The sequence below is a fragment of the Pristiophorus japonicus genome, unplaced genomic scaffold (assembly GCF_044704955.1).
Source record: "Pristiophorus japonicus isolate sPriJap1 unplaced genomic scaffold, sPriJap1.hap1 HAP1_SCAFFOLD_770, whole genome shotgun sequence".
Classification (NCBI taxonomy): domain Eukaryota; kingdom Metazoa; phylum Chordata; class Chondrichthyes; family Pristiophoridae; genus Pristiophorus; species Pristiophorus japonicus.
The window spans coordinates 65,161-132,500 of NW_027254687.1; the positions used below are offsets into that span (position 1 = coordinate 65,161).

A 67,340-nucleotide genomic window follows, 5' to 3' on the forward strand; every position below is an offset into this window, starting at 1 on the left:
TGACTGCACCGATTCCCTTGCTGCACCGATTCCCTTACTGCACCGATTCCCTGACTGCACCGATTCCCTTACTGCACCGATTCCCTCACTGCACCGATTCCCTCACTGCACCGATTCCCTCACTGCACCGATTCCCTCACTGCACCGATTCCCTCCCTGCACCGATTCCCTCCCTGCACCGATTCCCTCACTGCACCGATTCCCTCACTGCACCGATTCCCTCACTGCACCGATTCCCTCACTGCACCGATTCCCTCACTGCACCGATTCCCTCACTGCACCGATTCCCTCACTGCACCGATTCCCTCACTGCTCCGATTCCCTTACTGCACCGATTCCCTCACTGCACCGATTCCCTCTCTGCACCGATTCCCTCACTGCACCGATTCCCTGACTGCACCGATTCCCTGACTGCACCGATTCCCTGACTGCACCGATTCCCTGACTGCACCGATTCCCTGACTGCACCGATTCCCTCACTGCACCGATTCCCTCACTGCACCGATTCCCTGACTGCACCGATTTCCTTACTGCACCGATTCCCTCACTGCACCGATTCCCTCACTGCACCGATTCCCTCACTGCACCGATTCCCTCACTGCACCGATTCCCTCACTGCACCGATTCCCTCACTGCACCGATTCCCTCACTGCACCGATTCCCTCACTGCTCCGATTCACTCACTGCACCGATTCACTCACTGCACCGATTCCCTCTCTGCACCGATTCCCTCACTGCACCGATTCCCTGACTGCACCGATTCCCTTACTGCACCGATTCCCTTACTGCACCGATTCCCTGACTGCACCGATTCCCTGACTGCACCGATTCCCTCACTGCACCGATTCCCTCACTGCACCGATTCCCTCACTGCACCGATTCCCTCACTGCACCGATTCCCTGACTGCACCGATTTCCTGACTGCACCGATTCCCTGACTGCACCGATTCCCTCACTGCACAGATTCCCTTCCTGCTCCGATTCCCTGACTGCACCGATTCCCTGACTGCACCGATTCCCTTACTGCACCGATTCCCTTACTGCACCGATTCCCACACTGCACCGATTCCCTCACTGCACCGATTCCCTTACTGCACCGATTCCCACCGATTCCCTAACTGCACCGATTCCCTTACTGCACCGATTCCCTTACTGCTCCGATTCCCTTACTGCACCGATTCCCTTACTGCACCGATTCCCTTACTGCACCGATTCCCTTACTGCTCCGATTCCCTTACTGCACCGATTCCCACCGATTCCCTTACTGCACCGATTCCCTGACTGCACCGATTCCCTGACTGCACCGATTCCCTGACTGCACCGATTCCCTGACTGCACCGATTCCCTGACTGCACCGATTCCCTGAGTGCACCGATTCCCTGACTGCACCGATTCCCTTACTGCACCGATTCCCTTACTGCACCGATTCCCTGACTGCACCGATTCCCTGACTGCACCGATTCCCTTACTGCACCGATTCCCTTACTGCACCGATTCCCTCACTGCACCGATTCCCTCACTGCACCGATTCCCTCACTGCACCGATTCCCTTACCGATTCCCTCACTGCACCGATTCCCTCACTGCACCGATTCCCTTACCGATTCCCTCACTGCTCCGATTCCCTGACTGCACCGATTCCCTCTCTGCACCGATTCCCTCTCTGCACCGATTCCCTCACTGCACCGATTCCCTGACTGCACCGATTCCCTTACTGCACCGATTCCCTTACTGCACCGATTCCCTTACTGCACCGATTCCCTCACTGCACCGATTCCCTGACTGCACCGATTCCCTCACTGCACCGATTCCCTCACTGCACCGATTCCCTCACTGCACCGATTCCCTCACTGCACCGATTCCCTCACTGCACCGATTCCCTCACTGCACCGATTCCCTCACTGCACCGATTCCCTCACTGCACCGATTCCCTCACTGCTCCGATTCCCTGACTGCACCGATTCCCTCACTGCACCGATTCCCTCTCTGCACCGATTCCCTCACTGCACCGATTCCCTGACTGCACCGATTCCCTTACTGCACCGATTCCCTTACTGCACCGATTCCCTGACTGCACCGATTCCCTGACTGCACCGATTCCCTGACTGCACCGATTCCCTGACTGCACCGATTCCCTGACTGCACCGATTCCCTCACTGCACCGATTCCCTGACTGCACCGATTCCCTGACTGCACCGATTTCCTTACTGCACCGATTCCCTCACTGCACCGATTCCCTCACTGCACCGATTCCCTTCCTGCTCCGATTCCCTCACTGCACCGATTCCCTGACTGCACCGATTCCCTGACTGCACCGATTCCCTTACTGCACCGATTCCCTTACTGCACCGATTCCCACCGATTCCCTTACTGCACCGATTCCCTTACTGCACCGATTCCCTCACTGCACCGATTCCCTTACTGCACCGATTCCCACCGATTCCCTAACTGCACCGATTCCCTTACTGCACCGATTCCCTTAATGCACCGATTCCCTTACTGCTCCGATTCCCTTACTGCACCGATTCCCTTACTGCACCGATTCCCTTACTGCACCGATTCCCTTACTGCACCGATTGCACCGATTCCCTTACTGCACCGATTCCCTTACTGCACCGATTCCCTTACTGCTCCGATTCCCTTACTGCACCGATTCCCTTACTGCACCGATTCCCACCGATTCCCTTACTGCACCGATTCCCTTACTCCACCGATTCCCTCACTGCTCCGATTCCCTGACTGCACCGATTCCCTGACTGCACCGATTCCCTGACTGCACCGATTCCCTGACTGCACCGATTCCCTTACTGCACCGATTCCCTGACTGCACCGATTCCCTGACTGCACCGATTCCCTCACTGCACCGATTCCCTCACTGCACCGATTCCCTCACTGCACCGATTCCCTCACTGCACCGATTCCCTCACTGCACCGATTCCCTCACTGCACCGATTCCCTCACTGCACCGATTCCCTCACTGCACCGATTCCCTCACTGCACCGATTCCCTCACTGCACCGATTCCCTCACTGCACCGATTCCCTCACTGCACCGATTCCCTCACTGCACCGATTCCCTCACTGCACCGATTCCCTCACTGCACCGATTCCCTCACTGCACCGATTCCCTCACTGCACCGATTCCCTCACTGCTCCGATTCCCTCACTGCACCGATTCCCTCACTGCATCGATTCCCTCTCTGCACCGATTCCCTCACTGCACCGATTCCCTGACTGCACCGATTCCCTGACTGCACCGATTCCCTTACTGCACCGATTCCCTTACTGCACCGATTCCCTGACTGCACCGATTCCCTGACTGCACCGATTCCCTCACTGCACCGATTCCCTCACTGCACCGATTCCCTCACTGCACCGATTCCCTCACTGCACCGATTCCCTGACTGCACCGATTTCCTTACTGCACCGATTCCCTCACTGCACCGATTCCCTCACTGCACCGATTCCCTTCCTGCTCCGATTCCCTGACTGCACCGATTCCCTGACTGCACCGATTCCCTTACTGCACCGATTCCCTTACTGCACCGATTCCCTTACTGCACCGATTCCCTTACTGCACCGATTCCCTCACTGCACCGATTCCCTTACTGCACCGATTCCCACCGATTCCCTTCCTGCACCGATTCCCTTACTGCACCGATTCCCTTACTGCTCCGATTCCCTTACTGCACCGATTCCCTTACTGCACCGATTCCCTTACTGCACCGATTCCCTTACTGCACCGATTCCCTTACTGCTCCGATTCCCTTACTGCACCGATTCCCACCGATTCCCTTACTGCACCGATTCCCTTACTCCACCGATTCCCTCACTGCTCCGATTCCCTGACTGCACCGATTCCCTGACTGCACCGATTCCCTGACTGCACCGATTCCCTGACTGCACCGATACCCTTACTGCACCGATTCCCTTACTGCACCGATTCCCTGACTGCACCGATTCCCTGACTGCACCGATTCCCTTACTGCACCGATTCCCTTACTGCACCGATTCCCTCACTGCACCGATTCCCTCACTGCACCGATTCCCTTACCGATTCCCTCACTGCACCGATTCCCTCACTGCACCGATTCCCTTACCGATTCCCTCACTGCACCGATTCCCTTACTGCACCGATTCCCTTACTGCACCGATTCCCTTACTGCACCGATTCCCTCACTGCACCGATTCCCTCACTGCACCGATTCCCTCACTGCACCGATTCCCTCACTGCACCGATTCCCTTACTGCACCGATTCCCTTACTGCACCGATTCCCTCACTGCACCGATTCCCTCACTGCACCGATTCCCTCACTGCACCGATTCCCTCACTGCACCGATTCCCTCCGATTCCCTCACTGCACCGATTCCCTCCGATTCCCTCACTGCACCGATTCCCTTACTGCACCGATTCCCTCACTGCTCCGATTCCCTTACTGCTCCGATTCCCTCACTGCACCGATTCCCTCACTGCACCGATTCCCTTATTGCTCCGATTCCCTTACTGCACCGATTCCCTTACTGCACCGATTCCCTGACTGCTCCGATTCCCTCACTGCACCGATTCCCTCACTGCACCGATTCCCTGACTGCTCCGATTCCCTGACTGCACCGATTCCCTCACTGCACCGATTCCCTTACCGATTCCCTCACTGCACCGATTCCCTTACTGCACCGAGTCCCTGACTGCTCCGATTCCCTCACTGCACCGATTCCCTCACTGCACCGATTCCCTTACTGCACCGATTCCCTGACTGCTCCGATTCCCTGACTGCACCGATTCCCTGACTGCACCGATTCCCTGACTGCACCGATTCCCTGACTGCACCGATTCCCTTACTGCACCGATTCCCTGACTGCACCGATTCCCTGACTGCACCGATTCCCTGACTGCACCGATTCCCTCATTGCACCGATTCCCTCACTGCACCGATTCCCTCACTGCACCGATTCCCTCACTGCACCGATTCCCTTACTGCACCGATTCCCTTACTGCACCGATTCCCTCACTGCACCGATTCAATCACTGCACCGATTCCCTCACTGCACCGATTCCCTTCCTGCACCAATTCCCTGACTGCACCGATTCCCTGACTGCACCGATTCCCTTATTGCACCGATTCCCTCACTGCACCGATTCCCTCACTGCACCGATTCCCTCACTGCACCGATTCCCTCACTGCACCGATTCCCTCACTGCACCGATTCCCTCACTGCACCGATTCCCTCACTGCACCGATTCCCTGACTGCACCGATTCCCTGACTGCACCGATTCCCTCACTGCACCGATTCCCTCACTGCACCGATTCCCTCTCTGCACCGATTCCCTCACTGCACCGATTCCCTGACTGCACCGATTCCCTTACTGCACCGATTCCCTTACTGCACCGATTCCCTGACTGCACCGATTCCCTCACTGCACCGATTCCCTGACTGCACCGATTCCCTGACTGCACCGATTCCCTGACTGCACCGATTCCCTGACTGCACCGATTCCCTGACTGCACCGATTCCCTGACTGCACCGATTCCCTCACTGCACCGATTCCCTCCCTGCTCCGATTCCCTCACTGCACCGATTCCCTGACTGCACCGATTCCCTTACTGCACCGATTCCCTTACTGCACCGATTCCCACCGATTCCCTTACTGCACCGATTCCCTTACTGCACCGATTCCCTCACTGCACCGATTCCCTGACTGCACCGATTCCCACCGATTCACTAACTGCACCGATTCCCTTACTGCACCGATTCCCTTACTGCACCGATTCCCTTACTGCTCCGATTCCCTTACTGCACCGATTCCCTTACTGCACCGATTCCCTTACTGCTCCGATTCCCTTACTGCACCGATTCCCTTACTGCACCGATTCCCACCGATTCCCTTACTGCACCGATTCCCTTACTCCACCGATTCCCTCACTGCTCCGATTCCCTGACTGCACCGATTCCCTGACTGCACCGATTCCCTGACTGCACCGATTCCCTTACTGCACCGATTCCCTGACTGCACCGATTCCCTTACTGCACCGATTCCCTTACTGCACCGATTCCCTCACTGCACCGATTCCCTCACTGCACCGATTCCCTTACCGATTCCCTCACTGCACCGATTCCCTCACTGCACCGATTCCCTGACTGCTCCGATTCCCTTACTGCACCGATTCCCTTACTGCACCGATTCCCTTACTGCACCGATTCCCTCACTGCACCGATTCCCTCACTGCACCGATTCCCTCACTGCACCGATTCCCTCACTGCACCGATTCCCTCCGATTCCCTCACTGCACCGATTCCCTCACTGCACCGATTCCCTCCGATTCCCTCACTGCACCGATTTCCTCACTGCACCGATTCCCTCCGATTCCCTCACTGCACCGATTCCCTCACTGCACCGATTCCCTGACTGCTCCGATTCCCTTACTGCACCGATTCCCTTACTGCACCGATTCCCTTACTGCACCGATTCCCTTACTGCACCGATTCCCTCACTGCACCGATTCCCTCACTGCACCGATTCCCTTACTGCACCGATTCCCTCACTGCACCGATTCCCTCACTGCACCGATTCCCTTATTGCTCCGATTCCCTGACTGCACCGATGCCCTCACTGCACCGATTCCCTCACTGCACCGATTCCCTCACTGCACCGATTCCCTCACTGCACCGATTCCCTCACTGCACCGATTCCCTCACTGCACCGATTCCCTCACTGCACCGATTCCCTCACTGCACCGATTCCCTCACTGCACCGATTCCCTCACTGCACCGATTCCCTCACTGCACCGATTCCCTCACTGCACCGATTCCCTCACTGCACCGATTCCCTCACTGCACCGATTCCCTGACTGCACCGATTCCCTCACTGCACCGATTCCCTCACTGCTCCGATTCCCTGGCTGCACCGATTCCCTCACTGCACCGATTCCCTCACTGCACCGATTTCCTGACTGCACCGATTCCCTTACTGCACCGATTCCATTACTGCACCGATTCCCTGACTGCACCGATTCCCTGACGGCACCGATTCCCTGACTGCACCGATTCCCTGACTGCACCGATTCCCTCACTGCACCAATTCCCTGACTGCACCGATTCCCTGACTGCACCGATTTCCTTACTGCACCGATTCCCTGACTGCACCGATTCCCTCACTGCACCGATTCCCTCCCTGCTCCGATTCCCTCACTGCACCGATTCCCTGACTGCACCGATTCCCTGACTGCACCGATTCCCTTACTGCACCGATTCCCACCGATTCCCTTACTGCACCGATTCCCTTACTGCACCGATTCCCTCACTGCACCGATTCCCTTACTGCACCGATTCCCACCGATTCCCTAACTGCACCGATTCCCTTACTGCACCGATTCCCTTACTGCACCGATTCCCTTACTGCTCCGATTCCCTTACTGCACCGATTCCCTTACTGCACCGATTCCCTCACTGCTCCGATTCCCTCACTGCACCGATTCCCTTGCTGCACCGATTCCCACCGATTCCCTCACTGCACCGATTCCCTGACTGCACCGATTCCCTTACTGCACCGATTCCCTCACTGCACCGATTCCCTCACTGCACCGATTCCCTCACTGCACCGATTCCCTCACTGCACCGATTCCCTTACTGCACCGATTCCCTTACTGCTCCGATTCCCTTACTGCACCGATTCCCTTACTGCACCGATTCCCACCGATTCCCTTACTGCACCGATTCCCTTACTCCACCGATTCCCTCACTGCTCCGATTCCCTGACTGCACCGATTCCCTGACTGCACCGATTCCCTGACTGCACCGATTCCCTGACTGCACCAATTCCCTTACTGCACCGATTCCCTCACTGCACCGATTCCCTCACTGCACCGATTCCCTCACTGCACCGATTCCCTTACCGATTCCCTCACTGCACCGATTCCCTCACTGCACCGATTCCCTTACCGATTCCCTCACTGCTCCGATTCCCTGACTGCACCGATTCCCTCTCTGCACCGATTCCCTCTCTGCACCGATTCCCTCACTGCACCGATTCCCTGACTGCACCGATTCCCTTACTGCACCGATTCCCTTACTGCACCGATTCCCTTACTGCACCGATTCCCTCACTGCACCGATTCCCTGACTGCACCGATTCCCTCACTGCACCGATTCCCTCACTGCACCGATTCCCTCACTGCACCGATTCCCTCACTGCACCGATTCCCTCACTGCACCGATTCCCTCACTGCACCGATTCCCTCACTGCACCGATTCCCTCACTGCACCGATTCCCTCACTGCACCGATTCCCTCACTGCTCCGATTCCCTGACTGCACCGATTCCCTCACTGCACCGATTCCCTCTCTGCACCGATTCCCTCACTGCACCGATTCCCTGACTGCACCGATTCCCTTACTGCACCGATTCCCTTACTGCACCGATTCCCTGACTGCACCGATTCCCTGACTGCACCGATTCCCTGACTGCACCGATTCCCTGACTGCACCGATTCCCTCACTGCACCGATTCCCTGACTGCACCGATTCCCTGACTGCACCGATTTCCTTACTGCACCGATTCCCTCACTGCACCGATTCCCTCACTGCACCGATTCCCTTCCTGCTCCGATTCCCTCACTGCACCGATTCCCTGACTGCACCGATTCCCTTACTGCACCGATTCCCTTACTGCACCGATTCCCACCGATTCCCTTACTGCACCGATTCCCTTACTGCACCGATTCCCTCACTGCACCGATTCCCTTACTGCACCGATTCCCACCGATTCCCTAACTGCACCGATTCCCTTACTGCACCGATTCCCTTAATGCACCGATTCCCTTACTGCTCCGATTCCCTTACTGCACCGATTCCCTTACTGCACCGATTCCCTTACTGCACCGATTCCCTTACTGCACCGATTGCACCGATTCCCTTACTGCACCGATTCCCTTACTGCACCGATTCCCTTACTGCTCCGATTCCCTTACTGCACCGATTCCCTTACTGCACCGATTCCCACCGATTCCCTTACTGCACCGATTCCCTTACTCCACCGATTCCCTCACTGCTCCGATTCCCTGACTGCACCGATTCCCTGACTGCACCGATTCCCTGACTGCACCGATTCCCTTACTGCACCGATTCCCTGACTGCACCGATTCCCTGACTGCACCGATTCCCTCACTGCACCGATTCCCTCACTGCACCGATTCCCTCACTGCACCGATTCCCTCACTGCACCGATTCCCTCACTGCACCGATTCCCTCACTGCACCGATTCCCTCACTGCACCGATTCCCTCACTGCACCGATTCCCTCACTGCACCGATTCCCTCACTGCACCGATTCCCTCACTGCACCGATTCCCTCACTGCACCGATTCCCTCACTGCACCGATTCCCTCACTGCACCGATTCCCTCACTGCACCGATTCCCTCACTGCACCGATTCCCTCACTGCACCGATTCCCTCACTGCACCGATTCCCTCACTGCTCCGATTCCCTCACTGCACCGATTCCCTCACTGCATCGATTCCCTCTCTGCACCGATTCCCTCACTGCACCGATTCCCTGACTGCACCGATTCCCTGACTGCACCGATTCCCTTACTGCACCGATTCCCTTACTGCACCGATTCCCTCACTGCACCGATTCCCTCACTGCACCGATTCCCTCACTGCACCGATTCCCTCACTGCACCGATTCCCTCACTGCACCGATTCCCTCACTGCACCGATTCCCTGACTGCACCGATTTCCTTACTGCACCGATTCCCTCACTGCACCGATTCCCTCACTGCACCGATTCCCTTCCTGCTCCGATTCCCTCACTGCACCGATTCCCTGACTGCACCGATTCCCTTACTGCACCGATTCCCTTACTGCACCGATTCCCTTACTGCACCGATTCCCTTACTGCACCGATTCCCTCACTGCACCGATTCCCTTACTGCACCGATTCCCACCGATTCCCTAACTGCACCGATTCCCTTACTGCACCGATTCCCTTACTGCTCCGATTCCCTTACTGCACCGATTCCCTTACTGCACCGATTCCCTTACTGCACCGATTCCCTTACTGCACCGATTCCCTTACTGCTCCGATTCCCTTACTGCACCGATTCCCACCGATTCCCTTACTGCACCGATTCCCTTACTCCACCGATTCCCTCACTGCTCCGATTCCCTGACTGCACCGATTCCCTGACTGCACCGATTCCCTGACTGCACCGATTCCCTGACTGCACCGATTCCCTTACTGCACCGATTCCCTTACTGCACCGATTCCCTGACTGCACCGATTCCCTGACTGCACCGATTCCCTTACTGCACCGATTCCCTTACTGCACCGATTCCCTCACTGCACCGATTCCCTCACTGCACCGATTCCCTTACCGATTCCCTCACTGCACCGATTCCCTCACTGCACCGATTCCCTTACCGATTCCCTCACTGCACCGATTCCCTCACTGCACCGATTCCCTTACTGCACCGATTCCCTTACTGCACCGATTCCCTTACTGCACCGATTCCCTCACTGCACCGATTCCCTCACTGCACCGATTCCCTCACTGCACCGATTCCCTCACTGCACCGATTCCCTTACTGCACCGATTCCCTTACTGCACCGATTCCCTCACTGCACCGATTCCCTCACTGCACCGATTCCCTCACTGCACCGATTCCCTCACTGCACCGATTCCCTCCGATTCCCTCACTGCACCGATTCCCTCCGATTCCCTCACTGCACCGATTCCCTTACTGCACCGATTCCCTCACTGCTCCGATTCCCTTACTGCTCCGATTCCCTCACTGCACCGATTCCCTCACTGCACCGATTCCCTTATTGCTCCGATTCCCTTACTGCACCGATTCCCTTACTGCACCGATTCCCTGACTGCTCCGATTCCCTCACTGCACCGATTCCCTCACTGCACCGATTCCCTGACTGCTCCGATTCCCTGACTGCACCGATTCCCTCACTGCACCGATTCCCTTACCGATTCCCTCACTGCACCGATTCCCTTACTGCACCGAGTCCCTGACTGCTCCGATTCCCTCACTGCACCGATTCCCTCACTGCACCGATTCCCTTACTGCACCGATTCCCTGACTGCTCCGATTCCCTGACTGCACCGATTCCCTGACTGCACCGATTCCCTGACTGCACCGATTCCCTGACTGCACCGATTCCCTTACTGCACCGATTCCCTGACTGCACCGATTCCCTGACTGCACCGATTCCCTGACTGCACCGATTCCCTCATTGCACCGATTCCCTCACTGCACCGATTCCCTCACTGCACCGATTCCCTCACTGCACCGATTCCCTTACTGCACCGATTCCCTTACTGCACCGATTCCCTCACTGCACCGATTCAATCACTGCACCGATTCCCTCACTGCACCGATTCCCTTCCTGCACCGATTCCCTGACTGCACCGATTCCCTGACTGCACCGATTCCCTTATTGCACCGATTCCCTCACTGCACCGATTCCCTCACTGCACCGATTCCCTCACTGCACCGATTCCCTCACTGCACCGATTCCCTCACTGCACCGATTCCCTTACTGCACCGATTCCCTCACTGCACCGATTCCCTGACTGCACCGATTCCCTGACTGCACCGATTCCCTCACTGCACCGATTCCCTCACTGCACCGATTCCCTCTCTGCACCGATTCCCTCACTGCACCGATTCCCTGACTGCACCGATTCCCTTACTGCACCGATTCCCTTACTGCACCGATTCCCTGACTGCACCGATTCCCTCACTGCACCGATTCCCTGACTGCACCGATTCCCTGACTGCACCGATTCCCTGACTGCACCGATTCCCTGACTGCACCGATTCCCTGACTGCACCGATTCCCTGACTGCACCGATTCCCTCACTGCACCGATTCCCTCCCTGCTCCGATTCCCTCACTGCACCGATTCCCTGACTGCACCGATTCCCTTACTGCACCGATTCCCTTACTGCACCGATTCCCACCGATTCCCTTACTGCACCGATTCCCACACTGCACCGATTCCCTCACTGCACCGATTCCCTGACTGCACCGATTCCCACCGATTCACTAACTGCACCGATTCCCTTACTGCACCGATTCCCTTACTGCACCGATTCCCTTACTGCTCCGATTCCCTTACTGCACCGATTCCCTTACTGCACCGATTCCCTTACTGCTCCGATTCCCTTACTGCACCGATTCCCTTACTGCACCGATTCCCACCGATTCCCTTACTGCACCGATTCCCTTACTCCACCGATTCCCTCACTGCTCCGATTCCCTGACTGCACCGATTCCCTGACTGCACCGATTCCCTGACTGCACCGATTCCCTTACTGCACCGATTCCCTGACTGCACCGATTCCCTTACTGCACCGATTCCCTTACTGCACCGATTCCCTCACTGCACCGATTCCCTCACTGCACCGATTCCCTTACCGATTCCCTCACTGCACCGATTCCCTCACTGCACCGATTCCCTGACTGCTCCGATTCCCTTACTGCACCGATTCCCTTACTGCACCGATTCCCTTACTGCACCGATTCCCTCACTGCACCGATTCCCTCACTGCACCGATTCCCTCACTGCACCGATTCCCTCACTGCACCGATTCCCTCCGATTCCCTCACTGCACCGATTCCCTCACTGCACCGATTCCCTCCGATTCCCTCACTGCACCGATTTCCTCACTGCACCGATTCCCTCCGATTCCCTCACTGCACCGATTCCCTCACTGCACCGATTCCCTGACTGCTCCGATTCCCTTACTGCACCGATTCCCTTACTGCACCGATTCCCTTACTGCACCGATTCCCTTACTGCACCGATTCCCTCACTGCACCGATTCCCTCACTGCACCGATTCCCTTACTGCACCGATTCCCTCACTGCACCGATTCCCTCACTGCACCGATTCCCTTATTGCTCCGATTCCCTGACTGCACCGATGCCCTCACTGCACCGATTCCCTCACTGCACCGATTCCCTCACTGCACCGATTCCCTCACTGCACCGATTCCCTCACTGCACCGATTCCCTCACTGCACCGATTCCCTCACTGCACCGATTCCCTCACTGCACCGATTCCCTCACTGCACCGATTCCCTCACTGCACCGATTCCCTCACTGCACCGATTCCCTCACTGCACCGATTCCCTCACTGCACCGATTCCCTCACTGCACCGATTCCCTGACTGCACCGATTCCCTCACTGCACCGATTCCCTCACTGCTCCGATTCCCTGGCTGCACCGATTCCCTCACTGCACCGATTCCCTCACTGCACCGATTTCCTGACTGCACCGATTCCCTTACTGCACCGATTCCATTACTGCACCGATTCCCTGACTGCACCGATTCCCTGACGGCACCGATTCCCTGACTGCACCGATTCCCTGACTGCACCGATTCCCTCACTGCACCAATTCCCTGACTGCACCGATTCCCTGACTGCACCGATTTCCTTACTGCACCGATTCCCTGACTGCACCGATTCCCTCACTGCACCGATTCCCTCCCTGCTCCGATTCCCTCACTGCACCGATTCCCTGACTGCACCGATTCCCTGACTGCACCGATTCCCTTACTGCACCGATTCCCACCGATTCCCTTACTGCACCGATTCCCTTACTGCACCGATTCCCTCACTGCACCGATTCCCTTACTGCACCGATTCCCACCGATTCCCTAACTGCACCGATTCCCTTACTGCACCGATTCCCTTACTGCACCGATTCCCTTACTGCTCCGATTCCCTTACTGCACCGATTCCCTTACTGCACCGATTCCCTCACTGCTCCGATTCCCTCACTGCACCGATTCCCTTGCTGCACCGATTCCCACCGATTCCCTCACTGCACCGATTCCCTCACTGCACCGATTCCCTGACTGCACCGATTCCCTTACTGCACCGATTCCCTCACTGCACCGATTCCCTCACTGCACCGATTCCCTCACTGCACCGATTCCCTCACTGCACCGATTCCCTTACTGCACCGATTCCCTTACTGCTCCGATTCCCTTACTGCACCGATTCCCTTACTGCACCGATTCCCACCGATTCCCTTACTGCACCGATTCCCTTACTCCACCGATTCCCTCACTGCTCCGATTCCCTGACTGCACCGATTCCCTGACTGCACCGATTCCCTGACTGCACCGATTCCCTGACTGCACCAATTCCCTTACTGCACCGATTCCCTCACTGCACCGATTCCCTCACTGCACCGATTCCCTCACTGCACCGATTCCCTTACCGATTCCCTCACTGCACCGATTCCCTCACTGCACCGATTCCCTGACTGCACCGATTCCCTTACTACACCGATTCCCTTACTGCACCGATTCCCTTACTGCACCGATTCCCTCACTGCACCGATTCCCTCACTGCACCGATTCCCTCACTGCACCGATTCCCTCCGATTCCCTCACTGCACCGATTCCCTCACTGCACCGATTCCCTCACTGCACCGATTCCCTCACTGCACCGATTCCCTTACTGCACCGATTCCCTCACTGCTCCGATTCCCTCACTGCACCGATTCCCTCACTGCTCCGATTCCCTTACTGCACCGATTCCCTCACTGCACCGATTCCTTTACTGCACCGATTCCCTCACTGCACCGATTCCCTCACTGCACCGATTCCCTCACTGCACCGATTCCCTGACTGCTCCGATTCCCTGACTGCCCCGATTCCCTGACTGCTCCGATTCCCTGACTGCACCGATTCCCTCACTGCACCGATTCCCTTACTGCACCGATTCCCTGACTGCTCCGATTCCTTCACTGCACCGATTCCCTCACTGCACCGATTCCCTTACTGCACCGATTCCCTTACCGATTCCCTCACTGCACCGATTCCCTTACTGCACCGATTCCCTGACTGCTCCGATTCCCTGACTGCACCGATTCCCTCACTGCACCGATTCCCTTACTGCTCCGATTCCCTGACTGCACCGATTCCCTCACTGCACCGATTCCCTCACTGCACCGATTCCCTCACTGCACCGATTCCCTCACTGCACCGATTCCCTCACTGCACCGATTCCCTCACTGCACCGATTCCCTTACTGCACCGATTCCCTCACTGCTCCGATTGCCTCACTGCACCGATTCCCTGACTGCACCGATTCCCTGACTGCTCCGATTTCCTTACTGCACCGATTCCCTCACTGCACCGATTCCCTTATTGCTCCGATTCCCATACTGCACCGATTCCCTGACTGCACCGATTCCCTTACTGCTCCGATTCCCTTACTGCACCGATTCCCTCACTGCTCCGATTCCCTCACTGCTCCGATTCCCTCACTGCACCGATTCCCTTCCTGCACCGATTCCCTCACTGCTCCGATTCCCTCACTGCTCCGATTCTCTCACTGCACCGATTCCCTTCCTGCACCGATTCCCTGACTGCTCCGATTTCCTTACTGCACCGATTCCCTCACTGCACCGATTCCCTTATTGCTCCGATTCCCATACTGCACCGATTCCCTGACTGCACCGATTCCCTTACTGCTCCGATTCCCTTACTGCACCGATTCCCTTACTGCTCCGATTCCCTTACTGCACCGATTCCCTTACTGCACCGATTCCCTTACTGCACCGATTCCCTTATTGCTCCGATTCCCATACTGCACCGATTCCCTCACTGCACCGATTCCCTCACTGCACCGATTCCCTTACTGCACCGATTCCCTTCCTGCTCCGATTCCCTTACTGCACCGATTCCCTCACTGCACCGATTCCCTCACTGCACCGATTCCCTTACTGCTCCGATTCCCTTACTGCACCGATTCCCTTACTGCTCCGATTCCCTTACTGCACCGATTCCCTTACTGCACCGATTCCCTCACTGCATCGATTCCCTTACTGCACCGATTCCCTTACTGCACCGATTCCCACCGATTCCCTTACTGCACCGATTCCCTTACTGCTCCGATTCCCTTACTGCACCGATTCCCTTACTGCACCGATTCCCACCGATTCCCTTGCTGCTCCGATTCCCTTACTGCACCGATTCCCTGACTGCACCGATTCCCTTACTGCTCCGATTCCCTTACTGCACCGATTCCCTTACTGCACCAATTCCCTTACTGCACCGATTCCCTTACTGCACTGATTCCCACCGATTCCCTGACTGCACCGATTCCCTTACTGCAACGATTCCCTTACTGCACCGATTCCCTCACTGCTCCGATTTCCTGACTGCACCGATTCCCTTACTGCACCGATTCCCTGACTGCACCGATTCCCTGACTGCACCGATTCCCTCATTGCACCGATTCCCTCACTGCACCGATTCCCTCACTGCACCGATTCCCTTACTGCACCGATTCCCTTACTGCACCGATTCCCTTCCTGCACCGATTCCCTCACTGCACCGATTCCCTCACTGCACCGATTCCCTCACTGCACCGATTCCCTCACTGCACCGATTCCCTCACTGCACCGATTCCCTTCCTGCACCGATTCCCTGACTGCACCGATTCCCTGACTGCACCGATTCCCTGACTGCACCGATTCCTTCACTGCACCGATTCCTTCACTGCACCGATTCCCTCACTGCACCGATTCCCTCCCTGCACCGATTCCCTCACTGAACCGATTCCCTCACTGCACCGATTCCCTCACTGCACCGATTCCCTCACTGCACCGATTCCTTCACTGCACCGATTCCCTCACTGCACCGATTCCCTTACTGCTCCGATTCCCTTACTGCACCGATTCCCTTACTGCACCGATTCCCTTACTGCACCGATTCCCTTACTGCACCGATTCCCTCACTGCACCGATTCCCTCACTGCACCGATTCCCTTACTGCACCGATTCCCTCACTGCACCGATTCCCTGACTGCACCGATTCCCTGACTGCACCGATTCCCTTACTGCACCGATTCCCTTACTGCACCGATTCCCTTACTGCACCGATTCCCTTACTGCACCGATTCCCTGGCTGCACCGATTCCCTTGCTGCACCTTGCTGCACCGATTCCCTCACTGCAGCGATTCCCTTACTGCACCGATTCCCTTACTGCACCGATTCCCTTACTGCACCGATTCCCTTACTGCACCGATTCCCTTACTGCACCGATTCCCTGGCTGCACCGATTCCCTGGCTGCACCGATTCCCTTGCTGCACCGATTCCCTGACTGCACCGATTCCCTGACTGCACCGATTCCCTTACTGCACCGATTCCCTTATTGCACCGTTTCCCTCACTGCACCGATTCCCTCACTGCACCGATTCCCTGACTGCACCGATTCCCTTACTGCTCCGATTCCCTTACTGCACCGATTCCCTCACTGCACCGATTCCCTCACTGCACCGATTCCCTCACTGCACCGATTCCCTCACTGCACCGATTCCCTTACTGCACCGATTCCCTTACTGCACCGATTCCCTCACTGCACCGATTCCCTCACTGCACCGATTCCCTTACTGCACCGATTCCCTCACTGCACCGATTCCCTCACTGCACCGATTCCCTTACTGCACCGATTCCCTTACTGCACCGATTCCCTCACTGCACCGATTCCCTTACTGCACCGATTCCCTTGCTGCACCGATTCTGCACCGATTCCCTCACTGCACCGATTCCCTCACTGCACCGATTCCCTCACTGCACCGATTCCCTCACTGCACCGATTCCCTCACTGCACCGATTCCCTGACTGCACCGATTCCCTGACTGCACCGATTCCCTGACTGCACCGATTCCCTCACTGCACCGATTCCCTCACTGCACCGATTCCCTTACTGCACCGATTCCCTTGCTGCACCGATTCTGCACCGATTCCCTCACTGCACCGATTCCCTCACTGCACCGATTCCCTCACTGCACCGATTCCCTCACTGCACCGATTCCCTGACTGCACCGATTCCCTGACTGCACCGATTCCCTTACTGCACCGATTCCCTCTCTGCACCGATTCCCTGACTGCACCGATTCCCTGACTGCACCGATTCCCTGACTGCACCGATTCCCTTACACCGATTCCCTTACTGCACCGATTCCCTCACTGCACCGATTCCCTCACTGCACCGATTCCCTCGCTGCACCGATTCCCTCACTGCACCGATTCCCTCGCTGCACCGATTCCCTCACTGCACCGATTCCCTCACTGCACCGATTCCCTCGCTGCACCGATTCCCTCACTGCACCGATTCCCTCTCTGCACCGATTCCCTGACTGCACCGATTCCCTGACTGCACCGATTCCCTTACACCGATTCCCTTACTGCACCGATTCCCTCACTGCACCGATTCCCTCACTGCACCGATTCCCTCGCTGCACCGATTCCCTCACTGCACCGATTCCCTGACTGCACCGATTCCCTGACTGCACCGATTCCCTTACACCGATTCCCTTACTGCACCGATTCCCTTACTGCACCGATTCCCTGACTGCACCGATTCCCTTACTGCACCGATTCCCTTACTGCACCGATTTATTTAACTCTCCAGAAGGTGTTTCTGCAGAGGCCACATACACTGGCCTAAACAGAACTGGAGTCACTCTCATCTGGCCAAACTTCCCTAAATGGCCAGAATCGGCGCAGGTGGCCAGTTACAATCCCTTCGGCTGAAAAAAAAACTGACCAAAAAGAATTGTTACGAACTGAGTTACACCGGTGCAAATTGATCGGGGAAACTGGGGATTCTCAACTACGGCCAAAAAGAGCAGTCAGCTCAAAAAAAACAGCACAAATCGCTGGGGAAAACTGCGCCCTGTGTCTCTGGGAATGTGTCCAATATTCAGGTGTCTGTTACCCCTGAGCAGTGATCTCATTGTGTGCTGTGTTTGCCCAACTCTGTGATTAGGAAATGTAATCACCTACTCCTTAGTCTTAATCGAGTTTAATTACTGACGATGGCACAATAAGAGAATATCAGCCGGGAGCTAAACCGGCATTGCTCAAAGTGGAAAGTTAAACAGACCCATAAACTGAAGAGAGGGTTGCATTAACACGCAGGATTACACTGGAGTACAGAGCTTTGAATCGACAACACCCGGGTTACACAATTCATAACAGCCCCAGGAATTGATTCATTCACTGCACAATGTCACCCTGGATACAGATGTGCGTTACAGATTTATCTGTGGCAGTTTACTCTGCGAAATAACTGAAGGCATCCAGCAGCCAACTGGATTCACCCCTCTGGGACCGGGTGTCACAGTGCGTTAGATACACTGTCCTTTCCCCCTCTGGGACCAGGTGTGACAGTGCGTTAAATACACTGTCCTTTCCTCCTCTGGGACCGGGTGTCACAGTGCGTTAGATACACTGTCCTTTCCCCTCTGGGACCGGGTGTCACAGTGCGTTAGATACACTGTCCTTTCCCCCTCTGGGACCGGGTGTCACAGTGCGTTAGATACACTGTCCTTTCCCCCTCTGGGACCGGGTGTCACAGTGCGTTAGATACACTGTCCTTTCCCCCTCTGGGACCAGGTGTCACAGTGCGTTAGATACACTGTCCTTTCCCCCTCTGGGACCGGGTGTCACAGTGCGTTAGATACACTGTCCTTTCCCCCTCTGGGACCGGGTGTCACAGTGTGTTAGATACACTGTCCTTTCCCCCTCTGGGACCGGGTGTCACAGTGCGTTAGATACACTGTCCTTTCCCCCTCTGGGACCGGGTGTCACAGTGCGTTAGATACACTGTCCTTTCCCCCTCTGGGACCGGGTGTCACAGTGCGTTAGATACACTGTCCTATCCCCCTCTGGGACCGGGTGTCACAGTGCGTTAGATACACTGTCCTTTCCCCCTCTGGGACCGGGTGTCACAGTGCGTTAGATACACTGTCCTTTCCCCCTCTGGGACCGGGTGTCACAGTGCGTTAGATACACTGTCCTTTCCCCCCTCTGGCTACAATTCGGGTTGGATACGGCGCAAAGCTCCCTCTACTCCATAAGAATAACAACACAGTCCCCCTTTTCACCCGTGAGGAGGCACGAGGCAGGAGCTGGGACTCACCGCCCACCCCACACAGCCCCTCCGCACGTGTAGCCCCACCGGGATGAGACGAGGAAGTTCCCGTCTCTGCCCTGCGCAGGCCGTGACGTAAACTCCCATGGCGCAGTTGGGGAAGAAGGGGCAAAGGGCGGTGGGTGGGGGGGGGGGTGGGTATTCGCTAACCCCCCTCCCTTCCCCCGCCCACACAGTGTCCCCGGGGGCCCGATCGGTTTACCCCTGAACCAACATCACGTTCCAAACACGCAGAGTGCCAGGTGTATCCTGGCCGCTTGTCACGTTGGCTGCTTGTGGGATCTTGCTGTGCATGCCTTGGCTGGTGGCGGGGGGTGGGGGGGGCGTACCTGCATCTCGACGGTGACCGCGCTTCTGAGCAGCCAATCAGGACGTGCAGAGTGAGCAGGGGGGGTGGTGGGGGGGGTTCTGCCGTTGGGGTCCGTGGAAACGGGAGTGTCGTCCCTTCTGCAGGTTGGCCGCCCTCCGACCTTTGCCCTCTGCCGTTGCCGAGGGCCGGGGGGTCAGGCGGACTTGGCGACCAGGGCGGCGAAGCCTTCCTCGGAGGCCCCGAGGCAGCGGCTGCAGCGGACGCAGACCTCCAGGCCGCGGAGCTTCTTCTCCCAGTTGCTGCTGGGGGCGAGGTCTGGGGGGAGGGCGGGCGGGCTGGGGCCGGGCCCCAGGCCCGCCAGCAGCTGCTCCAGGTTGGCCGCCAGGCCCCGGGTGTTGACGGCGAAGTAGGCCAGCTCGTCCAGGAGCCGCAGCGAGGCCCGGCCGGGGTTCAGCTCCCGCTGCTCCTCCAGCACCAGCGCCAGGTCCCGGGCCAGGCCGGAGTAGGCCCGGTGCTCGGCCCGCAGCCAGGCCCCCTCCTCCACGTCGCCGTCCCCCTCCTCCCTGTCGCCGGGGCCCTGGAAGCCGGGCCGGCTGAAGGGGGGTCCCTGGAGCCGCCTCTGCAAGAAAACACATGGCGCAAGGGTGGGCCGTCAGGCTGGGCAGGTCGCAAGGGTCACGGCTGACGCACACATACACACACACACAGACTGACACATCCACACACACACACACACAGACTGACACATCCACACACACACACACACAGACTGACACACACACACACACACATACACACACACATACACACACACAGAGTGACACACACACACACACACAGAGTGACACACACACAGACTGACACACACACAGAGTGACACACACACACACACACACACACACAGACTGACACACACACACACACACATACACACACACATACACACACACAGAGTGACACACACACACACACACACAGACTGACACACACACAGAGTGACACACACACACACACACAGAGTGACACACACACACACACACACACACACAGAGTGACACACACACAGACTGACACACACACACACACACACACACACACAGAGTGACACATACACACATACACAGAGTGACACACACACACACACAGAGTGACACACACACACACACACAGAGTGACACACACACAGAGTCACACACACACACACACACAGAGTGACACACACACACACACAGAGTGACACACACACACAGAGTGACACACACACACACACAGAGTGACACACACACACAGAGTGACACACACACACACACACACACAGAGTGACACACACACAGACTGACACACACACAGAGTGACACATACACACACACAGAGTGACACACACACAGACTGACACACACAGAGTGACACATACACACACACACAGAGTGACACACACACAGACTGACACACACACAGAGTGACACATACACACACACACAAAGTGACACACACACACACACACAGAGTGACACACACACACAGTGACACACACACACACACACACACACAGAGTGACACATACACACACAGACTGACACACACACACACAGACTGACACACACACAGAGTGACACACACACACACAGACTGACGCACACATACACACGGAGTGACGCACACACACACACACACAGACTGACGCACGCACACACAGGCACAGACTGATGCACAGACTGACACATACACACACACAGACACAGACTAACGCACACACACACAGACTGACGCACACACACACAGTGACACACACACAGAGTGACACACACACACACACACTGACACACACACACAGACTGACACACACACAGAGTGACACACACACACACAGACTGACACACACACACATACGGAGTGACACACACACACAGACTGACGCGCGCACACACAGACACACAGACTGATGCACAGACTGACACATACACACACACAGACACAGACTGACGCACACACACACACTCACACACACACACACACACACACAGACTGACACACACACACACACAGACTGACACACACACACACACACACAGTGACACTCACACACAGAGTGACGCGCACACACACAGAGTGACGCGCACACACACAGAGTGACACACACACACACACAGACTGATGCACACACACACACGGGGTGACGCAAACACACACACACAGACTGACGCGCGCACACACACGCACAGACTGATGCACAGACTGACACATACACACAGACACAGACTAACGCACACAGACACAGACTGATGCACACACACACACACACAGACTGACACACACACACACACACACACACACACAGTGACACACACACACAGAGTGACACACACACACACAGTGACACACACACACAGACTGACACACACAGAGTGACGCACACACACACACACACACTGACTGACACACACACAGAGTGACACACACACAGACTGACACACACACACACACACACACACACGGAGTGACACACACACACAGTGACACACACACACAGAGTGACACACACACACAGTGACACACACACACAGACTGACACACACACAGACACACACACACAGAGTGACACACACACACACTGACACACACACACACAGACTGACACACACACAGAGTGAAACACACACAGACTGACACACACACACACGGAGCGACACACACACACACACACACACACACAGACTGACACACACACAGAGTGACACACACACAGAGTGACGCACACACACACACACACACACACAGAGTGACACACACACACAGAGTGACACAGACTGACACACACACACACACAGACTGACACACATACAGAGTGACACACACACACAGAGTGACGCACACACACACACACACAGAGTGACACACACACACACACAGAGTGACACACACACACACAGACTGACACACACACACAGACTGACACAGACACACACACAGAGTGACGCACACACATGCACACACACACAGAGTGACACACACACACACAGTGACACACACACACAGAGTGACACAGACACACACACACACACACAGACTGACACACACACAGAGTGACACACACACACACACAGACTGACACACACACGCACACACAGACTGACGCACACACAGACACACACAGACTGACACACACACACATACAGACTGTCGCGCGCACAGACTGACGCGCACACACACACACTGACTCACAGACACACACACAGACTGACTCACACACACACACACACAGAGTGACACACACACACAGACTGACACACACACACACACACACACACACGGAGTGACACACACACACAGAGTGACACACACACACAGTGATACACACACACAGAGTGACACACACACACACACACAGTGACACACACACACAGACTGACACACACACAGAGTGACACACACACAGACACACACACACAGAGGGACACACACACACACTGACACACACACACACTGACACACACACACACAGACTGACACACACACAGAGTGAAACACACACAGACTGACACACACACACACGGAGTGACACACACACACACACACACAGACTGATGCACAGACTGACACATACACACACACAGACACAGACTGACGCACACACACACACAGACTGACACACACACAGAGTGACACACACACACACAGTGACACACACACACAGAGTGACACACACACACACACAGAGTGACGCACACACACACACAGACTGACACACACAGAGTGACGCACACACACACACAGAGTGACGCACACACAAACACAGAGTGACACACACACACACTCAGAGTGACACACACACACACACAGAGTGACGCACACACACACAGAGTGACGCACACACACACAGAGTGACGCACACACACACACACACACAGAGTGACGCACACACACACACACACACAGAGTGACGCACACACACAGACTGACACACACACAGAGTGACACACACACAGAGTGACGTACGCACACACACACACACAGACTGACACACACACAGAGTGACACACACACAGAGTGACGCACACACACACACACACACACACAGAGTGACACACACACACAGAGTGACACAGACTGACACACACACACACACAGACTGACACACACACAGAGTGACACACACACACACACACAGAGTGACACACACATACACACAGAGTGACGCACACACACACACACAGACTGACACACATACAGAGTGACACACACACACAGAGTGACGCACACACACACACACACAGAGTGACACACACACACACACAGAGTGACACACACACACACAGACTGACACAGACACACACACAGAGTGACGCACACACATGCACACACACACAGAGTGACACACACACACACAGTGACACACACACACACAGAGTGACACAGACACACACACACACACACAGACTGACACAGACACACACACAGAGTGACGCACACACATGCACACACACACAGAGTGACACACACACACACAGTGACACACACACACACAGAGTGACACAGACACACACACACACACACAGACTGACGCACACACAGACACACACACAGACTGACACACACACAGAGTGACACACACACAGAGTGACGTACGCACACACACACACACAGACTGACACACACACAGAGTGACGCACACACACACACACACACACACAGAGTGACACACACACACAGAGTGACACAGACTGACACACACACACACACAGACTGACACACACACAGAGTGACACACACACACACACACAGAGTGACACACACATACACACAGAGTGACGCGCACACACACACACAGACTGACACACATACAGAGTGACACACACACACAGTGACGCACACACACACACACACAGAGTGACACACACACACACACAGAGTGACACACACACACACAGACTGACACAGACACACACACAGAGTGACGCACACACATGCACACACACACAGAGTGACACACACACACACAGTGACACACACACACACAGAGTGACACAGACACACACACACACACACAGACTGACACACACACAGAGTGACACACACACACACACAGACTGACACACACACGCACACACAGACTGACGCACACACAGACACACACACAGACTGACACACACACACATACAGACTGTCGCGCGCACAGACTGACGCGCACACACACACACTGACTCACAGACACACACACAGACTGACTCACACACACACACACACAGAGTGACACACACACACAGACTGACACACACACACACACACACACACGGAGTGACACACACACACAGAGTGACACACACACACAGTGATACACACACACAGAGTGACACACACACACACACACAGTGACACACACACACAGACTGACACACACACAGACTGACACACACACAGACACACACACACAGAGTGACACACACACACACTGACACACACACACACTGACACACACACACACAGACTGACACACACACAGAGTGAAACACACACAGACTGACACACACACACACGGAGTGACACACACACACACACAGACTGATGCACAGACTGACACATACACACACACAGACACAGACTGACGCACACACACACAGACTGACACACACACAGAGTGACACACACACACACAGTGACACACACACACAGAGTGACACACACACACACACAGACTGACACACACACACACACAGACTGACACACACAGAGTGACGCACACACACAGAGTGACGCACACACAAACACAGAGTGACACACACACACACACAGAGTGACGCACACACACACAGAGTGACGCACACACACACACACACACAGAGTGACGCACACACACACACACACACACAGAGTGACGCACACACACACAGACGGACACACACAGAGTGACACACACACAGAGTGACGCACACACACACACACACACAGAGTGACACACACACAGAGTGACGCACACACACACACACACACACAGAGTGACACACACACACAGAGTGACACAGACTGACACACACACACACACAGACTGACACACACACAGAGTGACACACACACACACACAGAGTGACGCACACACACACACACAGACTGACACACATACAGAGTGACACACACACACAGAGTGACGCACACACACACACACACAGAGTGACACACACACACACAGAGTGACACACACACACAGACTGACACAGACACACACACAGAGTGACGCACACACATGCACACACACACAGAGTGACACACACACACACAGTGACACACACACACACAGAGTGACACAGACACACACACAGAGTGACACACACACACACACAGACTGACACACACACGCACACACAGACTGACGCACACACAGACACACACACAGACTGACACACACACACATACAGACTGTCGCGCGCACAGACTGACGCGCACACACACACACTGACTCACAGACACACACACAGACTGACTCACACACACACACACACACACTTACATACACACACACACGCAGACTGACACATAGACTGACACACACTCAGTGACACGCAGATAAACAAACAGATACACAGGCAGACACGCAGACTGTAATAGAACTCCACCTAATGGACTAATAACGTAATGCGACTACTGATGTAGTAATAATAATTGGTCACGTGGCAAAGCCATGTGACAGGCTAGTTAAGGAGCCATCTTGTTGAGTGTGTTGGTTGGTAGCTATATAAAGATATCACAGATTGGCAACGAGGATAGCATCATTGGATTCGTTAGCTGAGATTTTTGTTGGTGGATGATCCTGCCAACCAACGGAGAGTCGTTGTTTTGCAGAACAGCTAAAAATCCAAAGTAAATTTCAAGCACACTTGGCTGAACTGTGTTGCCAGAATCCTGATGACCACGCCTATGGGAATAATACGGCACTTGGGGAAAATGGAGACTTTCGGAGCGCATGTGGAGTGGCTGGAAAAGTTTTTCACTGCAAATCGTATTGTCGAAAATGAAAACCGTAGTGTTAGAAAGGAAACGGGCTATTTTCTGGACTGAAGCAGGTATGATACCCTGAAAAATGTGCTTGTTCCCATCAAGCCAAAGAACACACCGCTAACGGGGATTCTAACCAAATTAGAACAACACTACAGTCATGCGCCCCTGGAAATTGCTGAATGTTGTCGTTTTTGAACACAAAATCAATTAATTTTTTTTTTTTTTTTTAATTTTTCGTAGCCAATCTTTCCAATTCTTTGTCAAATCACAAACGCCAGAGGTCACCTTGCACACATCAAGGATCACCCTGCGCTAATGCTCTTAGCCAAAAGGCCTAGAACCCAAGCACCGTTCCTGGAAGTACTGCAATACCAGGTTCGTGCCATGGAGGTGGATGGGTCAGGTCACCCCACACACCTCCTATTTCCCATGAAAGTATCACTGAGTACATGGTAGATTTTAATAAGCTATCCAGCGATTATCAGAAAGTTGTTGCCAACCCCTAACTTTGACTTTTGATTTAGCTTGTCAATGGATATGGCCGACCAATATTCCCGAGAATTTCATGCCATTTCCGGTCCTCAGACAACTGAGGTGAATCGCCTGCAGGTTAGAAGTAAAAGGCAGTTAGGCCCCAAGGCCTCGGCAACGGAGCATTGAAGTCCTGCTATCGGTGCCTGGGACAACACATTGCTCAAAGTTGTCCATACGTGAAGGCAGATTGTTTCATCTGCAAGAAAACTGGGCATCGTTCGAAGCCATGCCGACTGAAGAGTGAACCGATATTCAATGCTATAACTAGAAATCGCCAGAGACTACATAGCATGGGAGAGAAGCAACAGGAGGAGGAGATGCACATCATCAGGAGCACAAGCATATCTAGCAACGATTCGCAAAGTATTGTCATCCAAGTAGACATTGCATGAAGCAGGATACCCATGGAAATTGACACTGGTGTATCCGTGAGTGTAGTACCGGAATCGCTATATCTCGACACGTTGCGTGATTTTCCACTGGAGGAATCGAAGATAGAGCTACTCAGGAGAGGAGGTGAGGCCACTCAGGAGATCAAATCCCTGTTGTAGGACGTATCACCGTACTGGTGAAATACAAGGATCAATTTCAGACCTTGCCCCTCTCAGCGGTGGCAGGAGACAAGCCTGCCTTAATAGGCAGAAATTGGTGTGGATCACTGAAGCTGGACTGGAATTTTCGTGTGGAAACGAAACTTGCATCGAAAGGTGACGTCATCAAGCAGCATCCGAAGATATTCTGCTCAACAGGCAGTTCTATCCAAGGCTTCAAGGCGAGTGTCAGAGTGCAGAAGGACGCTAGACCTGTTTACTGCAAGCCACATCCCATACAATACCTACTCAAGGAGAATGTTAAGCAAGAACTCAAAAGACTAGAAACTGAGAACATTATCTCTAAGGTAGAAGAAATGTTCTATTTTTCATACATTCATGAGTCACAGCTGACTCTATTGGTAGAGCAACCAAACGTGACTCAGTTATGTCAAAGGTGTATGATTACATAGCAAATGACTGGCCAAACCAGGTATCAGGTAAAGATATTCATCCATACTTCATTTGTAGGAATTAATTATCAGTGGATAAAGATTGCATCATGTGGGGTGCAAGAGTGACTATTCCAAATAACTTCAGGCCCAAATTATTAGGAGACCTCCTTGACCAGCACCTGGGAATATGCTTGACCAAGAGTTTTGCACGCAGTTATTTATGGTGGCCAGGTCTTGATAAAGATATAGAGTACATCGTGTACGACGTGTCAATCGGTAAGCAAGCAACCACCACCAGTACCATTACAGCCATGGAAATGGCCTCCCAGGGTGTGGCAAAGGTTACATGAAGATTTTGCTGAGCTAGAAGGACAACAATTGTTCATTGTGATTGATAGTCATTCGAAGCGGGTAGAGGTGTTCCCGATGTGGAAAATAACAAGTAAAACACGAGGTTGGTTTCTTCATATGCCATCCCAGAAGAAATTGTGTCTGATAATGGGCCGCAATTTTGTTCAGAACAATTTGCACAACTCATGAGCAGAAATGGTGTGAAACGTACCAAAGTTCCACCGTAGCACCCTGCTTCAAATGGTGCAGCAGAGCGCACAGTACAAGTTGTAAAACGTGCCCTCATCCAGCAAATGTTGGATCCAAATCCAAAGAAACTGTAGTTGTCGTGGACCACAAATCGGCAAATTTTCTAATTACGTATCATAATACTCCTCATACTACTGGTAAACCACCAGCAGAGTTGTTTCTCAAATGACAGCCATGAACCAGGTTCTCGTTGTTAAAGCCAAACTTGGCACAGTCAGTGGAAGGGAAACAATTAAGACAGAAAGCGAATCATGATAGAGGTAGAGTAAGAGAGAGAAGTGTGAAATTAAATCAGAAGGTGAGAGTGAAGAACCATCACCATAAATGGTTAAAGTTGATTACCAGGAAGACTGGTGAAGATATGTGGTCCTCGCACATACTTGGTCAAGACGTTTGATCATGGAAAGGTTAGGTTTCTTCACATTGATCATATTTTACCGACAGATGTGGAAGGAGTTGAAAGTAGGAATGATGCGATTATTTCTGATGAGTCAGATAGTCTTGTTACAAGTAGAGTACCAGTAGCAAATCCTACATCAGATGTACTAGAAACAAGTTCAAGAGAAAGTCACAATTTAAGTCCGAGTCAGGCAGACAAACAGTCTGAAGTTGGAGAGAGTCCACAGGTAGATCAAGGATTGTCCTCGGAGAAAAACTCTCCTCAGGATCAGCCTAGAATGAGTCTCAGTTCGACACCAAGTTTGGAAAGTTCTGTTCGAAAGCAAAGGTATCCTCTTCAAAACAGAGGCGCAGTGGTTAAGTTTGATTTGTAAATATGGAAACATATGTCCATTCTTTTGTTGTGTCGAACCATGCACGTTATATATGATCGTTATGCTGTTATAATTACTTCTTCATTAAGGAGGGAGAAGTGCAATATAGAGCTCCCCCGAGTGGACTACTGATGTAATGCAACTACTGATTAGTAATAATAAAAGGTCATGTGGCATGTCATGTGACAAAGGTCATGTGACAGTTTTGTTAAGGAGCCGTCTTGTAGAGTGTGCTTGTTCGTAGCTATATAAAGATATCACACAGACAGACATGCAGACACACACACACAGACTGACCAGACATACAGACATACACAGAAACACAGATAGCAACACAGGAACATACAGAAACACAGCCACACACTCAGGCACGGAGAAACACAGACAGCAACACAGACAGACACGCAGGAACAGGCACACACACAGGAACACAGAGATGCACGCAGGAACAGACACGCGCACACAGACAGACATACCGACAGACACACACACAGACAGACATACCGACAGACACACACACACAGAGTCAGACACACAAGCACAGACACCGACAGGAACAGACACAGACAGACACACACAGATAGACAGACACACAGGAACAGACACACAGACAGGTGCACACACAGACACAGGCAGACACACACATAGATGCACAGACAGACATAGAAACAGACAGCCACACACACACAGATACACACAGACAGACACTTAGACAGATATACAGGACAGACACACAGGAACAGGCGCACACAGGCAGACACACAGACAGAGACCCAGACAGACACACAGGAACAGGTGCACACAGACAGTCAGACACGCACACAGGATCACACACACACACACACACACAGCCCCCCCTCTCTCACACACACACACACAGCCCCCCCTCTCTCACACACACACACACACACAGCCCCCCCTCTCTCACACACACAGCCCCCCCTCTCTCACACACACACACCCCGGCCACACACACACACACACAGCACCACCCTCACACACACACACACAGCCCCCCCTCTCTCACACACACACACACACACAGAGCTCCCCCTCACACACACACACGGCCCCCCCTCACACACACACACAGCCCCCCCCTCACACACACACAGCCCCCTCACACACACACAGCCCCCTCACACACACACAGCCTTCCCCTCACACACACACACAGCCCCCCCCCCTCACACACACACAGCCCCGCCGTCACACACACACACACAGCCCCCCCTCACACACACACACAGCCCCCCCTCACACACACAGCCCCCCCTCACACACACACACAGCCCCCCCTCACACACACACACAGCCCCCCCTCACACACACACACAGCCCCGCCCCCTCACACACACACACGGCCCCCCCTCACACACACACACAGCCCCCCCCTCACACACACACACAGCCCCCCCTCACACACACACACACAGCCCCCCCCTCACACACACACACAGCCCCCCCTCACACACACACACACAGCCCCCACTCACACACACACACACACACAGCCCCCCCTCACACACACACACAGCCCCCCCTCACACACACACACAGCCCCCCCTCACACACACACACAGCCCCCTCACACACACACACACACACAGCTCCCCCTCACACACACACACAGCCCCCTCACACACACACACACACACAGCCCCCCCTCACACACACACAGCCCCCCCTCACACACACACAGCCCCCCTCACACACACACAGCCCCCCCTCACACACACACAGCCCCCCCTCACACACACACACAGCCCCCCTCACACACACACAGCCCCCCCTCACACACACACAGCCCCCCTCACACACACACAGCCCCCCCTCACACACACACATAGCCCCCCTCACACACACACACAGCCCCCCCCCTCACACACACACACAGCCCCCCCTCACACACACACACAGCCCCCCCCTCACACACACACACAGCCCCCCCTCACACACACACACAGCTCCCCCTCACACACACACACAGCTCCCCCTCACACACACACACAGCCCCCCCTCACACACACACACAGCTCCCCCTCACACACACACACAGCCCCCCCCTCACACACACACACAGCCCCCCCTCACACACACACACAGCCCCCCCTCACACACACACACAGCCCCCCCCTCACACACACACACAGCCCCCCCTCACACACACACACAGCTCCCCCTCACACACACACACAGCCCCCCCTCACACACACACACAGCCCCCCCTCACACACACACACAGCCCCCCCTCACACACACACACAGCCCCCCCCTCACACACACACACAGCTCCCCCTCACACACACACACAGCCCCCCCTCACACACACACACAGCCCCCCCTCACACACACACACAGCCCCCCCCTCACACACACACAGCTCCCCCTCACACACACACAGCTCCCCCTCACACACACACACAGCCCCCCCCTCACACACACACAGCTCCCCCTCACACACACACACAGCCCCCCCTCACACACACACAGCTCCCCCTCACACACACACACAGCCCCCTCACACACACACAGCCCCCCCTCACACACACACAGCTCCCCCTCACACACACACACAGCCCCGCCGTCACACACACACACAGCCCCCCCTCACACACACACACAGCCCCCCCCTCACACACACACACAGCCCCCCCTCACACACACACACAGCTCCCCCTCACACACACACACAGCCCCCCCCTCACACACACACACAGCCCCCCCTCACACACACACACAGCCCCCCCTCACACACACACACAGCCCCCCCCTCACACACACACACAGCTCCCCCTCACACACACACACAGCCCCCCCTCACACACACACACAGCCCCCCCTCACACACACACAGCCCCCTCACACACACACACAGCCCCCCCCTCACACACACACAGCTCCCCCTCACACACACACAGCTCCCCCTCACACACACACACAGCCCCCCCTCACACACACACAGCTCCCCCTCACACACACACACAGCCCCCCCTCACACACACACAGCTCCCCCTCACACACACACACAGCCCCCTCACACACACACAGCCCCCCCTCACACACACACAGCTCCCCCTCACACACACACACAGCCCCGCCGTCACACACACACACAGCCCCCCCTCACACACACACACAGCCCCCTCACACACACACACAGCCCCCCCCTCACACACACACACAGCCCCCTCACACACACACACAGCCCCGCCGTCACACACACACACAGCCCTCCCTCACACACACAGCCCTCCCTCACACACACACACAGCCCCCCCTCACACACACACACAGCCCCCCCTCACACACACACACAGCCCCCCTCACACACACACACACAGCCCCCCCTCACACACACACACAGCCCCCCCTCACACACACACACACAGCCCCCTCACACACACACACTCAGCCCCCTCACACACACACACTCACACACACACACAGCTCCCTCACACACACACACACACAGCCCCCCCTCACACACACACAGCCCCCCCTCACACACACACAGCCCCCCCCCTCACACACACACACAGCCCCCCCTCACACACACACACAGCTCCCCCTCACACACACACACAGCCCCCCCTCACACACACACACAGCCCCCCTCACACACACACAGCTCCCCCTCACACACACACACAGCCCCCCCTCACACACACACACAGCCCCCTCACACACACACACAGCCCCCCTCACACACACACACAGCCCCCCTCACACACACACACAGCTCCCCCTCACACACACACACAGCTCCCCCTCACACACACACACAGCCCCCCCTCACACACACACAGTCCCCCCTCACACACACACACAGCTCCCCCTCACACACACACACAGCCCCCCCTCACACACACACACAGCCCCCCCTCACACACACACAGCCCCCCGTCACACACACACACTCACACACAGCCCCCTCACACACACACAGCCCCCCTCACACACATTCTCACACACAGCCCCCTCACACACACACAGCCCCCTCACACACACACACTCACACACAGCCCCCTCACACACACACACAGCCCCCTCACACACACACACTCACACACAGCCCCCTCACACACACACACAGCCCCCCTCACACACACACACTCACACACAGCCCCCTCACACACACACAGCCCCCTCACACACACACACTCACACACAGCCCCCTCACACACACACAGCTCCCCCTCACACAGACACACACACACAGCCCCCTCTCACACACACACACACAGCCCCCTCACACACACACAGCCCCCCTCACACACACACACACAGCTCCCCCTCACACAGACACACACACACAGCCCCCTCACACACACACACACAGCCCCCTCACACAGACACACACACACACACAGCCCCCTCACACACACACACACAGCCCCCTCACACAGACACACACACACACACAGCCCCCCTCACACACACACACAGCCCCCTCACACAGACACACACACACACAGCCCCCTCACACACACACAGCCCCCCCTCACACACACACACACAGCTCCCCCTCACACAGACACACACACACAGCCCCCTCACAAACACACACACAGCCCCCCTCACACACACACACACAGCCCCCTCACACACACACACACAGCCCCCTCACACAGACACACACACACAGCCCCCTCACACAGACACACACACACAGCCCCCTTACACAGACACACACACACAGCCCCCTCACACACACACACACAGCCCCCTCACACAGACACACACACACACACACAGCCCCCCTCACACACACACACAGCCCCCTCACACAAACACACACACACACACAGCCCCCTCACACAGACACACACACACAGCCCCCTCACACAGACACACACACACAGCCCCCTCACACACACACACACAGCCCCCTCACACACACACACACAGCCCCCTCACACAGACACACACACACACACAGCCCCCTCACACACACACACACAGCCCCCTCACACAGACACACACACACACACAGCCCCCTCACACAAACACACACAGCCCCCTCACACACACACACACAGCCCCCTCACACAGACACACACACACACAGCCCCCCTCACACACACACACAGCCCCCTCACACAGACACACACACACACACAGCCCTCTCACACACACACACACAGCCCCCTCACACAGACACACACACACAGCCCCCTCACACAGACACACACACACAGCCCCCTCACACAGACACACACACACACACAGCCCCCTCACACACACACAGCCCCCTCACACAGACACACACACACAGCCCCCTCACACAGACACACACACACAGCCCCCTCACACAGACACACACACACAGCCCCCTTACACAGACACACACACACAGCCCCCCCTCACACAGACACACACACACAGCCCCCCCTCACACACACACAGTCCCCCCTCACACACACACAGCTCTCCCTCACACAGACACACACACACAGCTCTCCCTCACGCAGATACACACACACAGCCCCCCCTCACACACACACACAGAGCCCCCCCTCACACACACACACACACACACACAGCCCCCTCACACACATACACACACAGCCCCCTCACACAGACACACACACACACACAGCCCCCTCACACAGACACACACACAGCCCCCTCACACACACACACACAGCCCCCTCACACACACACACACACAGCCCCCTCACACACACACACACACAGCCCCCTCACACACACACACACACAGCCCCCTCACACAGACACACACACACACACAGCCCCCTCACACAGACACACACACAGCCCCCTCACACAGACACACACACACACACAGCCCCCTCACACAGACACACACACACACACCGCCCCCTCACACACACACACACACAGCCCCCTCACACAGACACACACACACACACAGCCCCCTCACACACACACACACACAGCCCCCTCACACAGACACACACACACACACAGCACCCCCTCACACACACACAGCTCCCTCACACAGACACACACACACACACAGCCCCCTCACACACACACACACAGCCCCCTCACACAGACACACACACACACACAGCCCCCTCACACACACACACACACAGCCCCCTCACACAGACACACACACACACACAGCCCCCTCACACAGACACACACACACACACACACACAGCCCCCCCTCACACACACACACAGCCCCCTCACACAGACACACACACACACACAGCCCCCTCACACTCACACACACAGCCCCCTTACACAGACACACACACACAGCCCCCCTCACACACACACAGCCCCCCCTCACACAGACACACAGCTCCCCCTCACACACACACACAGCCCCCCTCACACACACACAGCCCCCCCTCACACACACACACACACACAGCCCCCCCTCACACACACACAGCCCCCCCTCACACACACACAGCCCCCCCTCACACACACACAGCTCTCCCTCACACACACACACAGAGCCCCCCCTCACACACACACACACACACTGCCCCCCCTCACACACACACACACAGCCCCCCCTCACACACACACAGCTCTCCCTCACACAGACACACACACACAGCCCCCCCTCACACACACACACAGCTCTCCCTCACGCAGACACACACACACAGCCCCCCCTCACACACACACACAGAGCCCCCCCTCACACACACACAGCCCCCCCTCACACAGACACACACACACAGCCCCCCCTCACACACACACACAGAGCCCCCCCTCACACACACACACACACACAGCCCCCCCTCACACACACACACAGAGCCCCCCCTCACACACACACACACACACAGCTCCCCCCCACACACACACACAGCCCCCCCTCACACACACACACAGAGCCCCCCCTCACACACACACACACACACAGCTCCCCCACACACACACACACAGCCCCCTCACACAGACACACACACACACACAGCCCCCTCACACACACACACACACACAGCTCCCCCACACACACACACAGCCCCCTCACACAAACACACACATACACACAGCCCCCTCACACACACACACACACAGCCCCCTCACACAGACACACACACACACACAGCCCCCCCTCACACACACACACAGAGCCCCCCCTCACACACACACACAGCCCCCTCACACAGACACACACACACACACAGCCCCCCCTCACACACACACACAGAGCCCCCCTCACACACACACACACACACAGCTCCCCCACACACACACACACAGCCCCCTCACACAGACACACACACACACACAGCCCCCCCTCACACACACACACAGAGCCCCCCCTCACACACACACACACACACAGCTCCCCCACACACACACACACAGCCCCCTCACACAGACACACACACACAGCCCCCCCTCACACACACACAGCCCCCCCTCACACAGACACACACACACAGCCCCCCCTCACACACACACAGCCCCCCCTCACACAGACACACACACACAGCCCCCCCTCACACACACACACACACAGCCCCCTCACACAGACACACACACACAGCCCCCCCTCACACACACACAGCCCCCCCTCACACACACACACACACACAGCTCCCCCGTCACACACACACACACACACAGCCGCGTCAATGAACACAGAAACAAAGAGGGGGACATGAGATGCTTATTCCAAGGCGGGGCTTATTAGAAGGTCTTAAAGGTGCAGAGATAGGCGGAGAGGTTCAGGGAGGGAGCTCCAGAGTTTGGGGTCCAGGCAGCTGAAGGCACGGCCACCGATGGTGGAGCGATTATAATCAGGGATGGTCAGGAGGGAGAATTAGAGCAGTGCAGACATCTCGGGGGGGGTTGTGGGGCTGGAGGATGTTACAGAGATAGGGTGGGGTGTAGGGGCTGGAGGAGATTACAGAGATAGGGAGGGGTGTAGGGGCTGGAGGAGGTTACAGAGATAGGGAGGGGTGTAGGGGCTGGAGGAGATAGGGAGGGGTGTAGGGGCTGGAAGGGGTTACAGAGATAGGGAGGGGTGTAGGGGCTGGAGGATGTTACAGAGATAGGGAGGGGTGTAGGGGCTGGAGGAGGTTACAGAGATAGGGAGGGGTGTAGGGACTGGAAGGGGTTACAGAGATAGGGAGGGGTGTAGGGGCTGGAGGAGGTTACAGAGATAGGGAGGGGTGTAGGGGCTGGAAGGGGTTACAGAGATAGGGAGGGGTGTAGGGGCTGGAAGGGGTTACAGAGATAGGGAGGGGTGTATGGGCTGGAGGAGGTTACAGAGATAGGGAGGGGTGTAGGGGCTGGAAGGGGTTACAGAGATAGGGAGGGGTGTAGGGGCTGGAGGAGGTTACAGAGATAGGGAGGGGTGTAGGGGCTGGAGGAGGTTACAGAGATAGGGTGGGGTGTAGGGGCTGGAGGAGGTTACAGAGATAGGGAGGGGTGTAGGGGCTGGAGGAGGTTACAGAGATAGGGAGGGGTGCAGGGGCTAGAGGAGGTTACAGAGTGGTGTAGGGGCTGGAGGGGGTTACAGAGATACAGAGGGGTGTAGGGGCTGGAGGAGGTTACAGAGATAGGGAGGGGTGTAGGGGCTGGAGGAGGTTACAGAGATAGGGAGGGGTGTAGGGGCTGGAGGGGGTTACAGAGATAGGAAGGGGTGTAGGGGCTGGAGGAGGTTACAGAGATAGGGAGGGTGTAGGGGCTGGAGGAGATTACAGAGCTCGGGAGGGGTGTAGGGGCTGGAGGGGGTTACAGAGATAGGGAGGGGTGTAGGGGCTGGAGAAGGTTACAGAGATTGGGAGGGGTGTAGGGGCTGGAGGAGGTTACAGAGCTAGGGAGGGGTGTAGGGGTTGGAGGATATTACAGAGCTAGGGACGGGTGTCGGGGCTGGAGGAGGTGACAGAGATAGGGAGGGGTGTAGGGGTTGGAGGATATTACAGAGCTAGGGACGGGTGTCGGGGCTGGAGGAGGTGACAGAGATAGGGAGGGTGTGGGGACTGGAGGAGGTTACAGAGATAGGGAGGGGTTTAGGGGCTGGAGGGGGTTACAGAGATAGGGAGGGGTATCGGGGCTTGAGGAGGTTACAGAGATAGGGAGGGGTGTAGGGGCTGGAAGGGGTTACAGAGATAGGGAGGGGTGTAGGGGCTGGAGGAGGTTACAGAGATAGGGAGGGGTGTAGAGGCTGGGGGAGGTTACAGAGATAGGGAGGGGTGTAGGGGCTGCAGGAGGTGATAGAGATAGGGAGGGGTGTAGGGGCTGGAGGTGGTTACGGAGATAGGGAGATGTAGGGGCTGGAGGGGGTTACGGAGATAGGGAGGGGTGTAGGGGCTGGAGGAGGTTACGGAGATAGGGAGGGGTGTTGGGGCTGGAGGGGGTTACAGAGATAGGGAGGGGTGTAGGGGCTGGAGGAGGTTACAGAGATACAGAGTGGTGTAGGGGCTGGAGGGGGTTACAGAGATAGGGAGGGGTGTAGGGGCTGGAGCAGGTTATAGAGATACAGAGGGGTGTAGGGGCTGGAGGAGGTTACAGAGATAGGGAGGAGTGTAGGGGCTGGAGGAGGTTACAGAGATAGTGAGGGGTGTAGGGCTGGAGGGGGTTACAGAGATCGGGAGGGGCGTAGGGCTGGAGGGGGTTACAGAGATACAGAGGGGTGTAGGGGCTGGAAGGGGTTACAGAGATAGGGAGGGGTGTAGGGGCTGGAGGAGGTTACAGAGATAGGGAGGGGTGTAGAGGCTGGGGGAGGTTACAGAGATAGTGAGGGGTGTAGGGGCTGCAGGAGGTGATAGAGATATGGAGGGGTGTAGGGGCTGGAGGTGGTTACGGAGATAGGGAGATGTAGGGGCTGGAGGGGGTTACGGAGATAGGGAGGGGTGTAGGGGCTGGAGGTGGTTACAGAGATAGGGAGGGGTGTAGGGGCTGGAGGAGGTTACAGAGATAGGGAGGGGTGTAGGGGCTGGAGGAGGTTACGGAGATAGGGAGGGGTGTTGGGGCTGGAGGGGGTTACAGAGATAGGGAGGGGTGTAGGGGCTGGAGGAGGTTACAGAGATACAGAGTGGTGTAGGGGCTGGAGGGGGTTACAGAGATAGGGAGGTGTGTAGGGGCTGGAGGGGGTTACAGAGATCGGGAGGGGTGTAGGGGCTGGAGGAGGTTACAGAGATAGGGAGGAGTGTAGGGGCTGGAGAAGGTTACAGAGATTGGGAGGGGTGTCGGGTCTGGAGGAGGTTACAGAGATACAGAGGGCTGTCGGGGCTGGAGGAGGTTACAGAGATAGGGAGGGGTGTAGGGGCTGGAGGAGATTACAGAGATAGGGAGGGGTCGAGGGGCTGGAGGAGGTTACAGAGATAGGGAGGGTGTAGGAGCTGGAGGGGGTTACAGAGATAGGGAGGGGTGTAGGGGCTGGAGGAGGTTACAGAGCTAGGGAGGGGTGTAGGGGCTGGAGGGGGTTACAGAGATACGGAGGGGTGTAGGGGCTGGAGAAGCTTACAGAGATTGGGACGGGTGTAGGGGCTGGAGGGGGTTACAGAGATAGGGAGGGGTGTAGGGGCTGGAGGAGGTTACAGAGATAGGGAGGGGTGTAGGGCTGGAGGAGGTTACAGAGATAGGGAGGGGTGTAGGGGCTGGAGGAGGTTACAGAGATACAGAGGGATGTAGGGGCTGGAGGGGGTTACAGAGATAGGGAGGGGTGTAGGGGCTGGAGGCGGTTACAGAGATAGGGAGGGGTGTAGGGGCTGGAGGATATTACAGAGCTCGGGAGGGGTGCATGGGCTGTAGGAGGTTACAGAGATATAGAGGGGTGTAGGGGCTGGAGGGGGTTACAGAGATAAGGAGGAGTGTAGGGTCTGGAGGAGGTTACAGAGATAGGGAGGGGTGTAGAGGCTGGAGGAGGTTACAGCGATAGGGAGGGGTGTAGGGGCTGGAGGAGGTGACAGAGATAGGGAGGGGTGTAGAGGCTGGAGGAGGTTACATAGATAGGGAGGGGTGTAGAGACTGGAGGAGGTTACAGCGATAGGGAGGGGTGTAGGGGCTGGAGGAGGTGACAGAGATAGGGAGCGGTGTACTGGCTGGAGGAGGTTACATAGATAGGGAGGGGTGTAGGGGCTGGAGGAGGTTACAGAGATAGGGAGGGGTGTAGGGGCTGGATGAGGTTAGAGATACGGAGGGGTGTAGAGGCTGGAGGAGGTTACAGAGATAGGGAGGGGTGTAGGGGCTGGAGGAGGTTACAGAGATTGGGAGGCGGTGTGGGGGCTGGAGGAGGTTACAGAGATTGGGAGGGGGTGTGGGGACTGGAGGAGGTTACAGAGATCGGGTGTCGGGGCTGGAGGAGGTTACAGAGATTGGGAGGGGGTGTGGGGGCTGGAGGAGGTTACAGAGATAGGGAGGGGTGTAGGGGCTGGAGGAGGTTACAGAGATAGTGAGGGGTGTAGGGGCTGGAGGAGGTTACAGAGATAGGGAGGGGTGTAGGGGCTGGAGGAGGTTACAGAGCTAGGGAGGGGTGTAGGGGCTGGAGGGGGTTACAGAGATACGGAGGGGTGTAGGGGCTGGAGAAGGTTACAGAGATTGGGACGGGTGTAGGGGCTGGAGGGGGTTACAGCGATAGGGAGGGGTGTAGGGGCTGGAGGAGGTTACAGAGATAGGGAGGGGTGTAGGGCTGGAGGAGGTTACAGAGATAGGGAGGGGTGTAGGGGCTGGAGGAGGTTACAGAGATACAGAGGGATGTAGGGGCTGGAGGGGGTTACAGAGATAGGGAGGGGTGTAGGGGCTGGAGGAGGTTACAGAGATAGGGAGGGGTGTAGGGGTTGGAGGATATTACAGAGCTAGGGAGGGGTGCATGGGCTGTAGGAGGTTACAGAGATACAGAGGGGTGTAGGGGCTGGAGGGGGTTACAGAGATAAGGAGGAGTGTAGGGTCTGGAGGAGGTTACAGAGATAGGGAGGGGTGTAGAGGCTGGAGGAGGTTACAGCGATAGGGAGGGGTGTAGGGGCTGGAGGAGGTGACAGAGATAGGGAGGGGTGTAGAGGCTGGAGGAGGTTACATAGATAGGGAGGGGTGTAGAGACTGGAGGAGGTTACAGCGATAGGGAGGGGTGTAGGGGCTGGAGGAGGTGACAGAGATAGGGAGCGGTGTAGTGGCTGGAGGAGGTTACATAGATAGGGAGGGGTGTAGGGGCTGGAGGAGGTTACAGAGATAGGGAGGGGTGTAGGGGCTGGAGGAGGTTACAGAGATAGGGAGGGGTGTAGGGGCTGGATGAGGTTAGAGATACGGAGGGGTGTAGAGGCTGGAGGAGGTTACAGAGATAGGGAGGGGTGTAGGGGCTGGAAGAGGTTACAGAGATAGGGAGAGGGTGTCGGGGCTGGAGGAGGTTACAGAGATAGGGAGGGGTGTAGGGGCTGGAGGAGGTTACAGAGATTGGGAGGGGTGTAGGGGCTGGAGGAGGTTACAGAGATAGGGAGGGGTGTAGGGGCTGGAGGAGGTTACAGAGATTGGGAGGGGTGTAGGGGCTGGAGGAAGTTACAGAGATAGGGAGGGGTGTAGGGGCTGGAGGGGGTTACAGAGATAGGGAGGGGTGTGGGGACTGGAGGAGGTTACAGAGATAGGGAGGGGTGTGGGGACTGGAGGAGGTTACAGAGATAGGGAGGGGTGTGGGGACTGGAGGAGGTTACAGAGATAGGGAGGGGTGTGGGGACTGGAGGAGGTTACAGAGATAGGGAGGGGTGTGGGGGCTGGAGGAGGTTACAGAGATAGGGAGGGGTGTGGGGACTGGAGGAGGTTACAGAGATAGGGAGGGGTGTGGGGACTGGAGGAGGTTACAGAGATAGGGAGGGGTGTGGGGACTGGAGGAGGTTACAGAGATAGGGAGGGGTGTGGGGGCTGGAGGAGGTTACAGAGATAGGGAGGGGTGTGGGGACTGGAGGAGGTTACAGAGATAGGGAGGGGTGTAGGGGCTGGAGGAGGTTACAGAGATAGGGAGGGGTGTACGGGCTGGAGGAGGTTACAGAGATAGGGAGGGGTGTAGGGGCTGGAGGAGGTTACAGAGATAGGGAGGGTGTAGGGGCTGGAGGAGATTACAGAGCTAGGGAGGGGTGTAGGGGCTGGAGGAGACTACAGAGATAGGGAGGGGTGTAGGGGCTGGAGGAGGTTACAGAGATAGTGAGGGGTGTAGGGCTGGAGGGGGTTACAGAGATCGGGAGGGGCGTAGGGCTGGAGGGGGTTACAGAAATAGGGATGGGTGTAGTGGCTGGAGGAGGTTACAGAGATACAGAGGGGTCGAGGGGCTGGAGGAGGTTACAGAGATAGGGAGGGTGTAGGAGCTGGAGGGGGTTACCGAGATAGGGAGGGGTGTAGGGGCTGGAGGAGGTTACAGAGCTAGGGAGGGGTGTAGGGGCTGGAGGGGGTTACAGAGATACGGAGGGGTGTAGGGGCTGGAGAAGCTTACAGAGATTGGGACGGGTGTAGGGGCTGGAGGGGGTTACAGAGATAGGGAGGGGTGTAGGGGCTGGAGGAGGTTACAGAGATAGGGAGGGGTGTAGGGCTGGAGGAGGTTACAGAGATAGGGAGGGGTGTAGGGGCTGGAGGAGGTTACAGAGATACAGAGGGATGTAGGGGCTGGAGGGGGTTACAGAGATAGGGAGGGGTGTAGGGGCTGGAGGAGGTTACAGAGATAAGGAGGAGTGTAGGGTCTGGAGGAGGTTACAGAGATAGGGAGGGGTGTAGAGGCTGGAGGAGGTTACAGCGATAGGGAGGGGTGTAGGGGCTGGAGGAGGTGACAGAGATAGGGAGGGGTGTAGAGGCTGGAGGAGGTTACATAGATAGGGAGGGGTGTAGAGACTGGAGGAGGTTACAGCGATAGGGAGGGGTGTCGGGGCTGGAGGAGGTGACAGAGATAGGGAGCGGTGTACTGGCTGGAGGAGGTTACATAGATAGGGAGGGGTGTAGGGGCTGGAGGAGGTTACAGAGATAGGGAGGGTGTAGGAGCTGGAGGAGGTTACAGAGATTGGGAGGCGGTGTGGGGGCTGGAGGAGGTTACAAAGATTGGGAGGGGGTGTGGGGACTGGAGGAGGTTACAGAGATCGGGTGTCGGGGCTGGAGGAGGTTACAGAGATTGGGAGGGGAGTGGGGGCTGGAGGAGGTTACAGAGATAGGGAGGGGTGTAGGGGCTGGAGGAGGTTACAGAGATAGTGAGGGGTGTAGGGGCTGGAGGAGGTTACAGAGATAGGGAGGGGTGTAGGGGCTGGAGGGGGTTACAGAGATCGGGAGGGGTGTAGGGGCTGGAGGATGTTACAGAGATAGGGAGGAGTGTAGGGGCTGGAGAAGGTTACAGAGATTGGGAGGGGTGTAGGGGCTGGAGGAGGTTACAGAGATACAGAGGGCTGTCGGGGCTGGAGGAGGTTACAGAGATAGGGAGGGGTGTAGGGGCTGGAGGAGATTACAGAGATAGGGTGGGGTCGAGGGGCTGGAGGAGGTTACAGAGATAGGGAGGGTGTAGGAGCTGGAGGCGGTTACAGAGATACGGAGGGTTGTAGGGGCTGGAGAAGGTTACAGAGATTGGGACGGGTGTAGGGGCTGGAGGGGGTTACAGAGATAGGGAGGGGTGTAGGGGCTGGAGGAGGTTACAGAGCTAGGGAGGGGTGTAGGGGCTGGAGGGGGTTACAGAGATACGGAGGGGTGTCGGGGCTGGAGAAGGTTACAGAGATTGGGACGGGTGTAGGGGCTGGAGGGGGTTACAGAGATAGGGAGGGGTGTAGGGGCTGGAGGAGGTTACAGAGATAGGGAGGGGTGTAGGGCTGGAGGAGGTTACAGAGATAGGGAGGGGTGTAGGGGCTGGAGGAGGTTACAGAGATACAGAGGGATGTAGGGGCTGGAGGGGGTTACAGAGATAGGGAGGGGTGTAGGGGCTGGAGGAGGTTACAGAGATAGGGAGGGGTGTAGGGGTTGGAGGATATTACAGAGCTAGGGAGGGGTGCATGGGCTGTAGGAGGTTACAGAGATACAGAGGGGTGTAGGGGCTGGAGGGGGTTACAGAGATAAGGAGGAGTGTAGGGTCTGGAGGAGGTTACAGAGATAGGGAGGGGTGTAGAGGCTGGAGGAGGTTACAGCGATAGGGAGGGGTGTAGGGGCTGGAGGAGGTGACAGAGATAGGGAGGGGTGTAGGGGCTGGAGGAGGTTACAGAGATAGGGACGGGTGTAGGGGCTGGAGGAGGTGACAGAGATAGGGAGGGGTGTAGGGGCTGGAGGAGGTTACAGAGATAGGGAGGGGTGTAGGGGCTGGAGGAGGTTACAGAGATTGGGAGGGGTGTGGGGACTGGAGGAGGTTACAGAGATAGGGAGAGGTGTAGGGGCTGGAGGAGGTTACAGAGATTGGGAGGGGGTGTGGGGACTGGAGGAGGTTACAGAGATTGGGAGGGGTGTAGGGACTGGAGGAGGTTACAGAGATAGGGAGGGGTGTGGGGACTGGAGGAGGTTACAGAGATAGGGAGGGGGTGTCGGGGCTGGAGGAGGTTACAGAGATACAGAGGGGTGTAGGGGCTGGAGGGGGTTACAGAGATAGGGAGGGGTGTGGGGGCTGGAGGAGGTTACAGAGATAGGGAGGGGCTGGAGGAGGTTACAGAGATTGGGAGGGGTGTGGGGACTGGAGGAGGTTACAGAGATAGGGAGGGGTGTAGGGACTGGAGGAGGTTACAGAGATAGGGAGGGGTGTAGGGGCTGGAGGAGGTTACAGAGATTGGGAGGGGTGTGGGGACTGGAGGAGGTTACAGAGATTGGGAGGGGTGTGGGGACTGGAGGAGGTTACAGAGATAGGGAGGGGTGTAGGGGCTGGAGGAGGTTACAGAGATAGGGAGGGGTGTAGTGGCTGGAGGAGGTTACAGAGATAGGGAGGGGTGTAGTGGCTGGAGGAGGTTACAGAGATAGGGTGGGTGTCGGGACTGGAGGAGGTTACAGAGATTGGGAGTGCCGATGTTTGTGGTGAGATTTGAAAGCAAGGACGATAATTTTCAAGTGGAGGGATTGGTGGAAGGAGATCCAGCGGAGAGGTATTGATCGAGACAGCAATGAATCGATATTTGGAAAAGGACGGGCTGATGAATGAAAGCGGGCAGGGATTTGTTCAAGGTCGATGGTGTTTGGCTCAGCCGATTGAATGCTTTGCTGGAGTGACGGCAAGGGTTGCTGAGTGCAGTGTGGCGGATGCGGTGTATATGGACTTTCTGAGGGAGTTTGACAAATGTACCACATCATCGACCCGTTGGCAAAATTAAAACCAAGGGGGTTTATCCGGGGCAGTGGGAGCATGGATACGCAATTGGTTGCCGACTGTAACCAGCGAGTAGCGGTGCACGGACTGGAGGGTTTGGGAACTCTGCTCTTTTTAATATGTATTAATGACCTGGAGTTGGGTACACAGGGCACAATTCCAAAGCCTGCAGTCGACGTATAACTCGGAAACGTAATAAACAGCGAGGAGGACAGCAACAGACTGTCAAAGGACACAGTCAGACCGGTGACATGGGCAACCGCATGGCAAATGCAGTTCAACTCAGGAAAGAGTGCCGTGATTCATGTTGGGTAGGAATTAATGAGGGAGAGGCAACATAAAGTCAACGGTGCAATTTTACAGGGGGGGTGCAGGAACAGAGAGACCTGGGGGCTTGTGTGCATAACTGTTTGAAAATGGCAGGACAGGTTACATAAGAAATAGGAGCAGGAGTGGGCCATATGGCCCCTCGAGCCTGCTCCGCCATTCAATACGATCATGGCTGATCCGATCATGGACTCAGCTCCACTTCCCCATAACCCCTTATTCCCTTATCGGTTAAGAAACTGCCTTAACTTTATTCAATGTCCCAGCTCTCTGAGGCAGCGAATTCCACAGGTTTACAACCCTCTGAGAGAAGAAATTCCTCCTCCTCTCCGTTTTAAATAGGCGGCCCCTTATTCTAAGACCGTGCCCCCTAGTTCTAGTCTCCCCCCATCAGTGGAAACATCCTCTCTGCATCCACCTTGTCAAGCCCCCTCATTATCTTATATAAGCCCCCTCTTAATCTCGATAAGGTCACCTCTCATTCTTCTGAACTCCAATGAGTAGAGGCCTAACCTGCTCAACCTTTCCTCATAAGTCAACCCCCTCATCCCCGGAATCAACCGAGTGAACCTTCTCTGAACTGCCTCCAAAGCAAGTATATCCTTTCGTAAATACGGAGACCAAAACTGCACGCAGTACTCCAGGTGTGGCCTCACTGATACCCTGTGTAACTGTAGCAAGACCTCCCTGCTTATATACTGCATCCCCTTTGCAATAAAGGCCAAGATACCATTGGCCTTCCTGATCACTTGCTGTACCTGCATACTAAGTTGAGAAGGATCTTAAAAATGCACATGGGATCCTTGGTTTAATAACTAAAGACATCGAGCACCGAAGCAAGGCAGTTATTGCTAAACTTGCATAAAACATTGGCGAGGCTCCAGCTGGAGTATTGTGTCCAATTCTGGGCCCTGCACTTTCGGAAGGATGTGGCGACCTTGGAGAGGGTGCAGAGGAGATTGACCAGAATGGTTCCAGGGGATGAGGGACTTCGGTTACATGGGGAGACTGGAGAAGCTGGGGTTGTTCTCCTCGGAGCAGAGAAGGTTAAAGGGGAGATTTGATCGAGGGGTTCAAAATCACGAGGGGTTCGGCCAGAGTAAACCACGAGAAACAGTTCCCAGTGTCGGAGGATGGGTAACCAGAGAGACACAGATTTAAGGTGACTGGCAACAGAACCAGAGGGTGTAGATGAGAAGAATGTTTCTACGCAGCGAGTTATTGTGATCTGGAACGCGCTGCCTGAAAGGGCGGTGGACACAGATTCAATAGTGACTTTCGAAAGCTAATTGGATCAATACTTGACGGGGAAAACGTCACAGGGCGACAGGGACAGAGCAGGGGCGAGTGGGACTAGTTCAATAGCTCTACCAAAAAGCCACAATGGGCGGAATGGCCTCCATCTGTTCTGTATGGAGTGTAATATTCTCCAAGTTTGCAGATGACACTAAGCTGGGTGGCGGTGTGAGCTGTGAGGAGGATGCTATGAGGCTGCAGGGCGACTTGGACAGGTTAGGTGAGTGGGAAAATGCATGGCAGATGCAGTATAATGTGGATAAATGTGAGGTTATCCATTTTGGGGGCAAAAACAGGAAGGCAGAATATTATCTGAATGGTGACAGATTCGGAAAAGGGGAGGTGCAACGAGACCTGAGTGTCATGGTACATCAGTCATTGAAGGTTGGCATGCAGGTACAGCAGGCGGTGAAGAAAGCAAATGGTATGTTGGCCTTCATAGCGAGGGGATTTGAGTATAGGAGCAGGGAGGTCTTGCTGCAGTTGTACAGGGCCTTGGTGAGGCCACACCTTAAATATTATGTTCAGTTTTTCCTAATCTGAGGAAGGACATTCTTGCTATTGAGGGAGTGCAGCGAAGGTTCACCAGACTGATTCCCGGGACGGCAGGACTGACATATCAAGAAAGACTGGATCGACTAGGCTTATATTCACTGGAGTTTAGAAGGATGAGAGGGGACCTCATCGAAACATGTACAATTCTGATGGGACTGGACAGGTTAGATGCAGGAAGAATGTTCCCGATGTTGGGGAAGTCCAGAACCAGGGGTCACACAGTCTAAGGATAAGGGGTAAGCCATTTAGGACCGAGATGAGGAGAAACTTCTTCACTCAGAGAATTGTGAACCTGTGGAATTCTCTACTGCAGAAAGTTGTTGGGGCCAGTTCGTTAGATATATTCAAGAGGGAGTTAGATGTGGCCCTTACGGCTAAAGGGATCAAGGGGTATGGAGAGAAAGCAGGAATGGGGTACTGAGGTGAATGATCAGCCATGATCTTATTGAATGGTGGTGCAGGCTCGAAGGGCCGAATGGCCTGCTCCTGCACCTATTGTCTACGTTTCTCTGTATCGTTTGATGATTCTATCAGATTCAAACCGGGCGTCTGAGAGAAGAGGGGGATGGCGGTGGGACTTTTGCGCCAGTCAGATGGGGACACAGACAGTGATGCAGTGACAGAACAGGCGCACTCACATATAGGTCCACGAGACGCTCAGAACGCCGTCTCAGCTCCAGGACCAACTTGTACGTCCTGTGAGTGATGGCTGAAACATTCCTCGACATGGAGCGGGTCAGGACCCGGGGCAAGTGGGAATCTGCAGCGGATGAAGAGAAGGAAAATGGTCAGTGCCAACAGGCGAGAGGGCGCTTACCTCTGCTCATCATCCCCATCATCATTGGCAGTCCCTCGGGATCGAGGAAGACTTGCTTCCACTCTTAACACGAGTCCTGAGGTGACTGAACAGCCCAATACGGGGAGCCACAGTCCCTGTCACAGGTGGGACAGACAGACGTTGAGGGAAGGGGAGGGTGGGACTGGTTTGCCGCACGCTCCTTCCGCTGCCTGCGCTTGGTTTCTGCGCGCTCTCGGCGACGAGACTCGAGGTGCTCAGCGCCCTCCCGGATGCACTTCCTCCACTGAGGGCGGACTGGTCTTTGGGCCCAGGGACTCCCAGGTGTCGGTGGGGATGTTGCACTTTATATCAGGGAGGGGCTTTGAGGGTGGTCCCTTGTAACGTTTCCTCTGCCCACCTTTGGCCCGTTTGCCGTGAAGGAGTTCCGAGTAGAGCGCTTGCTTTGGGGAGTCTCGTGTCTGGGGGACATGCGGACAATGTGGCCCTGCCCAGCGGAGCTGGTCGAGTGTGGTCAGTGCTTCGATGCTGGGGATGTTGGGCCTGGTCGAGGACGCTAACGTTGGTGCGTCTGTCCTCCCGGGGGATTTGCAGGATCTTGCGGAGACATCGTTGGTGGTATTTCTCCAGCGACTGGAGGTGTCTACTGTACATGGTCCATGTCTCTGAGCCATACAGGAGGGCGGGTATCACTACAGCCCTGTAGACCATGAGCTTGGTGGTGGATTTGAGGGCCTGGTCTTCAAACACTTTTCCTCAGGAGGCCGAAGGCTGCACTGGTGCACTGGAGCTGTTTATAGAGCAGGGTAAGGGTCACTCACTGTAACTGTAGAGAGTCACTGTTTATAGAGCAGGGTAAGGGTCACTCACTGTAACTGTAGAGAGTCACTGTTTATTCAGGGTAAGGGTCACTCACTGTGTAACGTTACAGAGTCACTGTTTATTCAGGGTAAGGGTCACTCACTGTAACTGTACAGAGTCACTGTTTATTCAGGGTAAGGGTCACTCACTGTGTAACTTTGCAGAGTCACTGTTTATTCAGGGTAAGGGTCACTCACTGTGTAACGTTACAGAGTCACTGTTTATTCAGGGTAAGGGTCACTCACTGTAACTGTACAGAGTCACTGTTTATTCAGGGTAAGGGTCACTCACTGTGTAACTGTACAGAGTCACTGTTTATTCAGGGTAAGGGTCACTCACTGTGTAACTTTACAGAGTCACTGTTTATTCAGGGTAAGGGTCACTCACTGTAACTGTACAGAGTCACTGTTTATTCAGGGTAAGGGTCACTCACTGTGTAACGTTACAGAGTCACTGTTTATTCAGGGTAAGGGTCACTCACTGTGTAACTTTACAGAGTCACTGTTTATTCAGGGTAAGGGTCACTCACTGTGTAACTTTACAGAGTCACTGTTTATTCAGGGTAAGGGTCACTCACTGTGTAACTTTACAGAGTCACTGTTTATTCAGGGTAAGGGTCACTCACTGTGTAACTGTACAGAGTCACTGTTTATTCAGGGTAAGGGTCACTCACTGTAACTGTACAGAGTCACTGTTTATTCAGGGTAAGGGTCACTCACTGTGTAACTGTACAGAGTCACTGTTTATTCAGGGTAAGGGTCACTCACTGTGTAACTGTACAGAGTCACTGTTTATTCAGGGTAAGGGTCACTCACTGTAACTGTACAGAGTCACTGTTTATTCAGGGTAAGGGTCACTCACTGTGTAACTGTACAGAGTCACTGTTTATTCAGGGTAAGGATTACTCACTGTAACTGTACAGAGTCACTGTTTATTCAGGGTAAGGGTCACTCACTGTGTAACTGTACAGAGTCACTGTTTATTCAGGGTAAGGATTACTCACTGTAACTGTACAGAGTCACTGTTTATTCAGGGTAAGGGTCACTCACTGTGTAACTGTACAGAGTCACTGTTTATTCAGGGTAAGGATTACTCACTGTGACTGTACAGAGTCACTGTTTATTCAGGGTAAGGATTACTCACTGTGACTGTACAGAGTCACTGTTTAGAGAGCAGGGTAAGGGTCACTCACTGTAACTGTACAGAGTCACTGTTTATTCAGGGTAAGGGTCACTCACTGTGTAACTGTACAGAGTCACTGTTTATTCAGGGTAAGGGTCACTCACTGTGTAACTGTACAGAGTCACTGTTTATTCAGGGTAAGGGTCACTCACTGTGTAACTGTACAGAGTCACTGTTTATTCAGGGTAAGGGTCACTCACTGTGTAACTGTACAGAGTCACTGTTTCTTCAGGGTAAGGATTACTCACTGTAACTGTACAGAGTCACTGTTTATTCAGGATCTACAATGCCAATTACCGAATACTTGGAACTCGAGACAAGTCAGGACATGATTTCTGGAATGTGAGGATGTCGGTCTCAATGAGCTGATGCCCACGCACTGACAGAGTGAAGAATTGCTGTCATCGGGTAGGTGCGATTGTGTCGATTCCAGCCTGTAACTCACTCCCGGGTATCTGTTATTCTATATATAAACCCCCCGAACCCCTCGATTAGATTCCAGTCTGTAACTCACTCCCGGGTATCTGTTATTCTATATATAAACCCCCCGAACCCCTCGATTAGATTCCAGCCTGTAACTCACTCCCGGGTATTGGTTATTCTACATATAAACCCTCGAACCCCTCGATTAGATTCCAGCCTGTAACTCACTCCCGGGTATCTGTTATTCTATATATAAACGCCCGAACCCCTCGATTAGATTGCAGCCTGAAACTCACTCCCGGGTATCTGTTATTCTATATATAAACCCCCGAACCCCTCGATTAGATTCCTGCCTGTAATTCACTCCCGGGTATCTGTTATTCTATATATAAACCCCCCGAACCCCTCGATTAGATTTCATCCTGTAACTCACTCCCGGGTATCTGTTATTCTATATATAAACCCCCCGAACCCCTCGATTAGATTCCAGCCTGTAACTCACTCCCAGGTATCTGTTATTCTATATATAAACCCCCCGAACCCTTCGATTAGATTCCAGCCTGTAACTCACTCCCGGGTGTCTGTTATTCTATATATAAACCCCCCGAACCTCTCGATTAGATTCCAGCCTGTAACTCACTCCCGGGTATCTGTTATTCTATATATAAACCCCCCCGAACCCCTCGATTAGATTCCAGCCTGCAACTCACTCCCGGGTATCGGTTATTCTATATATAAACCCCCCGAACCCCTCGATTAGATTCCAGCCTGTAACTCACTCCCGGGTATCTGTTATTCTATATATAAACCCCCCGAACCCCTCGATTAGATTCCAGCCTGCAACTCACTCCCGGGTATCGGTTATTCTATATATAAACCCCCCGAACCCCTCGATTAGATTCCAGCCTGTAACTCACTCCCGGGTATCTGTTATTCTATATATAACCCCCCCCCCGAACCCCTCGATTAGATTCCAGTCTGTAACTCACTCCCGGGTATCTGTTATTCTATATATAAAGCCCGAACCCCTCGATTAGATTCCAGCCTGTAACTCACTCCCGGGTATCTGTTATTCTATATATAAACCCCCCGAACCCCTCGATTAGATTGCAGCCTGTAACTCACTCCCGGGTGTCTGTTATTCTAGATATAAACCCCCCGAATCCCTCGATTAGATGCTAGTCGTTCGATTGTTCGATGCACAGGTTAAACTACAGACGACAGAGGCAGAGGAACATAGGAACAGGACTCAGCCATTGCCCCTCGGGACAGTTCCCCCATTCAATCAGATCACGGCTGATCTGTACATGGGAACAGCGGGAGGCCTTGCCGTCCCTCCAGCCAGTTCCACCATTTCGACAGATTCCGGTAATCTGTGACCTCACTGCACACACCTCATTTCCCTGAATACCTTTGCTAAACTGGGTCAACAGCTTTACCAGAGTGTTCAGAAAGAGAGCGGGAGAATTTGAAAGACGAAAGTCTTTCATTTATATAGCCCCTTTCATGACCACCGGACGTCCCAAAGCGCTTTACAGCCAATGAAGCACTTTTTGGAGTGTGGTCACTGTTGCATTGTGGGAAACGCAGCAGCCAATTTGTGCACAGCAAGCTCCCACACACAGCAATGTGATAATGACCCAGATAATCTGTTTTTGTTATGTATATTGAGAGATAAATAGTGGCCCCAGGTCACCGAGGATAACGCCCGAGGCTTCTTAGGAATAGTGCCCCGGGACCTTTTACATCCACCTGAGAGAAGCAGACAGGGCTTCGGGTTAAATGTCTCATCCGAAAGACGGCACCTCTGACAGTGCGGCACTCCCCCAGTACTGCCCCTCCGACAGTGCGGCACTCCCCCAGTACTGCCCCTCCGACAGTGGAACACACCCTAAGTACCGCCCCTCCGACAGTGCGGCGCTCCCTCAGTACTGCCTCTCCGACAGTGCGGCACTCCCTCAGTACTGCCCCTCCGACAGTGCGGCGCTCCCTCTGTACTGCCTCTCCGACAGTGCGGCACTCCCTCAGTACTGCCCCTCCGACAGTGCGGCACTCCCCCAGTACTGCCCCTCCGACAGTGCGGCACTCCCTCAGTACTGCCCCTCCGACAGTGCGGCGCTCCCTCAGTACTGCCCCTCCGACAGTGCGGCGCTCCCTCAGTACTGCCCCTCCGACAGTGCAGCACTCCCTCAGTACTGCCCTTCCGACAGTGCGGCGCTCCCTCAGCACCGCCCCTCCGACAGTGAGGCACTCCCTCAGTACTGCCCCTCCGACAGTGCGGCACTCCCTCAGTACTGCCCCTCCCACAGTGGGATGCTCCCTCAGTACTGCCCCTCCGACAGTGCGGCGCTCCCTCAGTAGTGCCCCTCCGACAGTGCAGTACAGTGCTCCCTCAGTACTGCCCCTCCGACAGCGCAGTACGGTGCTCCCTCAGTACTGCCCCTCCGACACTGCGGCACTCCCTCAGTCCTGCCCATCCGACAGTGCGGCGCTCCCTCAGCACCGCCCCTCCGACAGTGCGGCACTCCCTCAGTACTGCCCTTCCGACAGTGCGACGCTCCCTCAGCACCGCCCCTCCGACAGTGCGGCACTCCCTCAGTACTGCCCCTCCGACAATGCAGGGCTCCCTCAGTACTGCCCGTCCGACAGTACGGCGCTCCCTCAGTACTGTCCCTCCGACAGTGCGGCACTCCCTCAATACTGCCCCTCCGACAGTGCGGCACTCCCTCAGTACTGCCCCTCCGACAGTACGGCGCTCCCTCAGTACTGCCCCTCCGACAGTGCGGCACTCCCTCAGTACTGCCCCTCCGACAGTACGGCGCTCCCTCAGTACTACCCCTCCGACAGTGCGGCACTCCCTCAGTACTGCCCCTCCGACAGCGCAGTACGGTGCTCCCTCAGTACTGCCCCTCCGACACTGCGGCACTCCCTCAGTCCTGCCCATCCGACAGTGCGGCGCTCCCTCAGCACCGCCCCTCCGACAGTGCGGCACTCCCTCAGTACTGCCCTTCCGACAGTGCGACGCTCCCTCAGCACCGCCCCTCCGACAGTGCGGCACTCCCTCAGTACTGCCCCTCCGACAATGCAGGGCTCCCTCAGTACTGCCCGTCCGACAGTACGGCGCTCCCTCAGTACTGTCCCTCCGACAGTGCGGCACTCCCTCAATACTGCCCCTCCGACAGTGCGGCACTCCCTCAGTACTGCCCCTCCGACAGTACGGCGCTCCCTCAGTACTGCCCCTCCGACAGTGCGGCACTCCCTCAGTACTGCCCCTCCGACAGTACGGCGCTCCCTCAGTACTACCCCTCCGACAGTGCGGCACTCCCTCAGTACTGCCCCTCCGACAGTGCGGTGCTCCCTCAGTACTGCCCCTCCGACAGTGCGGCACTCCCTCAGTACTGCCCCTCCGACAGTGCGGTGCTCCCTCAGTACTGCCCCTCCGACAGTGCGGCACTCCCTCAGTACTGCCCCTCCGACAGTACGGCGCTCCCTCAGTACTACCCCTCCGACAGTGCAGCACTCCCTCAGTACTGCCCCTCCGACAGTGCGGCACTCTCTCAGCACCGCCACTCCGACAGTGCGGCGCTCCCTCAGTACTGCCCTTCCGACAGTGCGGCGCTCCCTCAGTACTGCCCCTCCGACAGTGCGGCGCTCCCTCAGTACTGCCCCTCCGACAGTGCGGTGCTCCCTCAGTACCGCCCCTCCGACAGTGTGGCACTCCCTCAGTACTGCCCTTCCGACAGTGCGGCGCTCCCTCAGTACTGCCCCTCCGACAGTGCGGCGCTCCCTCAGCGCTGCCCCTCCAACAGTGTGGCACTCCCTCAGTACTGCCCCTCCGACAGTGCGGCACTCCCTCAGTACTGCCCCCCCGACTGTGCGGCGCTCCCTCAGTACTGCCCCTCCGACTGTGCGGCACTCCCTCAGTACTGCCCCCCCGACTGTGCGGCACTCCCTCAGTACTGCCCCTCCGACTGTGCGGCACTCCCTCAGTACTGCCCCTCCGACAGTGTGGCACTCCCTCAGTGCTGCCCCTCCAACAGTGCGGAACTCCCTCAGTACTGCCCCTCCGACAGTGCGGCACTCCCTCAGTACTGCCCCTCCGACAGTGGGAAGCTCCCTCAGTACTGCCCCTCCGACAGTGCGGCACTCCCTCAGTACTGCCCCTCCGACAGTGGGATGCTCCCTCAGTACTGCCCCTCCGACAGTGCGGCGCTCCCTCAGTACTGCCCCTCCGACAGTACGGTGCTCCCTCAGTAGTGCCCCTCCGACAGCGCAGTATGGCGCTCCCTCAGTACTGCCCCTCCGACAGCGCAGTACGGTGCTCCCTCAGTACTGCCCCTCTGACAGTACGGTGCTCCCTCAGTAGTGCCCCTCCGACAGCGCAGTATGGCGCTCCCTCAGTAGTGCCCCTCCGACAGCGCAGTACCGCGCTCCCTCAGTACTGCCCCTCCGACTGTGCGGCACTCCCTCAGTACTGCCCACCCGACAGTACGGGGCTCCCTCAGTACCGCCCCTCCGACCGTGCCGGGCTCCCTCAGTACTGCCCCTCCGACAACGGCGCTCCCTCAGTACTGCCCCTCCGACAGTACGGCGCTCCCTCAGTACTGCCCCTCCGACAGTGCGGCACTCCCTCAGTACTGCCCCTCCGACAGTGCAGCATTCCCTCAGTACTGCACCTCCGACAGTGCGGCACTCCCTCAGTACTGCCCCTCCGACAGTACGGCGCTCCCTCAGTACTGCCCCTCCGACAGCGCAGTAAGGCCCTCCCTCAGTACTGCCCCTCCAACAGTGTGGCGCTCCCTCAGTACTGCCCCTCCGACAGCGCAGTACGGTGCTCCCTCAGTAGTGCCCCTCCGACAGCGCAGTACGGCCCTCCCTCAGTACTGCCCCTCCGACAGTGCGGCGCTCCCTCAGTACTGCCCCTCCGACAGTGCGGCGCTCCCTCAGTACTGCCCCTCCGACAGTGCGGCGCTCCCTCAGTACTGCCCCTCCGACAGTACGGTGCTCCCTCAGCACCGCCCACCCAACAGTGCTGCGCTCCCTCAGTAGTGCCCCTCCGACAGTGCGGCACTCCCTCAGTACTGCCCCTCCGACAGTGCGGCGCTCCCTCAGTACTGCCCCTCCGACAGCGCAGTACGGTGCTCCCTCAGTAGTGCCCCTCCGACAGTGCGGCACTCCCTCAGTAGTGCCCCTCCGACAGTGCGGCGTTCCCTCAGTACCGCCCCTCCAACAGTGCGGCGTTCCCTCAGCACCGCCCTGGGAGCATCAGCCTCGATGTTGGTGCTTCTGTCTCTGGAGTGGGGGACTCGATCGCACAACCTGCTGACTGGACGAGACAGAATGCAGCCCGGGCACAAGGAGAAGGAGCGAGAGGGGAGAAGCAGGGAGGGGGAGAGAGCCTTGAGCAAGCGGCGTTCGCGCAGGGTTAAGTGAGCCAAGTGCAGAGGTTCGCGAGGCACTCACTGTTGATATATTCCATGTCTGGCTGCAGCCTCTGATCCACAACGCCTGGCTCCTGAACAACTCTTCCTGTTTTTGCAATCGCCCCCAAGGCAGAGTGGCGTTCCCCGCATTCTTCCCTGCTCCCGACCTCACCTCCCCCGACAGCCCTTAACTGGCGCCGACTCTCCCGAGGTTGGGAGTGGCCAGGAATGCGGGGATGGTGGGAGCGGGCGAGGGAGCGTGGCGGCACTGTGAGGCCATCCCGTTGCTGGGTCACTGGCGGGGCTGTGACAAATCCGCGGGCTCGGGAAAGCCAGGAGCTGGGGAGAGGTCGGGCAGTGCAGCTCGGTCCACGCAGCTCACAGCACACAGGCTGGGCGGAGAGCCAGGGGGCTGCAGCAAGGGGGCCAGGGAGAGGGGGGGGGGCGGAGAGCTACATTCAGAGCCAGCTTCAGGGTTTTAATACATTCAACTCGCCCCCCCGCCCCTCCGCGCAAAGTTTAACCCATTCACCGCCGCAAACACTTCACGGCCCAGGGCAGGTACAGCACGGGGTTAGATACAGAGTAAAGCTCCCTCTGCACTGTCCCATCCAACACTCCCAGGGCAGGTACAGGGGGTTAGATACAGAGTAAAGCTCCCTCTACACTGTCCCATCAAACACTCCCAGGGCAGGTACAGCACGGGGTTAGATACAGAGTAAAGCTCCCTCTACACTGTCCCATCAAAAACTCCCAGGTCAGGTACAGCATGGGTTAGATACAGAGTAAAGCTCCCTCTACACTGTCCCGTCAAACACTCCCGGGGCAGGTACAGGGGGTTAGATACGGAGTAAAGCTCCCTCTACACTGTCCCATCAAACACTCCCAGGGCAGGTACAGCACGGGGTTAGATACAGAGTAAAGCTCCCTCTACACTGTCCCATCAAACACTCCCAGGGCAGGTACAGCACGGGGTTAGATACAGAGTAAAGCTCCCTCTACACTGTCCCATCAAACACTCCCAGGGCAGGTACAGAGGGTTAGATACAGAGTAAAGCTCCCTCTGCACTGTCCCATCAAACACTCCCAGGGCAGGTACAGGGGGTTAGATACAGAGTAAAGCTCCCTCTACACTGTCCCCATCAAACACTCCCAGGGCAGGTACAGCACGGGTTAGATACAGAGTAAAGCTCCCTCTACACTGTCCCATCAAACACTCCCAGGGCAGGTACAGCATGGGGTTAGATACAGAGTAAAGCTCCCTCTACACTGTCCCATCAAACACTCCCAGGGCAGGTACAGCACGGGGTTAGATACAAAGTAAAGCTCCCTCTACACTGTCCCATCAAACACTCCCAGGGCAGGTACAGGGGGTTAGATACAGAGTAAAGCTCCCTCTACACTGTCCCATCAAACACTCCCAGGGCAGGTACAGCACGGGGTTAGATACAGAGTAAAGCTCCCTCTACACTGTCCCATCAAACACTCCCAGGGCACGGGGTTAGATACAGAGTAAAGCTCCCTCTACACTGTCCCATCAAACACTCCCAGGGCAGGTACCGCACAGGGTTAGATACAGAGTAAAGCTCCCTCTACACTGTCCCATCAAACACTCCCAGGGCAGGTACAGCACGGGGTTAGATACAGAGTAAAGCTCCCTCTACACTGTCCCATCAAAAACTCCCAGGTCAGGTACAGCATGGGTTAGATACAGAGTAAAGCTCCCTCTACACTGTCCCGTCAAACACTCCCGGGGCAGGTACAGGGGGTTAGATACAGAGTAAAGCTCCCTCTACACTGTCCCATCAAACACTCCCAGGGCAGGTACAGGGGGTTAGATACGGAGTAAAGCTCCCTCTACACTGTCCCATCAAACACTCCCAGGGCAGGTACAGCACGGGGTTAGATACAGAGTAAAGCTCCCTCTACACTGTCCCATCAAACACTCCCAGGGCAGGTACAGCACGGGGTTAGATACAGAGTAAAGCTCCCTCTACACTGTCCCATCAAACACTCCCAGGGCAGGTACAGAGGGTTAGATACAGAGTAAAGCTCCCTCTGCACTGTCCCATCAAACACTCCCAGGGCAGGTACAGGGGGTTAGATACAGAGTAAAGCTCCCTCTACACTGTCCCCATCAAACACTCCCAGGGCAGGTACAGCACGGGTTAGATACAGAGTAAAGCTCCCTCTACACTGTCCCATCAAACACTCCCAGGGCAGGTACAGCACGGGGTTAGATACAGAGTAAAGCTCCCTCTACACTGTCCCATCAAACACTCTCAGGGCAGGTACAGGGGGTTAGATACAGAGTAAAGCTCCCTCTACACTGTCCCATCAAACACTCCCAGGGCAGGTACAGGGGGTTAGATACAGAGTAAAGCTCCCTCTACACTGTCCCATCAAACACTCCCAGGGCAGGTACAGGGGGTTAGATACAGAGTAAAGCTCCCTCTGCACTGTCCCATCAAACACTCCCAGGGCAGGTACAGCACGGGGTTAGATACAGAGTAAAGCTCCCTCTACACTGTCCCATCAAACACTCCCAGGGCTGGTGTTCTGTCTTGAATAAAGAGTCAGGCTAGATACTGGAAGCTCAAAGTAAGGTGTGACCGTAGCCCTTTATTACAGATCGCAGAGTGCCTCTCCAGCCTGTGAGGCCTCCTTATATACAGGTGCTCCCAAGGGATTGTGGGATCGCTTGGGACTCCAGGGGATAAGCCCTCTGGTGGTTGGACATGGTAATTACAGGTTTACATACATAACAACACTCACCCCCCCCACCCCCCCAAAGTCAATAGTTTGACCACAAACACCCTCGTTGGCCAAAACAGTGCCAGCAATCCACTTGGGACCTTGTCCATAGTTCAACACAAACACAGGATCGTTTACTTCAATCTCGCGTGACACATTTGCGCGATGATGATATGTATTCTGTTGAAGCCGCCTGCTCTCTACCCGCTCGTGTAGATCAGGGTGGACCAACGAGAGCCTTGTCTTAAGTGCCCTTTTCATGGAGCAGTTCAGCGGGGGGAACCCCAGTGAGCGAGTGGGGTCTCGTGCGGTAACTGAGCAGGACTCGGGACAGGCGAGTCTGCAGTGAGCCTTCAGTTACCCTCTTCAAGCTCTGCTTGATTGTTTGAACTGCTCGTTCTGCCTGACCGTTGGACGCTGGTTTAAACGGGTCAGATGTGACATGTTTGACCCCATTGTGGGTCATGAACTGTTTGAACTCGGCACTGGTGAAGCACGGCCCATTGTCGCCCACAAGGACGTCAGGCAGGCCGTGCGTGGCAAACATGGCCCGCAGGCTTTCAATGGTGGCAGCGGGCGTGCTTGCCGACATCATCACGCATTCAGTCCACTTGGAGTACGTATCTACAACCACGAAAAACATTTTTCCCAAGAACGGGCCTGCATAGTCGACATGAACCCTGGACCACGGTTTGGAGGGCCAGGACTATAAACTTAGTGGCGCCTCCCTGGGTGCATTGCTTAACTGGGAACATGTGTTACATTTGTGAACGCAGGACTCTAAGTCCGCATCGATACCGGGCCACCACACGTGGGATCTGGCTATCGCTTTCATCATTACGATGCCTGGGAGGGTACTATGGAGATCACTGATGAAAGTGTCCCTGCCCTTTTTTGGCACAACTACCCGATTGCCCCATAGGAGGCAGTCTGCCTATATAGACATTTCATCTCTGCACCGCTGGTACGGCTTTATTTCTTCCTGCATCTCTAACGGGACACTAGACCAACTCTCGTGGAGCACACGGTTTTTTTAACTAAGGGCAGTAAGGGGTCCTGGCTCATCCAGGTTCTAATCTGTGGGGCTGTGACGGGTGATGGCTCACTCTCGAATGCTTCCATTACCATGACTAAATCTGCGGGCTACACCATTTCCGCCCCCGTGGTGGGCAATGGCAGCCTACTGAGAGCATCGACACAGTTTTCTGTGCCTGGCCTGTGGCGGATGGCGTAGTTGTAAGCGGACAACGTGATGTGATCCAATGCATTCGTATTCATCCCCTTGCTTTCACAAAAGAGGGATACAAGCGACTTATGGTCAATTTCCAATTCAAATTTGAGCCCGAATAGATATTGACGCATTTTCTTTACCCCATAAACACATGCTAACGCTGCTTTTTCGATCATACTGTAGGCCCTCTCGGTCTTAATCAGACTTCTGGATGCATAAGCAACCGGTTGCAATTTCCCAGATTCATTAGCTTGTTGCAATACACACCCGACACCGTATGACAACGCATCACATGCTAGTACCAAACGTTTACATGGATCGTACAACACAAGCAATTTGTTTGAACATAACAGATTCTCAAAGGCATTTTCTTGGCTTTTACACCGTACCCATTCATCTCCTTTACGCAGTAAAGAGTGCAGGGGTTCTAACAGTGTGCGAAGACCCGGTAAGAAGTTACCAAAATAGCTCAGGAGTCCTAGAAAGGACCGCAGCTCCGTCACGTTCTGTGGTCTGTGGTGCGTTCTCGATGGCCTCCGTCTTCGAATCGGTGGGCCTGATGCCGTCCGCCGCGATTCTTCTCCCCAGGAACTCCACTTCAGGCACCAGGAGCGTTTTAGCCTGAGCCCCACACGATTAAGCCGACTAAGAACCTGCTCCAGGTTCTGCAGGTGCTCGACGGTGCCCCGACCTGTAACCAAGATGTCGTCCTGGAAGACCACGGTGCGCGGGACTGACCTCAGCAAGCTTTCCGTGTTCCTCTGGAATATCGCCGCGGCTGATCGAATCCCAAACGGGCATCCGTTGTAAACGAAAAGACCTTTGTGCGTGTTGATGTAGGTGAGGCCTTTCAAAGATTCCTCTAGCTCCTGCGTCATGTAGGCCGAGGCCAAGTCCAGCTTCGTGAACGTTTTCCCTCCCGCCAGCGTCGCGAATAGGTCGTCTGCCTTTGGTAGCAGGTATTGATCCTGCAGGGAGAAACGGTTGATAGTTACTTTGTAATCACCACAGATTCTGACGGTGCCGTCTCCCTTGAGGACTGGAACAATCGGACTGGCCCACTCATTGAATTCGATCGGCGAAATGATGCCCTCTCGTTGCAGCCGGTCAAGCTCGATCTCCACCCTCTCTCTCATCATGTACGGTACCGCTCTCGCCTTGTGATGGATGGGTCGTGCCTCCGGAATCAAATGGATCTGCACTTTTGCTCCTTGGAACTTCCCCATGCCTGGTTCGAACAGCGAGGGGAACTTGCTTAGGACCTGGGCACATGAGGTGTCGTTGACGGACGAAAGCTCTCGGACATCATCCCATGTCCGGTGTATCTTTCCCAGCCAGCTCCTGCCGAACAGCGTGGGGCCATCGCCCGGTACCACTCAGAGTGGTAATTCATGCACCGCTCCATCGTAGGAGACCTTTATGGTAGCACTGCCGATTACGGGAATCAGTTCCTTTGTGTACATTCTGAGTTTGATACAAATGGGAGTCAGGACTGGCCTTGAAGCCTTGTTGCATCGCAACTTATCGAAAGTCTTTTTGCTCATTATGGACTGGCTCGCGCCCGTGTCCAGCTCCATGCACACCGGGAGTCCATTTAATTCAACCTTCAGCATTATCGGGGGACACTTTGTGGTAAACGTGTGCACCCCATATACCTCTGCCTCCTCGGCCTGAGGCTCAGGTTCGTCGTGATCCACCGTGGATCTGTCCTTCTCTGCTACATCATGGTTTGCAGGATTAGCAGGGTTTGCAGCTCGCCTGCACATACGTTGGAGGTGTCCCATTGTTCCACAGCCCTTGCAAACGTACCCTTTGAAGCGGCGTGAATGGAAACAAAGATCACCCCCGCAGCGCCAACAAGGTGTTAATGGCTTTGCATTCACCACCCTTGATGGCGGACTCTGAGTCATTTGCAGACGTGCAGCTACAGGCGTGTAAGTCCTGCCATGTACATTTCGATTCGAAAACAACATGACTTTATTCACAGTACTTGTAGCAGCACTCCTGTGCTGAGAGATTTGTTTGGTATTGTCACTAAACGCCTGGGCTATCGCTATGGCTTTACTCAAGGTTGGGGTCTCTATTGTCAAAAGTTTGCGAAGTATTACTTCATGGCCAGTGCCAAGTACAAAGAAGTCCCTGAGCATGTGCTCCAAGTGTCCTTCAAATTCGCAATGTCCTGCAAGGCACCTTAGCTCGGCGACGTAGCTCGCCACTTCCTGGCCTTCAGACCTCTTGTACGTGTAGAACCGATACCTCGCCATCAGAACGCTTTCCTTCGGGTTTAGATGCTCCCGGACCAGTGTGCACAAATCATCGTACGACTTGTCCGTGGGTTTTGCTGGAGCGAGCAGGTTTTTCATGAGGCCATACGTTGGTGCCCCGCAGACGGTGAGGAGGATCGCCCTTCGTTTGGCAGCGTTCGCTTCTCCTTCCAGTTCGTTGGCCACGAAGTATTGGTCGAGTTGCTCCACGAAGGTTTCCCATTCAACGCCCTCCGAACATTTCTCCAGGATGCCCACAGTTCTCTGCATTGTTGCGTCGGAGTTCGTTATCTGTATCTCGTCGCCAGTTTTTATGTCTTGGATAAAGAGTCAGACTCGATACTGCGAGCTCAAAGTAAGGTGTCACCGTAGCCCTATATTGCAGATCTCAGAGTGCCTGTCCAGCCTGTGAGGCCTCCTAATATACAGGTGCTCCCAAGGGATTGTGGGATCCCTTGGGACTCCAGGGGATAAGCCCTCTGGTGGTTAGACATGGGATTGGCAGGTTTACATACATAACAGGGGAGATTGGGGGCGAAGGGTCTGTGGGGATGGGTGAGTGGGGAGAGAAGGTTTTGGGGGAGAGAAGGGTTGGGGGAGTTTTGGGGGAGAGAAGGGTTGGGGGAGTTTTGGGGGAGAGAAGGGTTGGGGAAGTTTTGGGGGAGAGTAGGGTTGGGGGAGTTTTGGGGGAGAGAAGGGTTAGAGGGGGTTTTGGGGAGAGAAGGGTTGGGGTTTTGGTGGAGAGAAGGGTTGGGGGAGTTTTGGGGGAGAGAATAGTTAGAGGGTGTTTTGGGGGAGAGAAGGGTTGGGGTTTTGGGGGAGAGAAGGGTTCGAGGGGGTTTTGGGGGAGAGAAGGGTTAGAGGGGGTTTTGGGGGAGAGAAGGGTAAGAGGGGGTTTTGGGGGAGAGAAGGGTTGGGGGGTTTGGGGGAGAGAAGGGTTGGGGGTTTTGGGGGAGAGAAGGGTTGGGGGGTTTTGGGGGAGAGAAGGGTTATAGGGGGTTTTGGGGGAGAGAAGGGTTAGAGAGGGTTTTGGGGGAGAGAAGGGTTAGAGGGGGTTTTGGGAGAGAGAAGGGTTGGGGGGTTTTGGAGGCGAGAAGGGTTGGGAGTTTTGGGGGAGAGAAAGGTTGGGGGGTTGGGGGAGAGAAGGATTAGAGGGGGTTTTGGGGGAGAGTAGGGTTGGGGGTTTTGGGGGAGAGAAGGGCTAGATGGGGTTTTGGGGGAGAGTAGGGTTGGGGGTTTTGGGGGAAAGAAGGGTTAGAGGGGGATTTGGGGGAGAGAACGGTTGGGGGAGTTTTGGGGGAGTGAAGGGTTAGAGGGGTTTTGGGGGAGAGAAAGGTTGGGGGGGTTTGGGGGAGAGAAGGGTTGGGGGGTTTTGGGGGCGAGTAGGGTTGGGGGAGTTTTGGGGGAGAGTAGGGTTGGGGGAGTTTTGGGGGAGAGAAGGGTTGGGGGGGATTGGGGGAGAGTAGGGTTGGAGGGTGAGTGGGGAGGGTAGGGTTGGGGCAGGTTTGGGGGAGAGAAGGGTTAGAGGGGGTTTTGGTGAGAGAAGGGTTGGGGTTTTGGGGGAGAGAAGGGTTGGGGGAGTTTTGGGGGAGAGAAGGGTTAGAGGGTGTTTTGGGGGAGAGAAGGATTAGAGAGGGTTTTGGGGGAGAGAAGGGTTGGGGGGTTTGGGGGAGAGAAGGGTTGGGGGTTTTGGGGGAGAGAAGGGTTGGGGGTTTTGGGGAGAGAAGGGTTAGAGGGGGGGTTTGGGGGAGAGAAGGGTTAGAGAGGGTTTTGGGGGAGAGAAGGGTTAGAGGGTGTTTTGGGGGAGAGAAGGGTTCGAGAGGGTTTTGGGGGAGAGAAGGGTTAGAGGGTGTTTTGGGGGAGAGAAGGGTTGGGGGGTTTTGGAGGCGAAAAGGGTTGGGAGTTTTGGGGGAGAGAAGGGTTAGAGGGGGTTTGGGGGAGAGAAAGGTTGGGGGAGTTTTGGGGGAGAGAAGGGTTAGAGGGGGTTTGGGGGAGAGAAGGGTTGGGGGGTTTTGGGGGAGAGAAGTGTTGGGAGTTTTGGGGGAGAGAAGGGTTAGAGAGGGGTTTGGGGAGAGAAGGGTTGGGGGGGCTTTGGGGGAGAGTAGGGTTGGAGGGTGAGTGGGGAGGGTAGTGTTAGAGGGGGTTTTGGGGGAGAGAAGGGTTGGGGAGTTTTGGCGGAGAGAAGGGTTAGAGGGTGTTTTGGGGGAGAGAAGGGTTGGGGTTTTGGGGGAGAGAAGGGTTGGGGAGAGAAGGGTTGGGGGGTTTTGGGGGAGAGAAGGGTTCGAGGGGGATTTGGGGGAGAGAAGGGTTAGAGGGGGTTTTGGGGGAGAGAAGGATAAGAGGGTGTTTTGGAGGAGAGAAGGGTTGGGGGGTTTTGGAGGCGAAAAGGGTTGGGAGTTTTGGGGGAGAGAAGGATTAGAGGGGGTTTTGGGGAAGAGTAGGTTTTGGGGGAGAGAAGGGCTAGAGGGGGTTTTGGGGAAGAGTAGGGTTTGGGGGTTTTGGGGGAGAGAAGGGCTAGAGGGGGTTTTGGGGAAGAGTAGGGTTGGGGGTTTTGGGGAAAGAAGGGTTAGATGGTGTTTGGGGGAGAGAAGGGTTGGGGGGTTTTGGGGAGAGAAGGGTTGGGAGTTTTGGGGGAGAGAAGGGTTGGGGAGTTTTGGGGGAGAGAAGGGTTGGGGGGTTTTGGGGGAGAGTAGGGTTGGGGGAGTTTTGGGGGAGAGTATGGTTGGGGGAGTTTTGGGGGAGAGTAGGGTTGGGGGAGTTTTGGGGGAGAGAAGGGTTGGGGGGTTTTGGGGGAGAGTAGGGTTGGAGGGTGAGTGGGGAGGGTAGGGTTGGGGCAGGTTTGGGGGAGAGTAGGGTTGGGGGGGGTTTGAGGGAGAGAAGGGTTAGAGGGGGTTTTGGGGGAGAGAAGGGTTGGGGGGGTTTTGGGGGAGAGTAGGGTTGGGGGGTTTTGGGGGAGAGAGAAGGGTTGGGGGATTTTGGGGGAGAGTAGGGTTGGAGGGTGAGTGGGAAGGGTAGGGTTGGGGCAGGTTTGGGGGAGAGAAGGGTTGGGGGGGTTTTGGGGGAGAGTAGGGTTGGGGGGGTTTGAGGGAGAGAAGGGTTAGAGGGGTTTTGGGGAGAGAAGGGTTGGGTGGGGTTTGGGGGAGAGTAGGGTTGGGGGGATTTTGGGGAGAGAAGGGTTGGGGGAGTTTTGGGGAGAGTAGGGTTGGGGGGGTTTTGGGGGAGAGTAGGGTTGGGGGGTTTTGGGGGAGAGTAGGGTTGGAGGGTGAGTGGGGAGGGTAGGGTTGGGGCAGGTTTGGGGGAGAGTAGGGTTGGGGGAGTTTTGGGGGAGAGAAGGGTTAGAGGGTGTTTTGGGGGAGAGAAGGGTTAGAGAGGGTTTTGGGGGAGAGAATGGTTAGAGGGGGTTTTGGGGGAGAGAAGGGTTAGAGAGGGTTTTGGGGGAGAGAAGGGTTAGAGGGTGTTTTGGGGGAGAGAAGGGTTGGGGGGTTTTGGAGGCGAAAAGGGTTGGGAGTTTTGGGGAGAGAAGGGTTCAAGGGGGTTTGGGGGAGAGAAAGGTTGGGGGAGTTTTGGGGGAGAGAAGAGTTAGAGGGGGTTTGGGGGAGAGAAGGGTTGGGGGTTTTGGGGGAGAGAAGTGTTGGGAGTTTTGGGGGAGAGAAGGGTTAGAGAGGGTTTTGGGGGAGAGAAGGGTTAGAGGGGTTTTGGGGGAGAGAAGGATTGGGGGGGTTTGGGGAGAGAAGTTTGGGAGGGTTTTGGGGGAGAGTAGGGTTGGAGGGTGAGTGGGGAGGGTAGTGTTAGAGGGGGTTTTGGGGGAGAGAAGGGTTGGGGGAGTTTTGGCGGAGAGAAGGGTTAGAGGGTGT

The 67,340-nt window shown here is 55.6% G+C and overlaps 1 protein-coding gene across 1 annotated transcript; it reads right to left on the reverse strand.

Annotated features, from left to right (window-relative positions):
- Window positions 1-19,653: 19,653 nt before the first annotated feature.
- Window positions 19,654-57,580, reverse strand: clcf1 (cardiotrophin-like cytokine factor 1). Its single transcript, XM_070874309.1, has 3 exons — window positions 57,278-57,580; window positions 49,191-49,312; window positions 19,654-20,907 (listed from the first exon to the last, which is right to left on the reverse strand). Exons 1-3 carry the CDS (start codon window positions 57,291-57,293, stop codon window positions 20,482-20,484), a joined length of 564 nt encoding a protein of 187 aa, XP_070730410.1. The 5' UTR covers window positions 57,294-57,580; the 3' UTR covers window positions 19,654-20,481.
- Between the last annotated feature and the right edge of the window lie 9,760 nt (window positions 57,581-67,340).

What these genes read in the sequence shown, in the direction of transcription:
- clcf1 (XM_070874309.1), bottom strand. An exon ending in AGCGTCTCGTGGACCTATAT is followed by an intron (nt 20,908 to 49,190) that starts GTGAGTGCGCCT and finishes GTTTTCTTGCAG; the next exon opens with AGGCGGCTCCAGGGACCCCC.